The 62,586-nt window shown below is 42.5% G+C and overlaps 8 protein-coding genes, 1 long non-coding RNA gene and 1 other non-coding gene across 19 annotated transcripts; 2 read left to right on the top strand and 8 right to left on the bottom strand.

Annotated features, from left to right (window-relative positions):
• Positions 1–3,633: 3,633 nt before the first annotated feature.
• On the bottom strand, positions 3,634–13,738 carry elapor1 (endosome-lysosome associated apoptosis and autophagy regulator 1). Of its 2 annotated transcripts, XM_015967762.3 has the most exons (22): positions 13,599–13,738; positions 12,033–12,153; positions 11,774–11,954; positions 11,537–11,684; positions 11,383–11,460; positions 11,184–11,289; positions 10,935–11,084; positions 10,661–10,749; positions 10,375–10,552; positions 9,734–9,862; positions 9,565–9,655; positions 7,535–7,637; positions 7,305–7,442; positions 6,556–6,810; positions 6,164–6,334; positions 5,944–6,094; positions 5,683–5,779; positions 5,467–5,568; positions 4,590–4,716; positions 4,238–4,416; positions 3,980–4,145; positions 3,634–3,906 (listed from the first exon to the last, which is right to left on the bottom strand). In XM_015967762.3, exons 1-22 carry the CDS (start codon positions 13,689–13,691, stop codon positions 3,835–3,837), a joined length of 2,925 nt encoding a protein of 974 aa, XP_015823248.3. In that variant the 5' UTR covers positions 13,692–13,738; the 3' UTR covers positions 3,634–3,834. The 2 variants fall into 2 exon arrangements, with proteins under 2 accessions (XP_015823248.3, XP_015823249.3); XM_015967763.3 differs by lacking the exons at positions 3,634–3,906; positions 3,980–4,145; positions 4,238–4,416 and having other exon boundaries at positions 5,438–5,568.
• Positions 13,739–14,789: 1,051 nt separating this feature from the next.
• smc5 (structural maintenance of chromosomes 5) lies at positions 14,790–22,437 on the bottom strand. Its single transcript, XM_015967764.3, has 24 exons — positions 22,072–22,437; positions 21,616–21,757; positions 21,341–21,393; positions 21,018–21,180; positions 20,520–20,654; positions 20,197–20,337; positions 19,948–20,109; positions 19,805–19,876; positions 19,432–19,687; positions 19,194–19,348; positions 18,905–19,018; positions 18,708–18,802; positions 18,454–18,586; positions 18,130–18,303; positions 17,836–18,005; positions 17,628–17,751; positions 17,002–17,124; positions 16,809–16,934; positions 16,634–16,729; positions 16,448–16,552; positions 16,255–16,374; positions 15,419–15,598; positions 15,205–15,300; positions 14,790–15,071 (listed from the first exon to the last, which is right to left on the bottom strand). Exons 1-24 carry the CDS (start codon positions 22,233–22,235, stop codon positions 14,940–14,942), a joined length of 3,231 nt encoding a protein of 1,076 aa, XP_015823250.3. The 5' UTR covers positions 22,236–22,437; the 3' UTR covers positions 14,790–14,939.
• A 720-nt stretch (positions 22,438–23,157) lies between these two features.
• LOC129164849 (small Cajal body-specific RNA 2) lies at positions 23,158–23,558 on the bottom strand. Its single transcript, XR_008564335.1, has one exon. It is a non-coding gene; the product is annotated as a small Cajal body-specific RNA 2 (non-coding RNA).
• A 1,023-nt stretch (positions 23,559–24,581) lies between these two features.
• Positions 24,582–28,243, top strand: zgc:195245 (protein FAM107B). 5 transcript variants are annotated; one of them, XM_054745882.2, is made up of 5 exons: positions 24,582–24,716; positions 26,126–26,153; positions 27,035–27,143; positions 27,244–27,388; positions 27,531–28,243. In XM_054745882.2, the coding sequence occupies exons 1-5, from the start codon at positions 24,693–24,695 to the stop codon at positions 27,633–27,635; spliced, it is 411 nt and encodes a 136-aa protein (XP_054601857.1). In that variant the 5' UTR covers positions 24,582–24,692; the 3' UTR covers positions 27,636–28,243. The 5 variants fall into 5 exon arrangements, with proteins under 5 accessions (XP_054601857.1, XP_054601856.1, XP_054601858.1 ...); XM_054745881.2 differs by having other exon boundaries at positions 27,032–27,143; XM_054745883.2 differs by lacking the exon at positions 24,582–24,716 and adding an exon at positions 25,938–26,032 and having other exon boundaries at positions 27,032–27,143.
• Positions 25,451–34,609, bottom strand: LOC139063275 (uncharacterized). The gene is made up of 3 exons (XR_011516631.1): positions 34,530–34,609; positions 25,694–27,379; positions 25,451–25,587 (listed from the first exon to the last, which is right to left on the bottom strand). It is a non-coding gene; the product is annotated as an uncharacterized lncRNA (long non-coding RNA).
• A 332-nt stretch (positions 34,610–34,941) lies between these two features.
• On the top strand, positions 34,942–41,598 carry inavaa (innate immunity activator a). Its single transcript, XM_015967766.3, has 10 exons — positions 34,942–35,014; positions 38,023–38,110; positions 39,033–39,166; positions 39,282–39,404; positions 39,488–39,722; positions 39,797–39,850; positions 40,056–40,275; positions 40,362–40,511; positions 40,603–41,158; positions 41,237–41,598. Exons 2-10 carry the CDS (start codon positions 38,047–38,049, stop codon positions 41,327–41,329), a joined length of 1,629 nt encoding a protein of 542 aa, XP_015823252.3. The 5' UTR covers positions 34,942–35,014; positions 38,023–38,046; the 3' UTR covers positions 41,330–41,598.
• Positions 41,599–41,950: 352 nt separating this feature from the next.
• On the bottom strand, positions 41,951–46,900 carry LOC129164758 (uncharacterized). 3 transcript variants are annotated; one of them, XM_070544635.1, is made up of 7 exons: positions 43,453–46,900; positions 43,004–43,370; positions 42,899–42,936; positions 42,778–42,828; positions 42,599–42,708; positions 42,427–42,531; positions 41,951–42,111 (listed from the first exon to the last, which is right to left on the bottom strand). In XM_070544635.1, the coding sequence occupies exons 2-7, from the start codon at positions 43,122–43,124 to the stop codon at positions 41,961–41,963; spliced, it is 576 nt and encodes a 191-aa protein (XP_070400736.1). In that variant the 5' UTR covers positions 43,125–43,370; positions 43,453–46,900; the 3' UTR covers positions 41,951–41,960. The 3 variants fall into 3 exon arrangements, with proteins under 3 accessions (XP_070400736.1, XP_054601853.2, XP_070400735.1); XM_054745878.2 differs by having other exon boundaries at positions 42,599–42,828; positions 43,004–43,154; positions 43,239–43,370; XM_070544634.1 differs by having other exon boundaries at positions 42,599–42,828.
• Positions 46,901–47,001: 101 nt separating this feature from the next.
• Positions 47,002–49,293, bottom strand: rpl10a (ribosomal protein L10a). The gene is made up of 6 exons (XM_015967771.3): positions 48,824–49,293; positions 48,315–48,386; positions 48,151–48,231; positions 47,546–47,694; positions 47,294–47,466; positions 47,002–47,206 (listed from the first exon to the last, which is right to left on the bottom strand). The coding sequence occupies exons 1-6, from the start codon at positions 48,826–48,828 to the stop codon at positions 47,036–47,038; spliced, it is 651 nt and encodes a 216-aa protein (XP_015823257.1). The 5' UTR covers positions 48,829–49,293; the 3' UTR covers positions 47,002–47,035.
• Positions 49,294–49,668: 375 nt separating this feature from the next.
• On the bottom strand, positions 49,669–52,975 carry fance (FA complementation group E). 2 transcript variants are annotated; one of them, XM_015967768.3, is made up of 10 exons: positions 52,679–52,975; positions 51,697–52,255; positions 51,464–51,508; positions 51,325–51,381; positions 51,102–51,245; positions 50,902–51,025; positions 50,273–50,348; positions 50,116–50,182; positions 49,915–50,040; positions 49,669–49,838 (listed from the first exon to the last, which is right to left on the bottom strand). In XM_015967768.3, exons 1-10 carry the CDS (start codon positions 52,876–52,878, stop codon positions 49,734–49,736), a joined length of 1,503 nt encoding a protein of 500 aa, XP_015823254.3. In that variant the 5' UTR covers positions 52,879–52,975; the 3' UTR covers positions 49,669–49,733. The 2 variants fall into 2 exon arrangements, with proteins under 2 accessions (XP_015823254.3, XP_054601851.2); XM_054745876.2 differs by lacking the exons at positions 51,325–51,381; positions 51,464–51,508.
• Positions 52,976–53,042: 67 nt separating this feature from the next.
• mkrn4 (makorin, ring finger protein, 4) lies at positions 53,043–56,390 on the bottom strand. Of its 2 annotated transcripts, none has more exons than XM_015967769.3 (8): positions 56,244–56,390; positions 55,411–55,539; positions 55,099–55,337; positions 54,952–55,022; positions 54,597–54,850; positions 54,403–54,510; positions 53,972–54,068; positions 53,043–53,888 (listed from the first exon to the last, which is right to left on the bottom strand). In XM_015967769.3, exons 1-8 carry the CDS (start codon positions 56,273–56,275, stop codon positions 53,763–53,765), a joined length of 1,056 nt encoding a protein of 351 aa, XP_015823255.1. In that variant the 5' UTR covers positions 56,276–56,390; the 3' UTR covers positions 53,043–53,762. The 2 variants fall into 2 exon arrangements, with proteins under 2 accessions (XP_015823255.1, XP_015823256.1); XM_015967770.3 differs by having other exon boundaries at positions 54,961–55,022.
• Between the last annotated feature and the right edge of the window lie 6,196 nt (positions 56,391–62,586).

Genomic DNA, 62,586 nt, shown 5'->3' with positions numbered 1-62,586 from the left:
CATTAGTGGAGGCCATACAGAAGCTAACGGCTAAGATGGACAGCTTCGGGGAGCAGCTGCTAAGCTAGTTGAAATGAATTATGCGGAAATTAAAGATTGCAAGAGCAAGATTGCAGCACTGGAAAAAGAGATGCCGAATCCGATTAAAGAAAACAAGGAACTGATGGATAAAAATATTGAGCTGGAAAGATGGGGGGGGGGGGGGGGGGTTGACCTGAAGATCCAGGGGCTAAAAGAAAAGTAATAGTAGTAAAGTAAGAAGAAATCCGGAACGTTTTTCTGGAGATCCTCAGGAAGATCGCACCGGAGGTCACTATTCCGATGGAGATGGTGATCGATACTGCTTACCGCTTGGGCAAGAGGACAAACACCGCCAGATCGTTCTACAATTCCCTTGAGGCAGAGATCTGTTCTGGAAGCTCACAAAGAATTTCAAAATCTGCAAAGATCTCGGGATCCTCTTCAAATAAGACTTTTGTAAAGCGGACACGGTCCAGGGATGCTAGAGCAGCGGCTTGGCCCAAGATGGAACAAGCAAAGGCAGCCGGGAAGATGTTTATTACAGAGGTCATGTTGGCTACATCAACGGAAAGAAGGTAGATATTTAGACTGAAAAGTTTAATCCAGCATGGAAATTCATGCCAAACCAAAGGAAGCATGAGGTTGGGACAATCTCCAGCCTTTTCCCTGGTTATGTCTTACAGTTTTTATTGTCCTTAAATAATAGCTGACAGGTTCCTTATCTGGACAGTTCATTTAACTCAGGTTTGTCCTTGAGAGACATCTCAATTCTCAGTTATGAGAACTGTGTACTCCGGATGCTGCGTCTCAGTTTTGGAGGGGGAGAAAAGCACAAGCTACTTCTGTAGATTAGAGAAAAGGAGACAGGAATACAATACAATTAAATGTTTGATCATTAATGACAGAGCATGCTCTGATCCCCAACACATTTCTCAGGCAGTTTATCAGTTCTATAAAAAGCTACATTCATCTTCATTCTCTCATACTGACATGGAGATATTCTTTAACAATATTGAGGTCTGGGTACCTACAATCAAGGACAATTTTAAAAACATTTGTGAAGCAGTGAAAGCTTGATCTTTTATTGTTGTGTCCCTTTTTTTATTTTGTTCTTCTCTCTGCAGGTCTAGAAGCAGACTCTTGTTCATTATTGTTTATTTTTGTGGAACACCACCCCACCCCCACCTTTTGTCTCTTCCTTTCTCTTTCACCTCAGTCTCCGTGTCTGGTCAGAATTAAAAAGCATTCAAAAACAATAACAATAAAGTTTTAAGTATCAGGCATGACATTGAAAGCAGACGCTTTGGTGCTCCACCTGAAAGTAAATCTGTAAGGCTTGTCACCAGCATTCAGACATCAATTCTGTTTGCTTCACAGCCAGAGAGGGCACGGGGAGAAAAGAAAAGATTTGTAATGTATCTCCCCTTTTTTTTTTTTTTTTTTTTTTTTTGTGTGTGTGTGTTGTTTTCCTTTAGCTAATGACTATTATTCCACAGTTATGTTAAAGTATTTGGTTGTACTGGAACTCTTTTCAAGGTACTTCTGTCTGCCTGTGAAATTGATTGTTATTCAATGAAAGTACCGTAAATCCTCTAATACAGGCCTGTATTCAGTTAACGGCCGGGTCTCATATTTTGGCTGGTGTAGGAGTCGGCGGAGGTGAATAATGGCCGGTCTCTTATTGTGGCCTGGTGGAATGTGGTAACAAGCAAGTACGGGGGGCGGTTGTGTCATCTGTCACTTTTGATTTGCCAGTGATAGACCGCGAGGGTAACTTTAACTGTGCGGAGACGAAGAGGAGGCGAAGATTTGATATCAAGTTCAAAGAGAACGTGCTGATTATGCTGCAGAACACTCTGGGGAGCAGTAGCAGGGGTTGTATGAACTAGTCGACTTCACTATAGTGACTTTTTATGCCTGTCATAGACTAGTCGCTGTCACATGATAATGACCGGCAAGATGCAGCCCTCGGAAAAGACAGCAGCCTGCTGTCAGCAGGTGACAAGCTCCTGCGCTCGGGGTGGGGGTGGTTGGGGGGGTGGGGGGTTAACGCGCTGTGCCAGAGTGTCGATACTGACACGCGATCGTTCATCGATTCATTTCCTTTAATGTTTTCTGTCTTTTATTTGCGCCTGATGTGTTTCGCTGCTGTGGAGTGGGGTGCATCACCTTGTCCTCCGGTGATGCACCGATCACTGATGCGGCCGCCAAGCAGGGAGCACTCCGCTGTTTTTGCGGTCGGTCGGTAGATCTGCGTCCTGAGCACGGCCACAGTAACATCAAATCAGGTGTCGCCACCTCAAAAACTAATTTAACACGCGATCGTTCATGTCGGTTCATTTCCTTTAATGTTCTCTGTCTTATTTGCGCCTGATGCGTTTTGCTGTGGAGCGGGGCGCATCACCTTGTCATCCGGTGAGCACTCTGCTGTTTTTGCGGTCGGTAGATCTTTTAGAACTGCAGTTCAAAGGTAACTCATAAGGTGAATATATATGAACCCAGGTAGCAGTTTTTCTTTAGGATTGAGAGGAGATGCAGGAAGATAATAAACAGGCAGGACAGAAAAATAGTCAAATAAAAACAAGTTAGTTTTTGTACCTGGTGGTTGCAACAAACAGACACCATTGAAGGTAATCAGAAGTGAGGAACAGAAAATTAAATAATTATTTTACTGTTTAGAGCAGCAGGAACTCCGAGAGGCTGCAGGCGCATCAGTGAGTTTGCTGCTGCTGCACGGGGGGGGGGGGAGATGGCTGAAGCAGAAACTACCGTTGTTAAAAGAAATGTGTTTAACTTTGAAAATGTGAGCGCAATTTTAATTGTCAAAAACTCCAGCGAACCATTAGTTCATTTTGCTCAAATAGAAATAGAGGCCTGCCTCTAATTCTGGCCCTCCTTCCAATAAAGGCCTGGAGCTTGATGAGCTTGATTCAAATACAGGCCCAGGCCTGTATTAGAGGATTTACGGTACTATGCCATGTTATTGTTCTGATACTTCAAATAAAAATAAAAAAACATTTGTTCCTCCTTCGTTCCCGAAATATCACCGACGCTCGGTAAAATATCACGAGAATAACAATTGAACCGAAACTAATGGTGCATTCAAATGCCATTGGGGGAAAATTATAGACTTGTTAAGAAATGCAATGCAGGAGGAACCAGTAAAATCGCGGGGAAAAAGATACATAAATTTATTATCAAACATAATTGTAATAATCTCATTTTGTTTTTAGTAGATGGTAACATTATTTTTTAGAAAATTGTTAAAATAACTTGATTTGGTCAACATATTGACGAATGTTACAAAGAATCACTGAAAGCAGCATTAAATATAAAGTTGTACTTTTATTGAAAATCGTTTTCTCTTATAATAAAGCACTCACTGGGGACAAAAACAATATGCTTCAACAAGTATAATTCACAAACTGTCAAAGTACATTCTGAGCAATGTGATGCTGTTTTATTCCTTTTTCATCAGGTTGATAATAAAATAAAATAGAAAACAAGAAAAAGTTACATACTTTTTGTAATAAAAAAATGCAAAGTTTTACACATCCAAAAAATGTAACATATCCAGCTGGATCATTTTTGAAAACTCTGCAGTAAGACTTTTTATGGGCACGTATTTTATTTGTAAGTTTGACAATCTAGCATCCAACAAATAATACTAAATAAAATATCCATACAAAATCCCTCAGAAAAACTATCCCTACTGTATGTTCTATGTTTGTACTCCAAAGTGACATTTAAATCTCAGAAACTGAAGATTTCCTCGATGTTTTATGAACTGTTGATATTGTGATTTCTTCAGCATCAGTCCTCTTCCTCCCGTAGGAGGCGGGAGGATGACTTTAGCGGAACTGAGTCAAAACCATCTGATGTTCTCTGCAAACACATTGAGCGTGTCATGAAGCATGTAAAATAAACTAATGTGACGGCAAATGAAAAGGATACTAACCTCTCGTGAGTAAGACTTAATTTTCTTGAAGAAGGACTTGTTGGAAAGATCCATGAGTTCATCCTCTGCATCCTCTCCCTCCATTATTGCACAGCTGTCTGCAGCTGGTAGCTCACACTCTTTACCTCCAGAGTTCATCATCAACCTGGAGTACTTATACTCCAGCCTGATGAAGAAACAACAGAACAGATTAAACGAGCTGGTTTCTTAAAAAATAAAATAAATAAATGAAAGGAATCTAAAGCATCTTAATCTCACTTGCGTGTCTTCTTCCAAAAATAACAGCTGATGCTGATTAGCAGCAGAGCAGCAACTGCTCCTGTGGAAACGCCAAACTTGAGCCAGAAATCCAAAGTCACACAAGCACTGACTTTTTGTGCTGGTAATGATACTCCATCATAACATTGCAGAGGCTGCTGCCACACATAAGAGGTTGTCTACAAGACACAAAACATGACATTTCTCACATATCAGTTGTCAAAATGGCTTGATATTTGTAGAATTTTTATTTAGAGTCCAAATTGCAGGTTAAAAAAATGTGATGCACAGTTTGTTTCATATCACGTTTCTGTTGACGTCTCTGTTGATAAGTAGGACCAGGCAGTGGTACCTGTATTCCTTGAATGCAAGCACTGATGATTTCTCTGTAGTGATTTTCGGTGCAGAGGGGGCATGCATGCTGGCTCTGCCACAGGAAATGGAAGGTGCAACCATCACACGTCCCCTCAGAACAGTTACTGTTAAGAAAAAACAAAAAATTGTATAACCTCATATTAAAGAGCCACAGTTAATTTAGTTTAGCCTATCTGAGCTTAATATGCCATGTCCTGTGAGTGTGTGTGTTGTGTTTATTTTAGATAATATGTGTTTAAATTAGAAGTGGGAATTTAAATGAATGATAAATGGCCCACACTTGTATAGCACCTCTCAGAGTAAGGATTCCAAAGCGCTTTACACTACAGTGTATCATTCATCCATTCACACACACATTCACACACTGATGGTGATGAGCTACGATGTAGCCACAGTTGCCCTGGGGCGCACTGACAGAGGCAAGGCTGCCGAGCACTGGCGCCACCGGTCCCTCCGACAATTCAACACATTAATTACGATTAATCAATTAGGAAAAAAAGATTAAGCATTAAAACTTCTCCCCTTTGAGGCCGAGTTTCCCCCAACTGGGGCCAGAAAGGTTTAGCATAACAATCAATAACACATATGCTAATATTTACACATCCCAAAAAATTTCACAATGGTTACTTTTATGAGACCAAAGTAATCAAACAGAACTTGTGGTTACAAAAATATATTGATTAAAGCGTGTGTACGCCTCACCAACATTATTTAGATTTTTTAAAATTGCTTGGGCGCTAATTGTCTTAAATGATTAAAATTCAATTAATCAAGATTAAATACAAAACCTATAATCAATTAGATTAATTTTTAATCGAGTCCCACCCTTAGCTTAGATAGAGCATGTGCAGCACCTTGGCAGTCTGATGTCATCTTTAGCAGTGACTGTCGGGTTGCATCTCAGCCTGATGGTGGTCGACCTGCCTTGTTTACAAGCTTGAGTCGTGTCGCTGGACCTGAAAGTATTTATAATTTTATCTATTTTATTTTATTCAGCAAACAATATGATTCTGGTAGAGTTTTTGAGGCATGAACATTCAGGTGTCAGTGGAGTAAACATGTAAGTTTACTTGTAATAGAAAATGACATCTGGCAGCTGGGGGGAGGCAGGAGGGAACATCTGTGATGGAGAAGAAAGGCCTCCTAGGGTGGTGTCAGTGGTCACACCTTTAGAATAGGAAAAACAGTTTTCTCATTAGTTAGACATAAATATTTAAACATATTGTAAAAAAAATAATCCAAACAAGTTTTCTGTTCAGAATACTACAAAAGAAAATCTGAGGATTTGGGACAAGTAGAGATAATATGATGCAACAAAATGAAATCCAGACCAATGAGTGAGTCCCCGATGACAAAAGGTTGGGAGGACACTACGCTCTGACTCCTGATGTCAGAGGGAACCACCACAGACTGACAGATGTAACCTTTGGCCACTCTTCCATTTTCTGTCACATTGTCCACACAGGAGCCTGGCACTTGGGTCTGCATCAGAATACCATAAAATCACTCACACTCAACAGAATTTCACTAAATGTGCGGGTTTGTCCTCACCTCACCACAGAGACCCAAATTAAACTGATGAAAGTACTTCAGGCCTTTGCTGGTGAAGCGGGGGCCGCTGCGGAAGTCGATGACTTTGGACAGGGAGGAGAAATTGTAGTTCAGGACCTCTCCTTTAGTCTGGATGTCCACTTTACAGTCACTGAGACAGGCTGTGTGGGCCTGCAGGTCAGAGGTCAGAACCTCATTTTATTTTCTTATTTAGTTTTTAAACTCCTCTACTGTACATTACGCATCACAAACATAAACTCTTTGAAATATATTCCATTTAACTTTTTTTAATCCAGTTAATCCTGCATGAAAAGAAAAAGACACATAAAGATATAAACCATTTAAAGCCAGAATAATTTAGCTTTGTTTTTCTTTGGAGTTTGGTTCCGTACTATGTTCCTCTTTGTGTTTGGACCACACTGAACGCACGCAGACTCCCCAATGGGCTGACTGGCTCTGACGTAGCTGTTGGGGGGGCAGCTTTTACACGCTCCTGTCGCCTCCACCATGTAGTGCCCTGGAGGGCAGGGGACGCAGGTGGAGTCGGTGGTCTGAGCACAGCGGCGACACTCTGAGGCTACCCCTCCCTTCACGTTGGTGATGTGGATGGAGTAGATCTTTGCAGCATCGGAGCTGTACCTTCTGGTCTGAGAGAGCACACACACAAAGTGATATTTATTACTAAACTGATTTTACTGTTAAATCTACATTTTGGCTTCATGAGCGAGTGCACAGGGGCCACAGCTCAAGAGTGCCACCTAGTGGGATGCCTTCCTGTGCATTGGGCCTGAAAGAAAGACAGCAATTGCACATCAATCCTGGTTTTGGAGGAGTTTGGAGTCATTCTGAATGGCCAATCCTGATTTTGACTGATTCCACATTTCTTAAAGAATTATTAGATTATATTACTAGAATATATTCAATCCACATGTGTAACCCAATAGAAAATTGGTTTCTAGATGTAAAAGCTTTCAAATTAATTAGTGATCGAGTGTTCCCCAAAGGTGAGTTCACGGATGGGGAAATAAGTTACATTTTTGTGTTAACAGATCCAAATTTGGCCATAAAAGGCTGAAATATGTCAGCCTAAATATGAAAACAACAAATTTTCAGCCATCGTTGAGCTGTGTGATATGCTCACCACATTGAAATGGCTGGTCCGCTGAAACGTCCAGGTGAAGCTGACCGTGTGGTTACTCTGGATCAGGTAGGAATACGACTGCTTCCCGTTGCTGCCCTTCCACTGCTCCACCACGTCGTTGAACCACTTGTTATAGCCCTGAAGGGAAACACTCAACGTCTCACATTTTCATACCAAACCAAACTTCATTTACAGACATGCAAAGTACCAAGAAACACATTTTCACTCACCACCAGGAAGTAAAACCTGCAGTCAGCTGTACACACGGTCTCAAAAACGAAGGAGATGCGAGATAACTCAGTTTTCTCGCTGCCTTGGAACGTAGACTGACTCCTTTTTACAGCCAAAGAACAATTTATTAACATTCCTTTTAAACATAATAAATATAAAGAGAGACTCTTATATTTAAATTAGGGCTGGGACTCGATTAAAAAAAATCTAATTAATTAGAGGCTTTGCAATTACCGCAATTAATCTGATATTTGCATTTTAACCATTCAAGACAGTTTTGGCCCAAGCAATGTTTTAATAAAAAATAATGTTATCGAGGCACAGATGACATACCCACACTTTAATGAGTATCTTTCTGTAATCACAAGGTCTATTAGACAGAGGTGTGGACTCGAGTCACATGACTTGGACTGGAGTCAGACTTGAGTCATTATTTTAATGACTTCTGACTTGATAAAATCTATAAAGACTAACAACTTGACTCAGACTTGAACGCCAATGACTTGCGACTTGAATTGACTTGCATCTGTTGACTTTATGATGACTTGAGCATATTTGATATTTTAGCACAAAAGTGGCATGGACAAAAATCATAAATCATTCTTGGTTCTTGTACTGCTAAATGCAGCAGCACTTTGTTTATAATCAGTTTCAGTTGCACTTTCTGCTTGTTTGAGCAAATAAATGAAACTTTAAGAGGCTTTATTTCTGGAATTTATTTGTCATTAAATTGAAGTTGGACAGATGACTTGATTATGACTTGAAAATTCAAAGTTAAGGACTTGGACTTGACTTGGACTTCCACATCATTGACTTTGGACTTAACTTGGACTTGATTGTCTGACTTGGACTTGACTCGAGACTTGACTGGAAAGACGTGTGACTTACTTGTGACTTGCAAAGCAGTGGCTTGGTCACACCTCTGGTATTTTAATTACTTTGGTCTCATTTTAAAGGCACACTTAACAGTTTTGCTTGCTTTTAGCACCCCCTAGAGGCCATTATTTATCATCTGTGGTCAAATCGAAAATGAAACCTATCTCCACACTGTGCATTTGTCTTCATAACTCAGGTGTCTTCATAACACATAATCTAACAGCTGAAATGTCTCCTCAGTCTTCCTTAGTGTCTACAGGAGTGACTCATCACTAAAAAAACACACAGCTTTGTGATCTAAAACATGCGGGAAACGTGCTGGAACCAGACTGCGACAGTTTGCACACCAGTTTGAAGTTGCAAATGCCGTATACTGGCCACAGGGGGCGGTGGGGGTCTGAGTGACATTTCATTAATTAGAATCAGAATCAGAATAGGTTTATTGCCAATGTCAGTGAACAAACAATTCACAAACTAGGGACTTTGTAAAGGGTCATTTTAGCACATTCTGGCTCAAGAAAATTATTTTAAAATGACCCTAACCATTGGGGTATTTGCTGGGATATGTAAATATTAGTAAATGTGTTAATGATGAAGTGTAAATGGAAATGGAACATTGCAAATGTTGTGTACTGTTATGAACACTAGGTGGCAGCAGAGCACTTCCAATAGAGGTGTAGAGTAGAGTTCAGGGGAAGTTCTGCTGAGGGTTACAAGATGAATGCTGCATGTATGCTCATTTCTCCTGCCGTAATAAAGTATATGTAAAGTTTCTGCCTGCCTGCTCTCTACCAACTACAAAACATAACGTAAAGAAGCAGATTGTTTTTCTTCCTTTATTTTCTTCATAAGAAGCGGTTTATAATGATTCCTTTAATTGTAGTTGAGTTGTGTTTGGAGCTTGTAAAAAAGTCTATATGGTCTTGTAGCCCAGGCTCTGCAGTCTTGTTAGAGGAGCAGCTTGATTTCATGTATTGATATCTAGGACATATATTGCAATGCTAAACTTGTCTGGCCCCCAATTAGGGGACGCTCGAGTTCAAAGGAGTACATTTGTAATGTTGTAAGCATTATTTTATTTTCTAATTAATTAAGCTTAACAAATGCGTTAAATTCCCACCTCTAATTTAAACCCATTGAAGAAAACCTTCACCTGTATCCTGGAAGAGTCAGAGTTAGCATCTGGTAGTCACTGTCCTGATCTGCAGGGGTGGTGTAGACATAATCTCCATTCACCTCCCATGCTGCCAATACAAATATTCATTTAAATGTAATAATAAGGCTCACAGCAGTTCAGATACCTCCTCTTTAACTTTTCCGACCTGTGCTTCGGCCAGAGCTGCTGAACTCATGATGGAGAACTGAGCTTTTCATGTTGGTCGGCATCGTGTTCCACCACCTGTACTCAAAACCCAACAGCGGCTCGGTGCCAACGGGGCACATGGCACAAACTGTGAGTAGATAATGTTATGCTGTCAGGATGTACACAAAATTATCATGTTACAAAAATCCTAACTACTCAGTTTTCTTTTACAAACTTTTGTCTTACAAAAAAGAAAATTGAGTAGTTTTGATTAAGAAACAAAGACAAAATGAGCCTTTTTAATGTATTATATATACTAGTTTCTAATAAAGTTAACATTTTCCTTTTTGTTTATGATCTTTCATTCTGTACAGAAGAAGACCTCCTCAGCGACATGTGTAAATACGCGTTTGAGGGCACAAATATCTGCATCTATTTCACTTATTGCTGATTAGTTTTTTTATCTGTTAACCAAAGAATTAGCACACAATGCAATTATTTCCCCCACTGCACAATGCAGACAATATATGTGTCCAACCTGTAATAATCTATTACTAAAGAGTTTGAAATGTTAATAAAATCCTCATTTAAAACACACGATTCAACCTGCAACAACAACTGCAACTTGGATTTTGACCTGCTAAAACTGAAAAACTTCACCTGTTCCATTTGAGTAGGAACCGTTGGTGCAGGGCTCACATCCTGAGGTGCCGTTGATAAAGAACCCCGGGTTACATGGCGGACATGTTTGCTTTTCTCCTGATGCTGGAAGCTGCACTGCTCCATCTACCATCTCACTGCAGATCTTAGGTTGAATCCATTTATACATGACCTGAGTCTAGATCACACGAGTTAAGTCAGTCCGTCTGACGATCACAGGAATGTAATGGTTACGTATTATTAGCAAGTTTGGTTGTTTTTAATCTTTTGCTATTTTCTTCATTACCTTTCCTTCAGAGTCACAGGGGGTGCGGGTGTAAAAGTAGTCATAGTGCGTGCATGCAGGTCTTGGTTTGCAGCTCCCTGAGCTGGGTACTGGTGATGCAGAAACACAAGAACAGGTGTGAGGGAGAACACGCAGCTCCCATTAAGATGTTAAGATGTGATAACCACTTAGCCAGTAAATGTCCCACTTTGCATGCTGACTGGTTTTTTACATGTGAGGCTGAACTCAAAACAGATTATGTTTTCAGGCCTGCAACAAGCACAGAGACACATACCAGAGTATTTATCCTTTTCACACTCGTGGCAACTGGTAGCACCCTTGTTGGAGTAGGTGCCAGCGGGACAGGGGGTGCAGCGGGCTGACCCTGGCTTAGCGCTGTGTGTGCCGGGTTTACAGTGGAAACACTCAGATGTGTAGGACACCCCTGCAAGAGAATTATCAATCATTAACAGACACAGTAGATGTTGACATGGGCACGCACACACACACACACACACACACACACACACACACGTTATTATACCTGAGACCTGAATGTTCTTTAGCATGACAGGTTTGACAGCACCACCCAGCAGATCATACGCTGTGGTTCTCCAGTACAGAACGTTGGTGCCTTTTCTCAGCTGCACCTACACAGAACAGCAGATTCTCCCGTCAAACTTTTCCCAGCAAACACAAACTAATAAGGTGCGCTGAAACACTGAAGCTCCTCTTGGACAAACCTTGTGTAGGCTCCAGCTGTCTGAAGTCCTCATCCCACGGTTCTCAGAGTCAGTCGACTGACACTGGTCATTTTGAACCTGGAGGAAGCACAGAAAAAAGTTTATAAAAACGCCTTTGGTGTCCCAGAAACAATCACACAACAGCAACACTCACGTAAAACTCAAAATAGATGCTGTCATCAGGGTAGAAATATTCAAAGAAAAGATTTCCGTTTGTTTTCAGGTTAACAGCATAAGACAGTGTTGCCGTGCACTCATCGGTGTTTGAGGCTACGTAGTCGCCCTTTGGTGTCCAGGTGGAGCTGCAACAATACCGCCCGCAGCAACCATTTAAAGAGCATCTTAAAGATTACTTTTATGAGAAGATAAGTGAGCTACAATTTATACAAACTTAGAGCAGTCTGGACCGGCCTTCTCCTTATTTGTCATCTTCCCGTAAGTGATGACACCAGTTGGAAGGGTGTCCCAGTCCTCAAAGGCCACGCTGGTCCCCAGAGAGTAGGTCCCTGCTGCACACTTCTGGCACTTCTGCGTCTGCATGTTCAGGAACGCTCCTTCATCACAGGAGAAGGCTAGAACACAAAGAGCTAAATTAGGAAATGCTTCACGGGGATTTACACCAATCAGGGGTGTAAAATTAGGACACTCACTGCAGTTGGTGCCTCTGATTGGCTCTGGGAGGCCAGTGCATGTGTTGGCTTTGTTGGGAATTGCCACCCTCCATCTTGACCCGAGAACGTCACACTCTGTGTACTCAAAGTGATAATCTGACTGCAGGAGCAAAACAAAGCTGTGAGTTTCACACGGATGGAGAATAAAACTTCATGCAACCTCAAAGCGACCAAAAAAAGCTAAAACTAACGTTTGTAGAGTCATAAAAATAAAAACGTAACGTAAGAAGGGAGTGTTGTTAAAAGTAGATCACTGGGTCATTTTATCCTGCGGGTATTCCAGTTCCTAACTCGGCCAGCCTCTTTAGTAAATAACAGGTGAGGCTAATGTTTGCCGTGGAGGCCATTTCAACCGTTCACACTTATCTTAGATGTGTGGCGGCTTCCTTGCAACTTTCAGAGGTATCAATCAGTATGTAAACCTTTATGTTTTAAGACATTTCACCCAAAGGAGTGTTTCTTGAGGGAAAGACGTAATAATAACCTTCCTATGATTCCTTTATAACCTCAAGATTCGTCCCCCGGTCAGCAGCTAGGTGTAATATTCCATGGAAAGCCAGCTGGTAGACTAATCCAAGCCCACACTCACGGCCTTGTGGGATTAATAGTTAACAGAAACACAGGAGCTGCAGCACTTCTCCATCTCTCGGTTGTGCTGCGAGAAAAACAAAGATCACCTGTGCTGAGGGGTGAATATATGGGTTCGATTCAGGCAGACTGATGCACAAATGCAGCAAACTGGATAGGTGCCTCAGCTTAATGATCCTCTTTGAGTAAACACGAGGAAACCAAGGCGACGGGACATCGTGACAGCTGTGCTTCATGGTCGAAGGAACAGGCATGGAAACCGACTCACCTGCAAAGCCTTCAAACTAAACTCCAATGTCGTCTCTGCACTATCGTCTCAAAGTAAAGCAATTAAAAATAGTTTGTGGTTTTTATCTAAATGAAGTGCTGTTATGTAAACTTTAAGTAGATATAGGTGCAACACGAGATCCTGATCACTGAAACAGCAGCTGGTAGCAGACTAAGTGGAAATGTGTTTATTCTTTAGCTGTTTATGGCAAGAAAATATCATTAAAAGTCCACATCCAGCAACATTTTTAGGAGTCGAAGTTCAAAAATACACAATTTGAAATATGATTTGAAATTTTGTGCATATTTCTTCCACACATGTGATGATTACTGTTAAATAGGCCCATAACAACTCTTTAAATCTTGCTCTTGTGTCACATTTTTCTTTGTTGCATCCAAATATTCCATAATGACTACATGAACTTTACATTTTTAATGTTTCAGCCCACAACATGGTTAAATAAGGAAGTTATGATAAATATTACTAATACAATAACAAAAAAGGAGAATAAAATACAAACGGCTTTAAAAACGTATTTATCTCATTTTAGTCACATTTTGTAATAATTATGAAGGAATGTCTTATTAGCAATCGTGTTTATATTGGATTTGGTTTCTGAGGGTAATCTCAGGGCTCCAGTGCCCTTGATCCCAGATTTGGGTGAACAGTAAAAATGGGAATCTCCTCACCTCTTTGCACAAGGGCAGGTCCGCGGATACTTGTGCAGAAAGCAGCCAGAGCAGGAGAACAGGGTGACTCAGGGGCCTCGAGCCTCGATGCATCCTAACGCCCCACCGGTCAGCGCTGAAGTGATGGAGGTGGAGGATCAGGGTGGAGACCTGTGCACTCAGGTGCTGCTAGGGGCGGGGCTTATTCTTCCACTCTGAACAAATACGCAGCTCTAGAGTAGCTTATCTCACTGTTCAACTTAAGAGTAGCAGGTGTAAAAACGAGGGCCGCGTTCCATTTCGACGGCTGTCTTGTTCCATAAGAAGCCAGCATGCATAATTTCTTTTAAATAGAATACAGCTTTTTCTACACTTTAACGAGAAAATGTCTGACATGATTAAGGTTTGTTCAACTGCTGCATATTTATGGTTATTTTAGCAGCCAATAATAATGAATTTGTTACCAATAACATACGATGACTTGATGGCTCCAAAAGAAACATGAACACTTTTGTCAGGAATAAAATTAGATCAATTTTAATTTCTCAAAATTATTTAAAACCTTTTCTAGTGAGAATTGAAAATGTGTTTTGGGGTTTTATTATAAAGTTGGACTTCTAGTATTATTAAGTATGAGAAGTTTTTACATTAATCAAATCAAATTACGGTATGAGAGAAGTTCAAACAGCGCTTTAAACAATACTGAAAGTTAAACTAATACTTTTGGGTTGTTTTGGGGAGACTTCTAAAAGAATTATAAAATCAAATGAACATTTAAAGGGAACTAAAATTCCTGACTTATAATTTGACACCCATCTACGTTGTTGTCCCGAGGTAAAGTTCAGGAGCTCATCCTGTAACTTTATACTGACAAAGTTAAAACCAAACACATCAAACTAGTTTCAACCGGTAATCTGAGCTTTGTTTCATAATCTAAACTCAAATGGAAGATTATAACTGGCTGGTGTTCTCAGAAATACAAAACCAAACAAAGAAAGAGAATTTTTGTTAAATAATTCATAATAAATCTCTTTAATAATTCTAATACTCTCCTAACTAAACAGATAACGTGTGTTAAGTGTCATCAGAATTTCATCTGAATCTGAACCTGAAATTATGTATTCATTAAAAAAATAAAACATTTTTTAAAATCACATTTTTATGCTAATTTTATTGTTTCTATTACATTTAAAGTAAATAAACACCCAAAAATGACAGCAGCATCTTTTTTTATTTAGCGATATAAACATGAAAGCTACTGTGTAAACGGTCTGTTATAAAAAGTAAACAAAGCAAGTTCAAATGCAACGTGAACACAAAAGGATCAACACATCTAGTATTTAGACTCTTCAGAACATGAACTTATGCTCGGGCTTTTCTTTCAAGGCGTCTAATAAAAGCCTTTATGTCCCACTTGTCGGGGGGGAGCATGTGGGGGCCGTTGTGCACACACAGGACGGTCATCTCCTCAGCATACTGAAGATTCTGCAGGAGCTGCAAACAAAGATATCAGGAAAGAAAGTTCAAATCTCCTTAAAAACTAGGAGATTCAGTTTTTTGTTGCTTTACGCCTGGAGTCTTGCTTCCAGATGTGGGACAAAACGGGCCAAAACAAAAACACACTTACTTTTGGTGTGATGAAAAAGTACTGAGAAGTAGTTTCTTTGCAGGCTGTTTGGACCACAATGTCAAAAACTCTCCTCTCATTTATAGGATCCATCCCCTGGAAAACAGAAAGACCCACAGAGGTAAATAAACAGAAAAGCGGACTGTATTTATGCGTCCAGCATGTAGGGGAGCTGCAAGCTTTTCCATCTCAAACCAACGTTAAGCTTTCACACCTGGTTGATTTCATCCACGACTCTGAAGGGGCAGCGGTTCAGCTCCTGTAAGGCCATGAGGTAGAGCATGGTGGAGACGCTGCGCTCCCCTCCGCTCTGATGGTGCGCCGTGAGCTCGTGGAGCTGAGTGCTGCTGTGGAACTTCACTCGAATGCGAATCCCATACTTGTCGTACTCCTCCTGAGGAACAGCAGCAGGACATTAATTACAACCCTGCTGCATCTCACTAAAGGTTGGTTTATGCTTGACGCGTCCGCGAGGTCCGCACGGCTCCGCGCAGAAAAGTTGCGTAATTTTAACAACCACGCCCCTCCACCGCGCCTCCGCACGGCCCAGAATTTCCGCAACGCGCACCTCGGAAAATTTCTAACCACGCGGACGGACGGACGCGGAAAAACATGGCGGACCGACAAGAACCAGTACGGCAGAGGTTTGTAAATACAGACATTTGTATGATTCAGCTCTCAGAGATCACCGTGATCAACATGTTGTTAATAATTCTTGGAGAGAAATAGCTCGCACTGTCGGAAAAGACGAGGACGCTGTTAAAAATGCTGAAATGCCGTGTTGTAAACAGTGATTTCTACTTCTACTATGGTGTTGTGTTGGATGCTTGCCGTAGAGCTCCATGCTGCCCCCTACAGTTTGGGAGAACATTGGCTCACCGCAGAGACGAGCCGCACGAACCATAAACACTGCGAGTTGTGAAGCGCGTTCCATCCGCGAGCCGCATCACCGCGCGGAAAGTGAATGCGTCAAGCATAAACCAAGCTTTAGAGGTTCAACTACTGACCTGTAGAACCCCAAGAGGGTTAGGATTGCTCATGGGTGTTTACCTCATTCTCTGTGTGCAGATCAACCTCTCCTGCGCATTGCATGGAGCGAAAGAAATTGCTGAACTTGTCGTTTATCTGTTCGATTAGCTGCTTCAAAGGGATCAGCCAGCGCTCCTTAGCCTGAAGCAAAGTTAACACGCATTTGTAAAACAGCAGCAGCCGCAGCAGGTTCCAGGTTTGAGCCACAACACACCTCTGAAATGTTCTGTCGGTAGGCGTTCAGATCTGCGATCTTCTTTTCCAGCTCTTTCTCCAGATGTTCGATCTCCTGCTCCCTCCTGCTGTACTCCTCGACAACCTGCGATGTGCAGATGGGACAAACGTTTCCAAGCAGAAGCAAAAACAACATCTCAGACAAACGGTTGATCACTGATTTTACATTTTCACTTAGACCCGTGAAGCACTCAGCTCTAGACCGCTCCTCGTTCAGCATGGAGTCCACCTCGTCCAGCGTGTCAGGCAGTTTGCTGAAGGCCTGCGTTGAGACAAACACAACGCTAGAGGCTAACTGTTGCTAGATTTTGAGGCGCGGCAGTAGGAATATGAACACTAACATTACGCAGGCCTTCAGGTAACGGCTCGTCCATTTGCATCCGACAGATCGACTTAGCGCTCTTCAACAGGCCTTTGCATTTTTCGGTCAGCTGCACCTTTCTCTGCTCCAAACGGCTGCACTTTATCTGTTACAGCGGGTCAACGTCAGCACAAAACTACACCGAATGAATGAAATGTGCATGAAAACCTTACATCCATCGTCTTCAGCTCAGAGGCGCCCTCTCTGCAGTCGTTCTCCAGCTTGTTCTTCTCTGCCGTTAACCCCACAGTCTCCAAAGCCAAGTACACTTTCTCCATTGACAGCTTAGCTTTCGTCTGCAGATGATAGAAATATAAAGCAGATTAATGTAAAGTAGTCGTAGACAGGTTCTGGTACAAAGTTTAAAGGGATATTACATAAGCAATTCTGTCTTGCTTTTAGCACCCTCTAGTGTTCGTTAGTAAAATGAAAGTGAAATGTATCTCCTCGCTGTGTGTTTGTCTTTTTACACTTTAATCTAACAGCTGAAATGTCTCCTCAGCCTTCATTAATGTCTACAGGAGCAATTCATCACCAAATCATCAGTATTCATGATCTAAAGCACAAAAAACATGCTAGAGGCAGACTGCAGCACTACCATGTCAGCTCCACTTGACTAAGTCCAACAGGAGGCAGACTGGCACTCTGAAGTTGCAAGTGCAATATTCTGGCCATAGAGAGTGGTGGGGTCAGAGTTACATCCTATTAGCCATGTAAGGGGTTGTTTTAGCACATAGTGGCTCAAGACATTAATTTAAAAACATGATAAAGATGCATCGTATGCCTCTAAGATTCATACCTTAATTTCTGCCGTGAGCACAGAGACTATGGTCACCTTCTGGAAACTAACGGCTTTAATCTTGGCATTTGTTTGTTCTTCAACCTTTTTCAAATCGATAACGTTCTGCTCCATCTGCCTCAGACTCAACATACATAAAAAAAATTACTTTCAAAATTTGAATAAACTTTATGACCATATCAGACTCTCCAGACCTTTGAAGGCTCACCTGTCCTGTTTGGTGCCGATTTTCTGCTCCAGTTGCTTCTTTTTTCCCTTTAACTCAGACAAACGCTTCTTCTCCGACAACAGCTCGTTTTCATGGCGATTCAGTGCAGCAAACTCCGTCTGCAGGGTCTTCATTCGTTCATCGATTTCTTGCAGTTTTGACTCACAGGCCTGGTTGCAACAGAAAATGCAAGAATGACTAAATAATATCACACCTAAACGTTGTCAGGGTCCCTCGTGTTTCATAGGAGATTAAAACTGATTTTAAAAAAAACTAAGACGACGACTGTCTCACCCTCAGCTGCTGCTCCAGCTGTCGCCTCTCTTCAGCGTCCACGGTGATGATGAGGTACTGAGACTTTTGCACAGCTGAGTTACTGGTGCTGGTCTTGTTGGAATAGATGGACCTTTTTACAGTGTACCTCTCATCTGTCGTATACAACACCTTAAGGTAAGGCTCCTGAATCACCTAAAAACAAAACACAAAGTAGGTGTTATGAACAGCTGTGTTTGTAAGTTAAAATAAAAGCTCCTATGATCCACTTTTAAAAGGGAAAATCTTCTCTGATTGTCTTTAGGTGTAAAGGAGAATCAGAAACATGCAATAAAAAGAACGTACTGTATTAATCAAGGCTTTGGTTTGCTCGTTGCCGACTGGAACGTCATGCACTTTGTACTGGGAACACAGGTAACTCATCACCTCATCGGGGGCATTGAACATCTCACGGAGGTAGGTGAAGAACCCAAAACGCCTGCAGACGATAAAATAAAAAACCGTATCTGATAAATAAAAAGGGTGGCAGATGGAGAGGAAAACACACTGGAGCAGCCCCCACCTTGGCTGATCATTAACACACTTTCACTCTCTCTCACCTCATGGACTCGATGTTTCTTGACGGTGGACGTCCAGAACAGGACACCTCCGGAGCAGAAATGGCGTTGACTTTCAGATTCATCTTGTCACGAACCTGAAGAAAATATTTTAAATTCTTACTATGAACAGTTACATGTTCACACTCAGAAATGCTGTCTCTCAGCTGAGCAGTGTTCTGAATGCAAACCGCCCTGACCTCCACCAAGAATTTCTCCATGTCGTCTTTCCTCTGGAAGACAAACGCTCGCAGGTCGTGGAAGGAGATGTGGTTCTCCACATACTTGGCATTCTGATGATCCTTTACGTTGATCTGTGATAACGAAGGCCAAGTAACCATTACGTTTTAACATCTACTTATAGGAAAACGAGATTTTATTTTTCATTTAATACATTTATGACTAAACTTGTGGGTTGAAACATCAAACTTCGGCATTTTACAGCAACTAAAACTTCTAGTAATACACATTTCCAGTGATGGAACTCACCACCAGCATCATGGGCTCATGAATGTTTCCTCTGAACAGCTGTCTGTTCTCTCTGAGCCAAAGGAGAGCGGTGTGTGTGTCCCTGTGGCGTGTCCGCAGCTTCTCTTCTTTCATGTTCATCAGGTTGTTCATGTCATTGAGCTTCTTCTGCAAGCCTGGCATTAAAATAATAAAATCCTAGCAATGCCGTCTGTTATTTTAATCATTAAATGTAAAGTCTGTTTAGTTTTAAACTCACTTCTGGACTCTGCGATGACGTTGTCCCTCTCCCTGCGCAGGTCGGCCTTTTCCGCTTCAATCCTGGCTGTCCTCTCCTGGATCTCCTTAAGTTCCACACTAATAGCAGAAATCAGCAGGGTGGTGTCTAGTTGGTCTCCGAGCTTGTCCAGCTCCACCTTCAGGTCTTCGATGGTCCGTCTAGTGTTGACGATTCTTTTCTGGTGGTCTTCCTCTTCAATCTGCTTCATCCTCAGTGCCTGTTTAATGTCATCAATCTGCAGAGGAGAGATGAGCCACAAGGATGACGTTATTTCAAACATTTAATTGTTACTTTTTTTTTCCTCTTCTTTGAGCAACACCCCCCCCCCCCCCCACCCCACCACCACCACCACCTCTTTATGTTTTCGATCCAGCTGATCTTGTTTCTGCTTGCACTTCTGAGAAGCTTCTTTGATAGCAGCAGTCTGAAACACACATGGTTAGTTTAACTTAATGTTCATGTAACAGATTTAGACAGCAAGCCACCTTCGGTCACCTTAGCTTTCATTTCTGCCTCAATGGGCTTCAGCTTTTCATCAATCTGCTGGATTTTCTTCAGCATGGGCGCCTGGGCTTGCTTCAGGGTCAAAAGCTGCTTTTTGGCTTCTTCTCGCTCCTTCTTCACACCCTCCAGCTCCTTACGAGTGGTTTCATACTCCTGATATCAAAGCCAAAGAGGGTAATCAGATTACAAACTGGATTTGTTTCCACAGTTTGTGCAGAGTGCTTTATGTGAATAACTCACCACCCACGGTTTCTTCTTCTCCAGCAGCTCGATGACGTCAAGATGCCGCTTTTTTTCATAGTAGCGGTTGACATCGAGCTTGTTCCTCTCATTCCTCTGCTTGGCCTTTTCCAGGAAACTCGTCTTCTCCTTCAAGACGTTCTACAGACAAACATCCCGCCAAAACCGCAGCGAAACGATGAGTTGCATCTTTCACAACAGCAAACATGTAATTATCATGTAACAACAATCCAGCTGACATAGCTGAGATCTCAACGGGAATTAGATTATCTAAACAGTTATTCCCAAAAAAAAACTGTTACACAAATAAAATAAAGTTTCACCTCCAGTTCTCGTTCTTTGCTGCGGAAGTTTTTAAGCTCACAGTGGTACTCGTACATTTCTGGTGGTCCAACCGACTTCTCGGTTGCCTCAAGCAACTCAATTTGGGACATTTTTGCAAACTCTCCAACTTTTTCCTGTGACAGAACAGAGAAGAAGTTAGAAAATGAAGATTTCTGACACGTTTTACTTTGCACAAGTGAAGCACTAAAGTTAAAGTCACATAGTCATCATTACACACTGGTGAAATTCATCTGCACATTTGACCTATCCCCATGGAGGGGAGTGGTGAGCAGCAGCGGTGGCTGCGCTTGGAAACTATTTGGTGGTTTAACCCCCAATCCAACCTCTTAAAGCTGAGTGTCAAGCAGGGATGTACTGGGTCCCAGTTTTAAAGTTTTTGGTATGACCCGACCGGGAATCCAATCCCTGATCTCCCAGTCCCAGAACAGACACTCTGCCACTAGGCCACTGAGCTAGATCACATCTAGAAAACCTACCTGAGGGAGGAACTGGCAGAGGTTGCTGACTTGAATTTGCAGAGTCCTGACCTCTTCTTCTACTTGTTTCAGGCTGCAGTGTCTTCCATTCAGCATCCAAAGTGACTGATTGTTCTCTACATGGATCTCTCTGTTAATTATCACATTACCTCCATTTTTGTACCTGTAGAGGCAAAAACAGACATCATTTCATGCAAGCATGTCTAATGTTATCTGGCTGGTCAACCATTAGCTTGGTACTTGTTATGCAAGAGCATCAATCTGGAATTTAGATTAAAAATACAAAAAGTGTAATAGAGGAAAATCTATGTAAAGTAACTTACAGTTCAATCTCAATAGAGCCTTTCTTGCAGCCACGTTTGACATAGAGCCCAACCTGCATAAATAATCTAAATCAATTTATTTAACCATTAAAAGCTTGTAGCAATCATGACTCTGTGGTGCATAAACAACAGAAATTAAATAGTTTCTGCAAATGTTTATATGTCTTTATTACCAGTGTGATTTTAACAAACCAATAAAAATCTTGACTCCATCGCTTTCTTAAATGGTCTTTTTCAGAATAAATCAAGTAGACCAGTGCAGGTGGTTTGTGTACCTTGTCTCCTCTGCCCAGAATTGCTGTCTTTCCAGCCAGACCCAGGCAGATGGCACATACAATGCTGGACTTCCCAGTCCCGTTAGCTCCAACAATCATGTTCAGATTGGATCCCGGATGGACCACAGAGAAGTCATACGTTCTGTCAGTGGACAGAAAACACATTTAGGAGTTTTCGGTTATGTCACACTGCGCAAAATGTTATCTTATATAGCTAATTTTACACAAAACATTGTATTTATTGTATCACTATATTTAAACAGCTAAAATTGAGCCGTTAAACCACTAATTGTATGCTAGCTGTTCACTTCTGTGCGCAAACTACGTGATCAAAAGGTTTAAAACTTTATAAAACAACAAATGGTGCTATTATAAGCTTGTATGTTATCTAAGAGCACAATGTGATGTTTGCTGGCTACCGGTAGAACTCTTGACAGTTAAGGAACTACAACTTACAGGAAGTTTCTCATCGTGATGCGAAGGATGGAACCCTCAACAAATGTACCAACGCCTCCGGCAATATCCGAGTGTCCACCTCTGAACACGCTTGCTCTGCTCGCAGAAGTCTGCGTGTTTCTGCTAATTTGACTTAATCTCGGTCTTTTACTTGATTCGCCCATAGCGACTAAACAAAATTCTCTTCGCGGCTACGGTTCGGCTACGATCACGTTGCTTATTCTCGCGCGTTTTGCTGAGCTTTTAAGAGGTCACATGTACATAAAAATGTTAACGCTAACTATCACGAGAACATGTATGAAAGTAAAACAGGAACACGGATATGCTTGTGTAATTTTTTTTATGCTTGTGTAGTTTTTGCTCATAAAAAAGTCCGAATTTGTCTCTAATGGCCAATTTTAGCATTTGCATGACTACATGCCATGGTGCTGTAAGCTGTATGCACAGGCCAATAATACTATAGCACGTAAGTTTTTGTTCACCAGTTAAGGTGGCTTTATTTAAAGCATATTGTACTCCGCTTTATACAGCCCAACTGTGGTTGAGCAGTATTTTTGGTTTTGTTGGGCAGTAATTTTGATCTTACAATCAAAGCAGCATGAATAAGCTGCATGTTGCATTCAATGATGCCTTAAGAATCATACTCAAAATACCCAGAGGGGGCAGTGCCAGTCAGATGTTTGTAACAGCAGGCATTTGTACTTTAAAGCTCTTTTAAGAAAACTAATGTTCACTTTTAGAGAACGACTGGATAGCTCTGCCAACAGTATAATTTTAGCAATCACTGATCCTGCTGTGAGCATTTGTCGCTATTTGTCCAGTATAAGGAAACACTGGCTGAAGTGTTTGTGTGGTTACTCTTGTGTGGAACATCTTTATAGTAAGTTTTTTTAAATAGATTTAGATGTTTATGCTTTTATCTTATTTGTTTTTAATGTTTTGTTTTATTTATTTATTTTTTAATCTGGACATAAGAGTCTGTCAATAAAGATCATCCATCCATCCATCTTTATCTATACAAATGAAAGCCACTTTTGTTTCACCATTTCCTAACATGCGGGTCTCGTGGCTTCTTTTCGGCTGTGGTGAGATCAGAATCGCCTCTTTACTCATTGTTCTTACAGGTAAAGCTTTAAGGCGAACCTCAAGCCGACCCAGAACTAGTATATCTGATCAATTCATCACTTCTGACCACAGCACGAAATGTGGAGGCCCCATTAGGTGTTTGTCGCCGGCTGCTCATCGCCCCCATAGAAGCTCGCGAGCGCTTTTTTTATCATTTCTAGTCAGAGCAGAGCCAAACTCAGACCAGATCAAATAAGATCACTGTGTAGGTTTTTAAAAATATACACACATACAACATGCATACTCCACATTCACTCACACAGACGCTCGCTAACTAACAACACGCACACAACCAGCCACTCATGCTATGATGGCTATACACTTCCGGCTCTATATAAAAGGAAGCGCACGCGTTGCATCATGGGACATGGCCAGCTTGGAGACTGTCGCCATCTAGTGGTTTGTTGTGGGAAAAGTCCAACAATTTTTCTTTTTTGTTGTTGTTTTGTTTTGTTTAATTGATTAAATGTTTTGGATTAAAGCTTTGCAAGGCTAATCAAAATTAAAATACTAAATTGTTCCTTGTAAACGAGACACTTTTCTATTCTTTAGTATTAAAAAATATAAACAATTCAACAGTGAGAAATCAATGTGTGTGATTTTGTTTCATTATGTTTTTATTTGTTCTTGTAATTTTTCTGTCATTCAGTAAATCAAAGATTACTTGTAGAGCACTTTTCGTAACACAGAATACTTTACATCTGATAAAAAGTTACTAACAAATAAACCCACAATTGCTGGTCAAAATAACTTGAGAAATGATTGCCTGTAAATAATCTGAGCAACTGTGATCTTAATCTAACACAGATTGATTTAAATCCAGTAAACCACATAAATAAATTATATATATATATATATATATATATATATATATATATATATATATATATATATATATATATATATATATATATACATATATATATGTATGTATACACATATATAGAGAGAGAGAGAGAGAGAGAGAGAGAGAGAGAGAGAGAGAGAGAGAGAGAGAGAGAGAGAGAGAGAGAGAGAGAGAGAGAGAGAGAGAGAGAGAGAGAGAGCATTTCAAAATAACAGTGATAAAGTTGGAGTTTTTATTTTTCACAAATATACAGTGACATCCTTTTGGGAAAAAATCCTAGTTTAAAGAACTTTATTTTTTAGGGAATACCGGTACTCAAATAGATAATTCACACAAACACTTTTTTTGTTGGTGACTGAGTTTGTTGGGAGAGCAGTCATCTACATGCTTCGTTGGTTTTAAGTGGTATTTGCGTCTGTGGTAATTAACTAATCTAGCATCCTGTGTCCTGTGGGGGTTGTGAGGTAATCTTGAATGGCATAATGAGATTTCACTGTCTACAACCACTGATGACTGCTGCTACAGTACACCGAGTCTGCAAGGTTCCCCGTCAACAACAGTATGATGAGTGAGGACACCTGATTTCATCAATGGAATAAAACAGAAACACGGATAGTGGACAGAAGCAGTGGACCTCCACCATCCTGCTATGGAGGGGTCATCTGTGAAAAAAGTGAGTTCCTACACATTTTATTAGATTGTTTAGTTAACTTTTGATCCGTTTATGGTAACGTTTGTGCAAAGTCTGTAACTTTATGCAATTGTGTTTTGTGTAGATGCCAGGAAAGTTTGCTTAAGTCTCTCTTTAAAACTCAGATGTTGCTTGACTCATAAAAATGAAACTTTTAAATGCTTCCTTGATGTTTTTAACCACTCAGGTACTGGTGGAGCTTCGTGTTGCAGGTGTGATAGTCATCATGTAGAGTTTAGAAACTGCTTCTAATATCAGTGTTTGTGCAAATCTCAGTAACAAACACACCTTTTCTAATGCTTTATTTATTTAGTTAACCTTACTTAATCTTTAACTACTCAGAAGCACATTGATCAGAAACTATTGATTGCAATGGATTATTGAAGGTAGATAAAGGAATGTAGGTAGTGAGCTTTAGTGACTTTTGCAGCTCACTCCAGTCGTTGGAAGCAGCAAACTGGAATGAGGAGCAACCAAAGGAGGTGCGAGCTTTAGAAATAACCATAGAGATTAAGCTATTGGATCATAAATTGCACCGGTTGCTGGAAGTGATATGTAATGAGCGAAGATATGACGATGTTCTACCGATGATATTTTTGTATAGAAATTGATACCAATGTAACAACCTGCTGGAATGTGTCATGGTCTCTCATATTCATCATTAAAATAGCTACAAGCCATCCCTGAGAGCATCTGCACCACATACAACATTAGATATTTGCCTGTAATCCATCTGAGTCCTGCAGGTCTTGACTGGAACAATGCTTCGATCAGATCAGGCAACCTGACGGCTCAAGTTTCCATCAGGCAGGAGTCTGGCCAGGGACGGGATGTGGAAGCTTACCGTGCGTCTCTGGCAGAAACAGTGAAAAGGCAACAATCCCCAGGGACAAAGCCCAGGGATCTTAATGCTCATCCATTGGATTTTTTTTTTTTTTGGACAGAGAAAGCTGCCTCACCTTTGGCCATGTACCATCTGCTGCCGCCTTTGTGCGATCCTTTCCTCCAGGTTATCTGGTTTCAGCCAGAGCTGTAATGGACTCCATTTGCGCGACAGAAAGATATCAAGTTTTTACTCGAGTGTTGTTTTTGTTCAGAGTAAAACTTACCAGCAATGTCAATGAATTTTGTTGAATTATAACCTTGCGTTGTTCTGCCAAAGACAACCGCAGTCAGGCGTGTCAGAGCTGTTATGTCACCTTTGTAAACACGGAGCGCCTGCTTAAGCAGCACGTCAGGCACTGTCACTTTTAGCCTTTGTCTAAATATAACCTTCGTCAGAGATGAGCAAAACGGAGGTGATTCAACTCATTCTGATTCATCTGATGCATGTTCAAGCTGTCAAATCATTTATCACTTTGTTTTTCTGTCTCTTTCTAATAATTTCACAGAAACCAGGATATCGACCAAACAAAAAAGGTACAATAATGCAGAGACAGAACGAACCCATAGATAATGATGGTGTGGACGTTTGATAGAACTACTAACTTCTGTTTGTGTTGTGCATTTGAGCAGTCAAGGAAATCAAAGATGGTATTTAAACCCCCAGTTCTATCATCTATTGATCAATAAAGTGTGTTTATTGACTTTAATGTGATATAATCAACTCTATTCCCTTAGAAAACACTGTTTCACTGGTTAAACTTATTTGTTTTCTACCTAATTTATTAGCTTTGAATTGTTTTGGATGATTAGATCCTGTAGAGTGTTCTTTCTAATCACCATACATTGTCAGACTGACATAAACATTTTACAGCATATGCCAATCTGACAGCACAATTCTGTCTGACGCTGTCAGATTATACCTTTTTAAGATGTAGGACACTTTGATGGGCCAGTTTACCCTTTGTTTAGAATAACCATATGATACTCTGATGAGTGGTTTTACCGTTCAGATCATCACACACTTTGTTTTAGCAACCCAATGACACCCCGATGGGACATTTACCAGTCAGATCATCATACAATTTTTAAGAACTGTATGATACCTGGACTTGTCAATCTGATATTTTGTAAAGCTTTATTTTCTTTAAAAAAAATTACAAAAATTTGAATTAGAAGGTGGTAAAATAAAAATTTGTAATACAAATTCATCATTTCATTTTTGTGGATGGTAAAACATTATGAACACAATTGACAAACGCTTTCCTCGTACTTTGCTGTCTGTATGCTGAACTGACGGCTCCTCAGAACACAACATGGATTCATGCACATGTACATAACCTGCATGCATGCTGCTCTGATATGTATGGTGCTCTGTCAGAACATAGGCCATCTACCCCTGTCTCATTTCCCAGCAGGAGACTGCAGCAGTGCAGAAATCGGTCAACCCAGGAAACTCAACGGTTCCTCGGCAGAGATACCTAGCTACCAGAATCTGCATCGGGAGCTGCTGCTTAGCCACAAACGGTAGTTCAAACATCAAAACACATCTGACTTTATGTCTGACACTGAAGCTGGGCCTTGATAGATGCTCTTGTGGAGCCTGACTGTGGCTCTGACTGCTCAGAGGTCTGGTGCTGGAAGAGAAACCAGAGCTGAAGCGAGTTCTGGAGCAGCGCAGGCTGGAGCTGCACAGGGAGGAGGAGATGGCTCGAAGACGGCCTTCGGATCTGGAGACGGAGCTCCTTAAGAGGCAGCAGAAGCTGAAAGAGGTCAGGGGCACACACAAACACGTGTTGATGTCCTTTACAAAAAGTCATGCCAATTCTTTATCCCCTTCAGTTCACAGAAGTTTGAATTTTTTTTACCAAAAAATTGACATAAATTCTCAAATTTTGCCCGTTATGGTTTTAGTATGAGCAAGAGGAGATAAGGCAGCGGGAGAACCAACAGAAGATCCCTGAGTTTGTCCGAGTCAGGGACAAACTGAGACGCACGCAGACGTTGGACCAGCCCTAAACAGCTCCTGGTGCAGCCTCTCACCGCTGTGGCCCTGAACCTTTACACCTGCCGCCTACCGAGCTCCAAACGTACGAGAACATACTTCATCATCATCATTTATCTATTTGTAGAGCACTTTTACACCAACAGTCATGGTGGCCCAAAGTGCTGTGTACAGTACACTACTTCATTCATTTTACATTTTAGCTTAAAATGAATCTTTTCATTTTGCATGCAGACAAAAATCTGTTTAGGAGTTCCTTCTGAGAACACATTCGTGGTTCTGTTCCCAGAGAGGCCATGAAGAGCTCAGCGTTGTGATTAGAAGTTACAAATTTAGCTAAAAGCATCAGTGTTCAACTCCTGCATGTAAATGTTACTGGAACCACGTACAAGTTACCAGATTTCTGTTTCCTCCCTAAGGAGAAGAGAGGGTTATGAAAGGGTCACATGAGGTCAGCCTAATTCTTCTCAATGTGATCAACCCAGTTGTTTTGTATAACTCAGAAACTCTCTCCAAACATCACAAAACCACAAGTTTGTTTACCTGTTTCTGTCACGACTTTTGATTTTTAGTGAGTGTGTGTGTTTGTTTGTGAGTGTGTGTGTGTGTGTGTGCTGTGAAAATAAAAGGTTTTATGGTTTGGAATGATGTGTTACTGAACCGGACACAGGAATTGATTTGCAGGCAACTCCTCTCCCCGAGGACCCTCATGGCCCTTTCACATGGATATGGGACTCGTTTTAATTAGCTAATCTTTTCATTCCATCACGGGTCGAAAGGAGGGGGGAAAAAGGGCCATCTGGTGGAGGCATCTCTGGATGTGTAGGCTAGGAGGACCCACGCGTCTGGAGACATTTGGGATGGTCAGAGAAGTCACAGCTAAAGAATGACCATTTCAGATATTTCAAGTTGCAGAACACACGAGCAGTGCAAACATAATGACTAATACTAAAAATATTATTACTGAAGGGTCAAAGGTCAGGAGTTTGTTCTACAAGAAAGGCAGCTATGGCTGAAGAGTTAATCTGCAAAAACGTAAAAAAAAAAAACTTTTTTGACTTATATCACCCAAAGTAAATTATACAAAGATTATATATATATATATATATATATATATATATATATATATATATATATATATATATATATATATATATATATATATATATATATATATATTTATTTATATTTATATATATATATATAATCTCCCGGCTGCCACCTTACCGTGGTGGAGGGGTTTGAGTGTCCCAATGATCCTAGGAGCTAAGTTGTCTGAGGCTTTCTGCCTCTGGTAGGGTCACCCATGGCAAACAGGTCCTAGGTGAGGGATCAGACAAAGAGCAGCCCGAAGACCTCTTATGATGAATTATAAATGGAAACCGTGTTCCCTCGCCCGGACATGGGTCACCGGGGCCCCCCTCTGGAGCCCGGCCGGGCACAGCCTGAAGAGGAAACGTGGGTCCCCCTTCCCATGGGCTCACCACTCGTGGGAGGGGCCAAAGGGGTCGGGTGGTAGTCGAGGGCGGGGACCTTGGCGGTCTGCTCCTCGGCTACAGAAGCTGGCTCTTGGCACATGGAATGTCACCTCTCTGGTGGGGAAGGAGCCTGAGTTGGTGTGTGAGGTTGAGAGGTTCTGACTAGATATAGTCAAACTCACCTCAACGCATGGCTCTGGCTCTGGAACCACTTTCCTTGAGAGGGGTTGGACTTTCTACCACTCTGGAGTTGCTCCCACTGAGAGGTGCCGAGCAGGGGTGGGCATACTAGTTGCCCCCCATCTTGGTGCCTGTGCGTTGAGGTTCACCTCAGTGAATGAGAGGGTAGCCTCCCTCCGCCTACGTGTGGGGGGATGGGTTCTGACTGTGGTCTGTGCTTATGCACCAAACTACAGTTCAGACTACCCATCCTTTTTGGAGACCTTGGAGGGGGTGCTGGAAAGCGCTCCTTCCGGTGACTCCCTCGTTCTGCTGAGGGACTTTAACGCTCACATGGGCAACGACAGTGAGACTTGGAGAGGTGTGGTTGGGAGGAACGGCCCCCCTGATCTGAATTTGAGTGGTGTTTTGTTATTGGTCTTTTGTGCCAGTCATGGATTCTCCATAATGAACACCATGTTCAGACATAAAGGTGTCCATATGCGCTCTTGGCACCAGGACACCTTAGGCCGCAGCTCGATGATCGACTTTGTTGTTGTTTCATCTAACCAGCGGCCGCATGTCTTGGACACTTGGGTGAAGAGAGGGGCGGAGCTGTCAACTGACCACTACCTGGTGGTGAGTTGGCTCAGATGGTGGGGGAGGATGCCGGTCAGACCAGGCAGGCCCAAATGTATCGCGAGGGTCTGCTGGGAACGTCTGGCAGAGTCCTGTCAGGAGCTTCAATTCCCTAGCCTGGCGTGCCAGACTCGTCCTCTGTTTAATTCTGCACAGAGAATGAGTCTGGTAACTCACAGGCAGAGAGGCACTTGAGGGGCGGTACTAGGAAGCTCAAAAATGACCAATCAGAAAAAAGAAGGAAACCCCGACTGTACCGCATGACGCGGTAGACTTCTAGTTGTAGTAAAAAAAAAATAGCGTCTTGCAATGGCGCAAACATCTTTTATTTTTTCAGAAGAAATACTTTTAGCGCTTCTACTTGTGGTTTTAAAGACATCTGAGTCATTTAGAACAGAGGAAAGAGCTGCAGCGAACTCCGCCGCTGTCTTCGTTGTTCATGAGAAAGTGAGCATCGCTGTGTGTGACGTCCGCGACGCTGTAGTTTTTTTAGCTGTAGTAAAAATGGAGTCTGGCGACAGTGCAAACATCTTTGTTTAGAAAAAAGGCTTTTAGCGCTTCTACTTGTTGTGGTTTTAAAAACATTCAAATTTATAACAAAGGAAAGAGCCGCAGCGAACTCCTCCAGTCACCATGTTTATGACAAACTCGGCGTTGTGGTGTGTGACGTACGATACTCAGCGCTGATTGGCTCAGTTATAATTCTCACAGGGTGGAGTTATTTGAATAGGAGAGTTCCCAGACTCTTTCTCTGTGCAGAATTAAACAGAGGAAGAGTCTGGCAGGCCAGGCTATCAATTCCCACCTCCGACAGAACTTACAAAATGTTCCGGGGGAGGCGGGGGACATTGAGTCTGAATGGACCCTGTTTAGTGCCTCCATTGTTGAGGTGGCCGACCGAACCTGTGGACGCAGGATCATCGGTGCCTGTCGTGGTGGCAACTCCCTAACCCGCTGATGGACACCGGCGGTTAGGGATGCTGTCAAGCTGAAGAAAGAGTCCTATCAGGTCTTTTTGGCCTGTGGGACTCCAGAGGCAGCTGACGGGTACCGGCAGTCCAAGTAGAACGCTGCTCGGGTGGTCGCCAAGGCAAAAACCCGGGCATGGGAGGAGTTCGGTGAGACCATGGAGCAAGACTTCCGTATGGCGTCGAGGAGAGTCTGGTCCACCATCCAGCGCCTCAGGGGGGAAAGCAGTGCGCTACCAACACTATCTGTAGTAGGGATGGTGTGCTGCTGACCTCTACTCAGAACGTTAATCGGTGGGCAGAATACTTCGAAGACCTCCTCAATTCCACCGACACAACTTCCAGTGAGGAAGCAGAGTCTGGGGACTTTGGGTTGGCCTCTCAAATCTCTGGTGCTGAGGTCACTGAGGTGGTTAAAAAGCTCCTCTGTGGCAAGGCTCCAGGGGTGGATGAGATCCGCCCGGAGTTCCTTAAGGCTCTGGATGTTGTGGGGCTGTGCTGGCTGACGCGGCTCTGCAATATCGCGTGGACATCGGGGGCAGTCCCACTGGACTGGCAGACCGGGGTGGTGGTCCCCTTATTTAAAAAGGGGGACCATAGGGTGTGTTCCAACTACAGGGGGATCACACTCCTGAGCCTTCCTGGTAGGGTCTGTTGGATTGTTGAACCTCAGATTCAGGAGGAGCAATGTGGTTTTTGTCCTGGCCGTGGAACACTGGACCAGCTCTAGACCCTTAGGGGGATCCTGGAGGGTGCATGGGAATCTGCCCAACCAGTCTACATGTGTTTTGTGGATTTGGAGAAGGCGTTTGACCGGGTCCCTCGGGGGGCTCTGTGGGGGGTACTCCGGGAGTATGGGGTACCAGGCCCTCTGATACGGGCTGTTAAGTCCCTGTATGACCGGTATCAGAGCTTGGTCCGCATTGCCGGCAGTAAGTCTGGCTCGTTCTCAGTGAGAGTTGGACTCCGCCAAGGCTGCCTTTTGTCACTGATTCTGTTCATTACTTTAATGAACAGGATTTCTAGGCGCAGCCAAGGTGTGGAGGGCATCCGTTTTGGTGGCCTGAGGATCAGGTCTCTGCTTTTTGCAGATGATGTGGTCCTGTTGGCTTCATCAGAATGTGATCTTCAGCTTTCGCTGGAGCGGTTCACAGCCGAGTGTGAAGCAGCTGGGATGAGAATCAGCTCCTCTAAATCTAAGACCATGGTCTTGATTCGGAAAAGGGTAGAATGCCTTCTCTGGGTCAGGGATGAGGTCCTGCCCCAAGTGGAGGAGTTTCAAGTATCTCAGGGTCTTGTTCATGAGTGAGGGAAAACTGGGGCGTGAGATCGATCGGCGGATTGGTGCTGCATCTGCAGTGATGCGGACGTTGTACCGATCTGTCGTGGTGAAGAGAGAGCTGAGTCAGAAGGTGAAGTTCTCGATTTATCGGTCGATCTACGTTCCTACCCTTACCTATGGTCATGAGCTTTGGGTATTGACCGAAAGAACGAGATTGCGGATACAAGTGGTCGAAATGAGTTTTCTCCGAAGAGTGGCTGGGCTCTCCCTTAGAGATAGGGTGAGAAGCTTGGTCATTCGGGAGGGGCTTGGCATAGACCAGCTGCTCCTCCACATTGAGAGGAGCCAGTTGAGGTGGCTCGAGCATCTGGTCAAGATGTCTCCTGGACGCCTCCCTGGTGAGGTTTTCCGGGCACGTCCAACCGGGAGACCTAAAGATAGACCCAGGACACGGTGGGGCAACCATGTATCTCACCTGGGCAGGGAACACCTTGGGATTCCCCTGGAAGAGCTGGCCCATGTGGCTGGAGAGAGGGAAGTCTGGGCCTCTTGCCTTAGGCTACTGCCCCTGCGACCCGACTCCGGATAAAAATGGATGGATGGAGATATATCTATATACACACACACACACACACACACACACACACATATATATATATATATATATATATATATATATATATATATATATATATATATATATATAAGGGTTAGGGATATATATACATATACAGGTATCTATTTTTACAAATGAACTCTTCAGTTGTAGTATAAATTGGGATTAGTAGTTTAACTGGGGAAACAAAAAGACATTTTGTGAGAGGGTGCTCGCTGCAGAACCACAAAGGCGGAGCTGCATCATAAGGTGGAGCTGCACCAGAGTCAGCCCCGCCCATTCACGCAAACTCAGCCTAGCCCACTGACTTCCGTTTTTGTTTTCAACTTTATGCAAACTGACCTGACCCACATGAATTACGGCTGTTACTAGTTTACAGTCGTTAATGCTATGTTCTATGCTCCAATTAAACAAGATAAATATAACTTGCTACATGACAAAGACTGAATATATCTCGAAATGAAAAGGTTTCTTTCAGCGAATATCTGCCCACAGCCGGTCTAACAGAAATGGTGTATAACAGGATTACAAACTTTTGAATTGGCTTTGGTAGTCTAGTGGTGAGATTGTTTGAGTTAAGGTTTGCTTTCCCCTCAGCTGATGCTGGTTCGATTCTCGGCGGGGTCGTCAGCAATCTATTTAGCCAGCTGAAACATTTAATTTGTTTATATTTTAGTTGTAATGTTTATTTTCAGCAAAATATTTATGTCTGTAAAAGTTCTTTGAATTTGGTCGTTCCTAAACAGCATTTTAGTTGAAACTCTGCTCACAAATGGACTCACACTGGCTAAATAAACGAATAAATAAATAAATAAACACATTAGTCATTATATGTTAAACTGTATACCAGTAAATTGTTGTAAACATAGTACTGGCAAGTGTAGCTAGAAATGAAGAAAAGAGGTTGTACACTACCTAAAACTTACAGTCATGGGAGGCGAACCTGCACAAAACTGCATGTAAACCTGACTCCATAACCACTACACCACCACATCTGTTATAACACATGCGGCGTTACATCTAATTGTGCTGCCTAGTGTGTCTCTGAGATGTGTTGTATGGTTTTTCGGCGGTGTCTCAGTAAAAGTCATTTCAGAAATAATTTGTCAGAAAATTCACAGAATATCCAGATTTGAGAACCAAGACCAGACCCGCTTCGGGGGAGGAGACCAAATTGAAGCTGAGATGGGAGGAAAATGCATGAATGAGGCTAAAAATTGCTTTGGCATGCTTCTTATGAGGAAATGACAATATAACATGATTAAAAGTTCCAAAAGTTAGATTTTCAATTATATGGAACCTTTACAAAAACTGTTCAATTAACTTCACAACTCCATCCTCAATCTTGCATTTTTTAGCTATAACACCCTCTTTGGTTCCAGAATGCTATCAAGTCTGACAACTGGAAGGAATTGGACTGACTCTGATGGAATGGGCAGGGCTGATTCTGGAATGGGCGGGGCTGACTCTGGTGCAGCTCCACCTTCTGGTGCAGCTCCGCCTTTGTGGTTCTGCAGCGAGCACCACTTGCATTTTGTGGTCCCAGAATGAATTTAAAAGAAAAAGTAAATATTGTCAACATTTAATTTACTCACAAAAATCCTAGTACTTACATATCCATGTTAGCATTAAACAAGTTCCTGGAAAAATAATAAAAGTTTATATTCTGATGTTTTATTGTGATCTGAGTGTGTTTTTCCTATAAAACCTCATTATCCGGTGAGAAAACCGAGGTGACTTTGTCTTGTTTACCGCTTTTTACTCACCAGCTGTTAGTTTTCTTCCCTCCTCTTTGTTCCTGAAGTTAAACTCTTCTCTAACTCAGACCCACCACTCTTCTATTGTGTCTCTTTTCAAATTAAAAGCCCCCTCCCAGACGGGCGCGTGCTGTGTCAACACGCAGAGCGTGCCTGGAAAGTGAGCAGGTTTGGACCAAACCACTGTTGAAAAACGCGAGGGGTGGTATCCGTACGCAGAGACGTTTACTTGACCTAAACGTTTAAAACGAAACAGTCTTTAAAGTGCTATCTTAATCACATTACGTGATAGAATAATTTCAGAAACTTATGAAGAGTTACATCTGATTTAAAGTTTATTCGCAAAGAAATAAAGGTAATAACCCCTGTTTGGAAAGTAGACTGGTCTGAAGCAGATGTCCCCTGGCTTCTCTGACATCTGACCGGAGAAAGTCCTATAACTCTAGCAACTCTAGGAAGGATGCTGTAGAAGATAGCATCACAGAAACTTAAAGGTAATAAAAACGTTTATTGTTATTTAACAAAAACAGCAGCGTTGTTAAAGTTTAAACAAAAATGCATTACCTAAAATTCTTAAAGACTAGAGAAATGTCAGCTAAACTCAACAAGTTGTGTCACACAAGAGAACTTTTGCTTATGTTGTCTAAAAACCTATTGGTCAAATTTAAAAGCATTTTAGGAATAAATAGATTGTTACTGTGAGTGTTTAATCTTCTGAAATGTTGGAAAGCTACTAAATATTTTGAACACATTGATGTGACGTTTGTGATTTTCATTTGATGCTTTTTAATACTTATTGTGACATTTTATATTATTTTAATGAGAGAGAGAGAGAGAGAGAGAGAAGATAGATAGATAGATAGATAGATAGATAGATAGATAGATAGATGATAGATAGATAGATAGATAGATAGATAGATAGATAGATAGATAGATAGATAGATAGATAGATAGATAGATAGATAGATAGATAGATAGATAGATAGATGGATGGATAGATAAAGATAAGTATAATAATTTAAAAAGGGATTTAGGATTTGGAAGCAATAGTTTGATCACTTTTGCTTTCACTCCACATAAAAGGTAGAATAAATATAATCTCTAGTCTTTGCTCTGGTGATGAAAAATAAACACCTCTGAGTTGTTTATTTTTTACGTGTGTGTGTGTGTGTGCGTGCGTGCGTGTGCGTGTGTGTGTGTGTGTGTGTGTGTGTGTGTGTGTGTGGCCAATGTCCTGAACTGACCATTATTCAGATGCTTCAGACATGATGATTCAGAGGGATGAGGTGGTTTGATCACTGGTCATCCCTTCAGCCCATGCTTCAGCCTCTAGAGAACAATGCAGCCATTTTTTTTTTTACTTGTCACTGGGCTGGAGAACTGGTGTGTCTGGACAACATATGGTACTCAGTAACTGGGAGGAGGCTGGCATGAGGCTTAATTATTACTGCTGCATTATCTTTATTGGAACCTGAAGCATTTGTGCCTGTTTGGCAAGCTAAAATGCTAATGGGAGGTTGAGTTCAGGGAGTTGTATTTAATCTTCTAAGCCTCCTGACTGCCGTTTGCATCTGTCTGTAGTTTCCAAACTCAGAACCACTTCACAAGACAAAGATCTCTCTAGCATGACACCCTTTGTAATACAACACCTCTTTTCTTTCGCCCACTGCTCCTCTACATCGATGTCCTTTTCTCCCAAGTCACCATTGCGTATAAAGTGGATCCCGTTTTGCTGAATGGATGTTGGCTTCTCGTCAGACTCTGTAATAAAGCATGCTGAAAAGTCGTTTGGTTTCTTCCATAGGATCAGCATTCAGTGGAGAATCTTAATTACAGGGTTTGAACAGACCCTGGTTTTGGTTTCAGGCGGCCCTCACTGTTTCCTCGGCGATCCGGTCCCCGTTGGTAATTCCAGAGCTGACCACAGTGGTAATGAGCATGGTGGTGGCTGCAGTCCAGGAATACGCCGCTACAAAGGCTCATGGGAAAGGGTGGTGGGGGAAGTCTGGGAGACAGTAAATATGCATCACGATGTCTTCCTGTAAACATCAACTTCCGTAGATGATACACGGTCACAGTTGGGTGAACCGTGAAGATGGGTGGGACGGCCATTTTGCATCCTGGACACATTTCTGTCATCATTAGAGACGTTTGTAACATCATTCAGGAAATGGACATTTCATCGCACTCAATCAAGATAATTTCTTTTTGTTCTCAACACCCCTGTCAACTCCAAACAGCAAATGCCATCATAGCTTTTTGGCAAGAAGCTGTAACTCTAAGTGAGAGTTGAACCCAAATGCACCCACCCACTCAGACTAGACCTCCAACCACAGACGCTTGTGAAAGCCTTCACACGCTCATGAGTTGTAAGTGTGTAAATCCCACACTGCTGGATTCATGTGAACATTTTCTGCATCAGATCTCTGCAACATGGAGCCATGTGTCTGGGAGAACCAGCAGACACGTTTTCTCCTCTCTCTGCAGCTTTGTTTCGGATCTGGCCCGGCAATAACGCTTCTCAAGCCTGAGTTGTCAGCAGATCTTGCACCCGCAGCACATTACTGAGGCCAATTGGTTGACACAGGCCTTTTGTTGCCGAGTTGTTTTACTGACTCATGCTGCAGCTTCACCCTCATTGTGATCCAGGCTGCTCAAAGTTCACATGAGCTGCTTTGGTGAATGGGTCAGACCTGTCGGATGCACCATAATATCCTGTTGGGGAAGGTTCTCATTCACGCAGGCTTTGAGTCAGGAAGAGGCCTGATATCAGGCGGGAGCTGAGGATTACACACAGAGGCAACACATCAACTCCCCTCCACTTTATTTCTGACCAAAAACACACGATGAGAGCTGTTTTCATGAAGTGCTGAAGCAAAGACATCACTCTGCAGCTTCTTCTTGCTTAATATCAGTCACATGTTCTCTTGAGAGGAACAAAAGGCCAGGACATAAACACAGAATAAACTCAAGGGGAAAAGTAGGAGTCAGAGGGAACCTCAGGGGTGCTGCAGGGACAAACCCAGCATTGAGACATTCTTCCACTTCAAAGTCCCCAGAGGACACCCTGGACACTAGTTGAATAGAAGCTAAGGGACAAGGGGGGGGAACAGGTGCAGTCCACGAGTCGGGGGTCATTCTTGCTGCCATCTGCTTTCTTTTTTAAATGCCCCTCTGATACGCCTTGCCGGGCGACACACTCCCCAATAGCCAGCCGCCCCGCACCCCGTTGCCATGGCGTCATGGTTCAGATTAACCCCGCACATGTGCCGAGTCAGCCACGGGGGTGTGCATCTTTTGTGATCAGGCATGGGAGAGAAAACGAGGTGGGGGGAGGAGGGTGCAAGGATAAAGGGTGTTAATAAAGAAGCACCCGCCGCCAGTCACACATTTTTGTTAAGTAAAGCAGTGGGGGTGGTGTGTGTGTGAAGCCATGTGGCTGGAGAAACACACACAGATTATTTACTATTTTACTAATCTGATTTTTTTATTATTCCAACAGGTAATAATAAAAACTTGAGTCAAGATGACGAGTGTGGAGAGTAAAGAGGAGATCAGTGACACAGACAGTGGGATCATCCTGCACTCTGGTAATTAAAACACCGGCATCATGTCTAACTTAATGAGTCTGCTACTGATAGCTTGGTGTCGGATATTAACTCTTTGATGCATGAATTATGAAATCTTCAACCATGATTTTTTAAACAATTTTTTTCATTCATCTTTAGGTGTGAATGAAACAAATTTCATATTTACACATTTTTTGTAACATTTAATTTACACATAGTTTATTACATGTCCACCTCAGTGGACAGCGTGCATTCTGAACATGAAATATGTTGGCTTGACTCACTGAAGTACAAATGGAGGGGCTCACATGCAATAAAGTCTTCAACAGCTGTGCTTAATAGCAAAAATAAATAAATAACAATTTTGAGTACCTGTCCACTGTAGTGACCATTATGCATCAACGGGTTAAATACATTTAATGATTCAAATCACAACAAGACAATATGTAGCCCCAGCTGTCCAACAGCAATGCATTTACACAAAAACAAAACTCAGATTTTTTTATTACATTTGATTTATTACATAAAAAATTGTTTTCTTTTAACATTGTAATGAAAAGTACTGTTTTTATTCAACACGTACAGCAAAGGTCAGAATATCAACAATCGACAAGAGAACAAATAAAATGAATAAACAAATCCATAACTAAGGATTATTTATTTTTAATACTGCATAAGCAGCAGAGTTCCAGTTTAACCCTCTGGAGGCAGGCGTTGCAGATTTGCAACAGTTAAAACCTACCTACCTGGTTACTCCACATACGTGTTTCATGAGCATTTTTTAACTCAGAAGTTCCCCTGAAGGACTTAGTTGTTTGTCTTTTTATCAGAACTTATTTTGAGCCTAAGAGGGTTAAGATGCTGCTCATGTGATGATGCATCCTGCAGGCAGGGACAGATTTTAGGCACATCTGTTATAATGAGGGTGTGTGTTTAATTCAAGGTCCAGAAAGCCCCACGTCGCCAGTGAAGGACCACCTGACACACACCAGAGCTCTGAAGCTGAAGCACCAGGCTCTAGAGGAGCGTCTGGAGCTCTGCCTGCTTGAGCTTCGAAAACTCTGCATCAAAGAGGCAGTAAGTAATGCTGCTTCACCAAAACCCTGCACCGGTCCACGGGCCTTATAGAACCTTCAAATGAATGGTTACGACTACATTCAGGTTGTTTAATCATCTGTTTTTGTCTCCGTAGGAGTTGACGGGCACACTTCCCTCAGATTACCCCCTGATGCCTGATGACAAGCCACCTCGAGTTCGAAGGAGGATCGGGGCTTCTTTCAAACTGGACGAAGGCCTGATCTTCCAGGATCAACAGGTTTGACAAGTATAAAGAACATAAATGAGCAGAATTATAATTTTTTAGTTTAAAACGAATGTAAGACTTTTATTTAATTGCAGGGTTCTGAGCTGCAAGCACTGGAGACTGACCTGGCGGTCCATCAACAGATTTATGAGGCTGTACGCAAACTCTCCCTCGAGGAGAATCTCACTAAACCACAGAAGAAGAGTCGTCTGCAGCAGTGCAAGAAGGAGGAGAAGAAGTTGAAGGATCTGCAGGAGGCAGTGTTCCAGCACAGAGTCAAGAGTGAGTGCAACTCACCAGCCATCTCCATCTCAAGCAGCCAAAGTAAAGGTAAGAGGCGCTGCTGCCCCCTCCAGGCCAATCAAGGTAACACGGCTGATGTTCATTAAGTCGTTTCTGTGCAGATGTTTGCATGTCTGACGACAGCTCCCTCTCTGATGTGGTGGCTCTGGATGAGGGTGAGTTGGTCTTTTAATCTAATAAATGCATTATATAGTAAATATTTTAAATAGCATAGGCTAGATCTGAGGAGTGGAGGGAATTTGAAATATGATTGTGGAAAAGCCAGTAAAAGTAAGATCTATTTAATGTTAAATTAGCTTTTATGTGTCCAGTTGAGATGTTATTATGGTAATAGTCTTATTGTTTTCTGACTCTTCTTAGATGTGGACTCTTCGTGCCCCCTGTCACCTCCAGCCACTTCCTGTTCAGACACACTCCATCTGTCAGATAAGACCCTGCAGTCATCCCATCAGCCCTCAGAGCTGAGCAGTGTGGAGTACAAGCGTTCTCCCATCCAGAACTCTCCATGGAAAGAGTCCAGTCTGGACCAGCCATACCAACGGGCCTTAAAACTTCTGTCTCCCAGCAAGAGCAGATCCAGGTGAGAGGCAGATGTTTCATCATACCTCATTATGTCAACACCCTGATTTGTGTATTTCATTGTTTGTTTGTTTTTTGTGTGTGTAGTAGTCCCGCAGGAACACAGGTGTCTGCAGAAAGTTGCAGGATTCCTCTCACTCAGTTTGTCAGGAACTCTGCAATGCGTCACACCCACTCTACCAGTGCCCCCTCCACGCCAAAGCTGCTTGTTCGCCGACAGTACTCCCAGTCCTTCAGGTACGCAGAAAAGTCCAGCTAGAACTGGAGGAGCTGAAATGGTAAACCATACGTGGGATGTTCCTCACAGGTTCCCTCTGTGTCTTCTCAGAACTTCCAAAAAGAAGCTGTTTGTTGAAATGGAGCGCCTCGGGGTTCCTCACTCCAACGCCCCGGTGTGTTCTCCAGAGTCCTCGCCCCCTCGTCCCTACCAGTCGAGATCAGAGGACAGCAGCTCTGAGCACTCATCCTCTTCTTACATCTGCTCTCCTGTAAGAAGCAGACCCTCTGAGATCCCCAAGCTCTCCCCTCCGCCTTATGGATTCCACTTCGGAGCGCAGAATAAAGAGCTGCACAAGAGCAGCGGCCAGCCTCAATCTGGCTCTGGCCAGATCAGCGAAGAGGGCTCCCTGTCTCCCCTTCCTGTGGCTCACAGCCAGCAAAGAAGAGCATCTTCCCCGAGGAGCATCCTAAAGCCCCCTCCGCCTTATAACAGACTGGTGAGGACGCCTTCGCTGAGGGAGTATCCCAACCACGCTGTCAGGCTGATGCCCCGGGAAATGGTGTCAGAGGAGCTGAAGTCCTGGCATCAGCGGAATCAGAAGCTTCAGCCGAGCTGCGGAGAGCTGCTGAGCCCAACTTCACCACACCTGCCGCCATTTGAACAGGTTGGAACCAACATGTTACCATCATAAGGATCGAAACCTGCTTCATTTATTAATCATGAATGACTTTTTAACCCGCAGGGTTCGGGTAATGTGATCCTTCAGAGAGCTGCGGACGGGACTCCGGTCCAGTGGTTTGTGGCTGAGGATGCAGAAATCGTGAGCCAGGTGTAACACTGAGAATCGTTCTTGATTATTTATCTGTATTTATGAAGATGCTGGACTTTCTGTGAGATTCTTCACTGGCATGATGCAGAAAACTTGGACCTAATGGTACCAGATTGGTATTTAACTTATAAGTAAGGACGTTTAACCACTATTATTTATTTTAGGTTTTCTCAGAATAGATTTTAGGTTCATTCGTCTGACAAATGTGTCGAACGGACCTTAAGTTTGCTGTTATTTCACGTTGTTTTGTGGCTGGGACACATTTTGCACACAACTGCTTTTGTTCTCATATAAGTTTTCAATTTTTAATATAATTGTTGTCTATATTTATTTGAAGTTGCTCTCATTTAGCAAACCTAAAGCTCATTTCTTAGACTCTATTGAACATTTATTATTGTTTAAACGTTTAACTCAATATTTAATCACTGATAACTTTACAGTGTGGTGTTTTCTTACTAACCACTTAAATGTATATGTTTTAATAACTTTTGTATGTTTATAATAAACATTTAAAGCTTACATTTGTTTAATAAAGAGAATTTTAGTTCTTAAGTATTTCAGACAAAATGTGATAAAAAACATCTTTATTTTTATTTTTATTAAACAAAGAGACACAATAGTTTGCAGAAAAGACAGATCATAGCTCAAGCTCGCCGTCATAAAGTCTCCACAAGTAGCACATCAGCGTGACGACACAGAGGAGCGCCAACAGCTGGCTGCAGGTTCGCACCCACTGGCATCGGTATGACCTCGGGGTCAGAGGATGCAGCTTCCACGGCCGTCCACATCTGAACAAAACCATCCGTCAGTAGATTAAATATCTATTTTACTTTTATTTTAACACAGTTTTTACTTACAGGATCACAGAGTTTTGCATGTGATTGTCCAAAACCTGTTTTCCCTTTTTTTTGTTTGATGATGCTGATTTGCTCGTTTGTTTTTGTTGCAAATCATCTAGAGATGGATTGTAATTTAAAAAAAAGGGCCTAAAATTAAAAAACACCAACATACTTGTGTGATAGCTCAGATCAAAGATGTTCTCTGGTTGGTAATCCTGCTCTATGACAACAGAGACTTGGTAATTATTGCAGTAATCTCATTACTTTTTGGTTTGTGTCTTTATGGGGGTCACTTGCTCTGATGGGAGGGTCTCAGGGTTACGAGATGGTTCCAGCTGAGGTTCTGCAGGTCCATCTGGGTCTTGTTGTCTGAAGGAAACACACTTGATGCTAAATATAACAGGACATTGGGGATGGGTTAGGATCTGTATTTGACCTGTCGTCCATGGAGCAGCTGGAGTCCAAGCTCGGGGATGGAGACAGGCACTGGGGGAACAGCTTCTTGCTGGAGGAGATCCTCTTCCTTGAGTCTCGTTTTTTCTTCTCCTGCGAGGAAGGAAGTGATGCTGACTTTGGTGGAGAGGAAGTAGAAGAATTCAGAGGAAACAACCTCACCTGAGTCTGGCTGGGAATGATGGAAGCGCTGATCCGTCGGCGTAAAATGCTCTGAGGGGAAAGGGTTTGGTGACACAGATTTCATGAAGATGTTTTCATCAGTAAATCAAAATCTTCATACTTGATTGGAGTCTTTCTTCCTCCTGTCCCCTTCTGAATCTGCAGCAAGACACCAAATGTCAAATTTTGCAACAGGGACAAAAGAGTCTAAAAGTTGGACATAAACCTGTGAAGGTCCTGCTCCTGCAGAAGTTCTTCTGCTGCTGCAGCAACATCTTTTTGGTTTCTTTCAGCTCTGCCTCATGTCTGTCATGATGTCTCCTAAGAATCTCCACATGAGCCACCATCAGCTCCACCGCCCAACTAACCCGAGCCTCCTGCCCAGAAGATCAGAGCGAGATCTGAGATCTTGCTTGCATGGCTGTGGAAGAAAGTAGCTGTTTTATTTTTTGTTTATGCACCTGATGAACAGCACCGAGCACCTCTGCTGTGTTGGAGATCCGTCGCACCGTCCCACTGAGGATGTCCAGAGACAGCTCCAGTTTTTGCAGGATGCTGCTGCGTTTACGGTCTAAACACAGACCCTTCAGCGTCTACAAGAAACATAAACTTTAAAACCTCAGAGCTCCGATGTCTCACAAGTGACGCACTTTGGCTCCAGCTGTGATGTTCCACCTCCAGAGTCTCCCTGCCTCTGCTCAGCTCCAGCTGGATGTTCTCCTCAGCCAGGTTCCTGGCGTGCTCCTCCGCCTGCAGCCTCTGCTTCAGCGTGTGCTGATCACAGCGGAAAGCCAGGGAGAGCTGAGAGAACGCTGTCTGACGCCACCAACAGTTACTTCATTTCCAGAAAAATAAAAGTGATCTTGCATGTTTTAAAGTCAATTTCAAAGTTTCCAAATCTTACCTCCAAGTCCTTTTCTGACATTTCCACACTGTCAGAAAACATAGTTTAGGTTTTATTAGAAATCCAGATAAAATCTTAATTTTGATGCGGTTACCTGCTGAGCCCCACTCGCTCGATGATGGGCAGCTCGCTCCAGCTTGTGACCGGCAGCTCCTTGTGACTGGTTCCTGTCAAAGTTGGAAAACACCAGCTGGTCTCTTAAGTTCTAGCTTACTCGACTTTTACGTGTCATGCAAAATGAAGTATGCATAGGTTGCCTTTAAAGACGCTCTGCGTTGGATACGGGGGAAGCCCAGATAGACGAGTGAAAGAGAAGTTTGTAAATGAGGGTTAACACCCTAAAAGCTGTCTTTTTTTCTTAATTATTTTATTTATACATTTATTTGTAGGCTGAACAATTCTAAAAATGTGATTGTTTTGCATTTATCTAATACTTGTGTCAAATATGTAAAAAGACTGGTATTACAGTAGTTTTCTTTTTTATTATGCATTTTTTTAATATCTATTTTATTACACACACATACACACACACACACACACACACACACACACACAAACACATATACATATAGTTGAATGTGCGGACACCAAAAATCACACAAAAAGCATCAATGGAAATCAAATCCATGGAGGTCTGGATTTGGAGTCACACTCACAATTAAAGTGTTAAACTCACTACATGCTGATCCAGCCTTGATGCAAAGTCCTTAAAACAAGTCAACCTGAGGCTCAGTTGTGTGTGTGTGGTCTCCACGTGCCTGTGTGACCCCCCTACAACACCCAGACATGCTCCTGATGAGGAGGTGGATGGTCTCCTGAAGGATCTCCTCCCAGACCTGGACTAAAACATCAACCAACTCCTGGATAGTCTGTGGTGCAATGGACATTGGTGGATGAAGCGAAACATGATGTCCCAGATGTGCTCACTTGGATTCAGGACTGGAGAAAGGACGGGTCATAGCATCAGTGCCTTTGTCTTGAAGGAACTGCTGACACGCTCCAGCCACATGAGGTCTAGTATTGTCTTGCATTAGGAGGAACCCAGGGCCAACTGCACCAGCATGTGGTCTCACAAGGGGTCTAATGGCAGTCAGGCTACTGTTAGTGAGCACATGAAGGGCTATGCAGCACCCAAAGGAAATGCCCCCTCACACCATTACTGACCCACTGCCAAACCAGTCATGCCTCAGTGTTACCTCGGGGCAGCTGTGGCTACATTGTAGCTCATCACCATCAGTGTGTGCCTGGATGAGCAATACACTGTAGTGTAAAGCATTGTGGAGTCCTCTGACTCTGAAAGGCGCTATACAAGTACAGATCATTTATCATGTTGCAGGCAGCAGAACGTTCTCTGCCACGTCTCCAGAATCTGTTACGTCTGTCACGTGCTCAGTGTGAACCTGCTTTAATCTGTGAGGATCACAGGATGCCAGCGGACAACTTGCCATTCTTGTTCTCTGGCAAATGCCAAATGTTCTGCACAGTACGGGGCTAAGACCAACCCACGCCTGTGGCCATCAGGGCCTCATACCACCTTCATGGAGTCAGTTTCTGACCATTTGAGCAAACACATGCACATTTGTGGCCCACTGGAGGTCTTTTTGCAGAGCTCTGGTAGTAATCCTCCTCCTCCTCCTTGAACAAAGGCAGAGGTAGCAGTCCTGCTGCTGGGTTGTTGCCCTCCTATGGCCTCCTTCACATCTCCTGATATACTGGTCTGTATTCTGGTAGCTCCTCCATGCTCTGGACACTACCCAGACACAGAAAACCTTCTTGCCACAGCTCACTGATGTGCCATCCTGGATGAGCTGCACTACCTGTCCCACTTATGCGACTGTGAGGTGTCCTGTTACCACTGAGTGAAGATAACCACCATCGTTCAAAATGACCAAAACTTGAGCCAGAAAGCAGAGGAACTGAGAAGTGGTCTGTGGTCACCACCTGCAGCACCACTCTTTGTCAATTCCATTTGCACAACAGAATGTGAAGTGTTCCCTTTATTTTTTAGCAGAGTGTATAAATATACATATTATACAACTTTTTTTACACTTTCTTTTATTTTCACCCTACTGTCTTGTTTTAGTTATTCTTTTATGCTTAACATGTCATATTGCGCTCATTTTATCAACTGTACATCACTTTACTTCTTGTGAATCTTTCGATAAGAGTTCGGAATGACAACTAATTGACTCGACTTACGTTCATCGTCTCCACTGTCCTGTATGATGTTCAGGCTGTGGCTGCTTGTCCCTGCATCCAAATGAAAATCCTTCAGGAGCAACATAGAGGTGCCAAGAATAAACAGGTGTAGCAGCAGGTAATGAATCACCTCTATGCACACAAATATAACCCAAAAATGTCAATCAATGGTTTCTTTACAGAAACTGCATTCAGGGTGGTGAACAGTCGATGGTTCACTTTCCTGCCCTGAGAACAGATAATCCTATTACCTGCAGATGACTGGCCCAAGAGGCTCATGGGAAAGTTGTTCTTCTAAAGGGTTCCCAGGTGATTCAATCAAACTTAATTTATATAGCACTTAAATCCTGCAATACAAGCAACTCAAAGTGCTTAACAAATTAACCCCCCCAATGGAAAAAACATGATGGGCTGAGATCAGATGAGCCAAACTTGCTAAGGATACGGAAACGTCATCAGGGGAGCCTTCCGCCCCAACAGCAGTAGCCGAGGCACCGACACAGGGCGCCAGGGCGGAGACCCCACCTCCACCCAGGCACACCTGTAAAGCACCCAGGCCGCCACAGCCAACCACCACCACCGGGGCAGAGGGCTCCCACAAAGGAAACAATGGAAAAAGGTTAAAATATAAAATCATAGGAGCTAAAAATGAGAATTGTAATATGAAAGGTTATATAGATATTAAAATAATGAACAAAAATCTATGGTAAGACTGTTTAAAAATAGCACGTTAAGAGAATACATCAAATAAATAACCAATTTGATCATGTGCCCTTTCCCTCTATATACCAAATAAGGAATTCAGGATTCATGAGAGAACAAAATTATTTGTAAAGAATAGTTTGGACATTTGTTGTGGCATTCAACAGAATTATGTGTGGCATTAAGCCAAGATTTTCATCCTGGTGAATGACTGTCCATAATGTATCTTTAGGACAAAGTTCCTCAAATTGCTGTGGAAACAGATGCAATAACTTTTAACATTTCATTAAGCATAGGTTTTTTGTAATTTAGTCTTTGGATTCTTCTTTTTCTGCACTGCAAGATAACTGAAAATATCTGGATGACGTGTTGATTAACCAAAATGCTTTTAAGTCTGTAAACACGACAAAAGCCAGCACTGGAGCTTCTCCACTTTTATTGATAGAAAAACATTTAATAGAGGCGCTGGGGTTTGCCCATGGTGCTCTTGATGTACAGGGCGCGCACGTTCTGCCAGTTTTTCTTCAGCAGAGACACAAGGAAGTTTACAGCCAAGTGGATGTTGTAGACGAGCTCATCCTCTGTCATCTTCACATGTCCAACAGCCACGGCAAGACAGAGCACCTACAACACACACTCATTAAAAACACACTCACTTGTTTATTTATAAGACAATAGATTATAAAGCTGTCGCATTAAAACTGAACAAACCTTCTTCATCTGAAACTTGATGGTGGATTTGACCTCGTCCACCTTTGTGTTCATGTTCTCATTGTGGGTGAGCAGAGAGGGGAACTTGCCAGCCTTGTTCAGTCCAGGGCCCAGGATACGAGGGATCTGCTTGATCAAAGACTCTGAAGCAAGGAAGGCGTCGTACTTCTTAGCTGGAGTAAAAAAGCAGCAGTTAAGTTTGAACCGCACCATCATTACTGATCACACGTTTCTTTCAGATCATTTCCCTACCGAGCTTCTTCACCAGCTTCTTGTTCTTGTTGAGCTTCTTGAGAGCCTCAATGTCCATGTGGGGAAGGTCTGCAGCTTTTGCCTCATCGCAGTGCTGCTGGTCTCCCAGAACGCACACAGAGAACTTTGGTCTGGGAAGAGTCTTCAGCCTATTTCATCCAAAAACAGGTTAACTTTAGATGGAATACTACCAGTTTCATTTAAGACTCCATACCCAAAACAGCCAAATGACACCTTCATATTTTTCCACAAGAGAGAAAAATCTTACCCTTACCACCACAGTGGCTGGCATCCAGCAGACCTCTTTGGCAACACAAAGGATAATTGGTCGGCTTGAGGACATGAACCTAGCGGCTCAGCCACTCAAAGCCTCCCCTCATGTTTTAAGACCCAGGGTAGGGGTCCGCCTGCTTTACCATCACCGGCTGATGCTCGGTGGGCTCAGTCAGACTACCCAGATTACTTTTCCAAATCTCTTCCTGACCTGTCTGATCTCAGGGGTGATTTTATTTTTTTAACCTTCTCACAATAAATGTTTCTATGATCTTCAGACAGGGCTGGAAGCAGATACAGAAAAGGTTGGGTGAAACAGTGAAAAGTCGAACCTGACAGTGCCGGAGAAACGCTTGTCCTTCTGGGGGTCATAGTTTTTAAGGCTGATCTGCAGCTCCACAGACTCCACAAACCTGGCAGCACACAGCAGGTCACACATTTACCACGCGTTTCATATAACACATCAATGTCGGACTCAACACACCCATCTACTTACTTCCTGGGCTTAGTCAAGGAGCCCTGGAGGACCTCCTTCACTGCTTCGTACAAGGTATCCCTGGAAACTTTACTGGTAAAAAAAAAATAACACACACATCAGAATCAGAGTAAAACTTAAACTCACCCATGATGCTAACGGGTAGAAACTAGCTAATGCTACTGCTCGGCTATACGCTGCTAAAAACCAGCAAAATAAGCACTAAAGTCATAATAATTGCATTACACCAACTATAATGAGTAATCCAACAATCTAGAAGAGAATATTTAAATTAAATATGGTTTTAATCTACGGATGGACACAGATTATGTTTGCTAATAGCAGCGTTGTAAGCTCCATTTACCGGCTAGTGAACCGGACCCATGCGTCACATCTAACGGTCTTTATAAATTAATAAACGCAACAAAAAAGGTTTCTTATGTTTAATTTCACACACAACTAACGTAATTAGCTGTAATATGTGCATCAAACTCCTGTTTCACACGTTTATTGACTAAAACGTGCCCAACCTCATCTTAGCAGCTTGTCCCAGTCCTCGCGCTACGCTGAAAAGGAAGTGTTAGCGGAAGTTACGCAAATTTAAGGCAGGGGTGACGTCACTGAACACTTTCAAATAAATCTTTATTTAAATAACATACAGGAACAGAAATATATAAAAATGATTATTTATCCCAGTGCATTAGCGAGTTAAATGAGCTTTTAATTTGCTATAATTCTACGCCACAATCATTAAAATATAGCACTCAAACAGCAAATTTAATCATTATTTTTAGGGATTTTTTATTTTGATTTTAGATGCTGATGCATTTGTTTCCTGTTCAATTCTTGTATAATTCTGACCATGACAAAGTGTTTTACCATGATCTACAACTGAAGAAAGTTGGTAAGTGGAGGACAATGCAAGAGTCAAGACCATCGACATACATATTTGCAGGACAAACGAATACCCCATTTCACCACAAATTAACATGTAAGAATCCTGTGTATTGCATTTGCAAGTTTGCATTTTGAATTAATTTAATGTTTCTAATATGTATGTAAAATCTGAATGGTTAAAAAAAAGTGTTTACGCAATTACCCTGAAAAGTACACATAAATAAAAACTTTAACCAGTTTCTGAGTAAATTGTGTTGTCAAATTATGTTCTTGGAATAGTCTGGTAAAGAAACGTTGCAACATTTCCCTAAAAAAAGAGTTTAAAACATAACATTAAGCTGATTACGTAGTTTACTGCCAACTTTTTTTTCTGATGATCACAAAATCCTAGGGAACTTCAATTAATAAAGCTGAATATCCTTTTTACATTTTTGCGGGTGGATCAAAACACAAAATAAGAGCAGAGTAACAAATGCTGTCCAGTAATTCACATAAACTTTATTTCCAGCAGTTTTATCAACATGCAGTGAGTTGAATCATGAATCATGTGTTCGTGATTCTCTTCAAAGTAGCTTGAAGCGATTTCTTCAGAAACGTCTCGTTTAAATTCAAGCAGCTTGTCAGGGAGTGTTTGTGTGCAGGACTCAGCTGAAAAATCATATGGAGGATTACAAATACGTTTTTTTTCCGGTTCAACTATTAGACAAAAAGTGCAAAATCTTACATGGCTGCTGAATTTAGTGAGAACTGTCAGCATCATTTTGGCAAACTTGACAGATTTGGTGAATCGGGGACTCTGACGGACAAGTTCTTCTGTGAAGTCGGTGAAAATGTCTTCATTTAAGTCAGGCTGGCAGGTGAAAACATAATCGTTATAATGACAGTTTATATAAATAATGTTTCTCATTAACAAAGAACTGATTACCTTTGAGTCAAGCAAGCTGTGGATAATAGAGAGCACAGCTTCACTCCAGGGAATTCTGAAAGTCATTCTGACATGGAAAAAATGTTTATATTAGTGATTTTTAGTGTTTTCTTTAAGGAGTTTATGTTTAATTTATAGTTTAGGTGTTTATTCTGACTGAAGAACCAGCTGTTTGTAGTGGGAATCCAGGCAGCTTTCCATCAGCCTGTTCAGCAGCTCCGCTTGTGGAAACCCTGAAAACAAAACAAAGTCCAAAGAAAACCAACAAAAGTCAGGGCCAAAAGACTTAGTAAAAGGGTTCCTGACCTGATTTCTGATAAAAGTCAAAGGAGCAGTCCTGTTAATGTGTAATGGATTCAGGACACCAGCTTACCAGCTGCTGTAAATGACTGACCGAAGGCCGACTAACCCCCTGAAACATGGCTTAGCTTTATTTTTTCTGCTTGACCACCACGCCAAGTCCAAACTTCATTTTTCTAACTGGTAGTTTAAGATTTGGCTCAAATTCTGAAGTCGATGTCTGTTTTTACTCATACCAAGCAGATGTAAGAGCAGTGTTTCTCCTTTTTTAAACTATGCCATCTTTCTTAGTAAAAACACATTTCTGGTCACGGTAATCTGACAAGCATTGATCATTCTTTTCTTTACATATAGAAATAAAAATTTTACTGGACTGAGACTGAAATCTGTCCTTTCAGAGCTGAGACAGTTTTTTTTTCTTCCACATTCTTGGATAAAGATAATATTTTGGTTCTTAAAAAAAACTAGGACAGTGGGTCACCTCACCAATGTACTTGTCCTCCAGCATTGGACCAATCATAGCGTGACACACAGGTCTGGGATAGTGGCTACAGAGGGACATCACTGCCATCACCAGACACCTGGAGGCCGGTTCTGACAGGGACAGAACCTACAAGGAACATACAAGCTTCAGTGTCAGACACCTTTAGTGCTGTTTGGACCCCCTGCACATCCAGTGGTTTCACCTTTTCCAGCAGGAGGCTCTTGATGAGGGTCGCTGCTGTACTGTAGCTCAGGTCAGGGGTGAGAGACAGAATGCTGTTGCACAGTTTCTGCAGAGTGTGTTCAGGTAGTTCAGCTAAACCCAGCAGGCTACAGAACACCTCCACCTGAACAGGACAGATGACACTGGCTGGTTAAACAACATTTCATAGAGGTTAAATCATAGATTAAAAAAGGAGTGTGTACTTGGCCTGGGTCACACTCATTCAGCACATTGAACATATTTTGGGAGTTTTCATCCCACTGCAACAGAAAAAAATAAACAGAACATCATCAAACATCACATTCAGTCTGCACAAACCAGAACAAAAAATATTCCTCTTACCTCTGTCTGACTTTCCAGCACTTCTTTTATTTGAAGAAAGGAGGACTAAACAAAACAACAAAGCATGACCGTTTACAGCACCATATGTCTGTCATATTGACAATATACTCACAGCTGCAGTCAGACAGTAACTCTTTAAATATCAGCATGTTTATAGAGCAAAAATGATTAAAAAAAAGAAAAAATAACAGATTTTAGGATATAAGGAAAAGGCTCCTTCTCATTTTATTTACCTTAATGTTTTCAGGCAGGTCATCCTGCAGACGGTCTGCTAGAGGACTTTCTGCTCCACATTCTCCATGTACATCCTTTTCCACTTTCTCATCTGCTGCTTTGATGCACTCATCCTCACAGGCATCCATCCTCACTCGTTTACTTTGATGTCCAGTTTCTTCACCGTCTGCATCCTCCACATGACCATAGCTGCCTTTCCTTTTCCTCTGCGTGCCCCGTTCTGATAAATCAGGTGTGCTCTGAGATTCCGAATTCATAGAGTGAGCAATAAAGCACTGCGCCCAACTCCCAGTTTCATCAGAACCACACAAACTGGCTGATAGCTCTTTCAGCCTCTGGCTGCAGTGTTTGGTGTGCAGAGGTTCATCTTGAGTAAAGTCCAGAAATCTTTTCAGCTGTGAGCCCAAAGCTGTAACCCAGGGGTTGGGATGGGAGTCCCGACTGAGACATGTGAGCAAATGGAGGATGGAGATTCCAGAAAGAACAGAGCGCACCAGGTAGATGAAGGTCAGTAGGTTTCTTTTGAACAGTGATGAAAACAGGCAAACAAGTGGTTTACTAGAAGGGTGAAATAAACCAAAACAATAAAAAAAATTAACAAGACAGCTTCAATATTGGAATCTAAAGCAAACCTTTACTTTAGACTCAAGTGAAGCAACCCTTGAAAGCATTTTTAGTGAAGCACTGAGCATACTGGATTAAAGCTAATATATAATTATTAATTATATATATTAAAGCTTTTCAGTGCTTACTGTCTAATTTATACCTTAAAGCTGAACATACAACCTGGATTAGCTTTAAATAAAACATATTTTAATGCACATTTCAGAACTCCAAAACAAGGATATGCTGATCACACGTCTGATGCTGATGGTAGCAGATCAGTCTCTATGGCAACAGGTAGTCGTAAACCCGGAAGAAGACTCACGTTTTATAAACAAAAACAGACTCCGTAAACTTTAAGTTTTGATCTTTACTCACACGGTGAGTGGCTCGTTTTCATTTTCTACACTGGTTATTTCGTCCTGACACAGGGTTTCTATGAAGTGATCCAGGGATTTCTCCGGGTTCGCTCGCTGCTGCTTGTGGAAGACTGTCAGCGCCGTCTGAGCCCCCGAAACTCCGGACATCAGAGCACGGACGAGGAACCTCGACTGTCCGTCAAACCGAGCCAAAAACATGCCAGCACCGAGTACGCTTCCAGTCCGCTTGAAGCTCTGACAGCAATTCAAACGCGCCAGTTTTCACATCTCTAACCGCAGTTTACAGCGCCATCTGCTGGACGGGAGGATCTCTCCCCTGCAGCTCAACAGGAACACACACCATAAAAATCAAAGCAGCCAGCTTCAATACAAGACATTTATTCAGTGAGGCAAACGTTTTATTTTCAGTGTACAACTTTTTTTTTTCGTCTTTTAAAAAAAGGGATAAAATCTCAATGTCACATTCTTGCCCCAAACTAGGAAAAGTCACAGCAATCACTTGAGGCAAATAATCAGTATTAAAGTTGATCAAGAAGGGGCACAGTGTACTTTTTACCTTTAGGCAATTAAAACCACCATCCACACAACACTTTAAAAACATCTATAGTTTCCAAAATTACTAGAACTAGTTCAAAATGAGCCATCAACAATGTGATGAGTAAATAGTATGGGTGGAAAGTAAACAAGACACCAAGGTTGGTAAATTACCTCAATATATAAGAAAATGGATGTCAACCAAAATCAGGGATATGATGAATGCGGTTTCATCTGGGAAAGTCAAATCACACGCTGTGGAAAGGTCGGGATCAAATGATTCTAATCCAACTATAGCATGATTAGCTAAACGGCACAAATGACAGATTACAAAATCAGTTGTGACCAATACAAAAACCTAAACGCACTTAGGACTCTGTGGCAAAAGCAGAGATATTGATGATGATGATAAAAGGCCACTTCAATAGTGGTTTAGTACAGATTCAATAAAGGAGTCAAAACACAGGCATGATTCCCAGAACAAGCCGTTTTAGTGATGTCACAATCAGTGTTTTGGTCACTGAAAGAAATAATGAAGCTACTCAGAACTAGTCGTCTTCAGCTATGTAAACGGGCATGTCATCATCACTATCTTCACCACCAAGAAGGGTCATAGCTAGGAAAAAGCCAAGCAGATCAACACCATCTTCATCGTCATCGTCTTCAGAGAAATACTGCAATCGGGGAAAAGTTGAAAAATGAATATGATCACCTTGTAGGAAACTATAAAGGTAAATAAATCAATGACTGCACTTACAGAAAACACGTGATTGAAGCTCCCAATGTGTTGATAAAGACACTCTGTTTTGAAGGGACAGTATCCACATCGGTCATAGAAGCAGCATCTTTTCTTACTGGAAACACAGATGAGGAATCATTCAGGAGCTTCACTTGTGTGTGTGTGTGTGTGTTATACAGGCCAATCCTAACACAAACAGCTAGCAGATTTATGACGCAGCTACATGCAACACAACATCCAACACTAAAAATAACCTTTAGCTCAGTCAGGTGAAAGACATATCTCATAATAACAGACTTTCAATAATTAGCAATACCACTCAAGGGGAAAAAAAGATAACTTTAGTTACAGGTCATTTCTAATCCGTGGGAAGGACACATACGTTCAACAGCAATGCTGTGATGAACAGAAATCCACTAAACTTTAATGATTTCAGAACTGAAGTTTACCTAAATTTCTTCTTGAATGAATCAATCAAACTCTGCTTTGCTTGTCCTTCAACCCAGTACTTGCTTGGCACGTAAAAAGCAGACCTCACTCGACACTGTGGGCAAGACCTAAGAGAAAAAAGGAGCAAACAGGAGTGAGAGGTCAAATCCTGTGTTGTGTGTTGATCTGACCTTCAATTACAGCTACAACCCACCTTACAACTTCAGGCCTGAAATCTTTTGTTTTCCTCCAGGTTGTGATGCATTGTAAACAGAAGGGATGATTGCAGTTTGGCAAAATCCCAAACATGTGATCTTTTGTATTCTCCTTTTCATAGACTTTTTCCATACAGATCCCACAGATTACATTATTACTCTGCAGGAAGGCCTCCATTTCCTCCTCACCTCCATTACTCTGAGCTGAAGCAGCAGCAGCTCCACCCTCATGTGGTTCCGATTCAGACGACCCCTGAAGACAAGAAAACACTAACATTAAAATCAATAGGACGCCCCCATGTTTCACCCACTTCAGTTCACTGATCTGTAGATCAGCCACAAATACATTTGTACCTCCTCTACCTCTTGATTTTCACTTGCTTGAGCAATTTCTGGGTTCTGAACAGGCTCCACGCTAGTTTGCACTGAAAGAAATTAGGTTAAGTCAGTATTAATAAATGTTAATCTACATCAACTGTTTAGAAATAAAAAATGCCACACCTTGTGACTGGGTCCTTGCATCATCAGGTGTAGTGTTGTGCTGAGGATTTAAGGCATTAACTGTCTGCTGTGATCCACTGCATTCCTGCCTGGATGTGACATTAGAATGTAGAAATGATGGTTCTGAACCTCTTCTGTCAGTGGAAGAGTGAGCCTCACTGGGGAAGGAAACAGAAGGCACTGTACCCCTTCTACCTGCGCCAGCCATGCCAACCACAGGCTGGAGAACATGGAGATACCTAAAAGTGAAAGAACACTGAATTAGCTTTTTTCTATAGCCTTACAATAAAAACACACTAAAAGAGCACGTACCTGCAGCGTTCACCATACCAACATGCACCTTTCTGATAGTATCTACATATTTGGGACGATGGCACTACAGGCCACTCATGTCTGTAATAACATCTTGGGCCAAATCTGCACGAGCCATTTAAGAATCGCCTGGAATGAGAAAAAGAAAGGTTAAAAAATGAGTAAAGTCAGAAATAAAATTCTAGTCTGTTAGTCATTCCTTACATTTATGTCAACAAAAGAACGTACTTTTAGCCAAAAAATAAAACTTATATTTAAAAAAAAGTTGAAATTGAGGGAAATTAATGCTAAACGTCTTTTTCAGCCATCAGATCAACTGAATTCAAGAAACAAACAGTTTACAATATGATGCCACAGATTTATCTGCAAACTTCAAGGAATAAAACCAATTACATTCTGCTAATTGGAATTTTTCTTTTGTTTATGAAGTGACCCGTTTACAAAACAGTTAGCAAACGGGGCTAGTAGCTAATGTTATTAGCTCATATTAGCTGGAAAAGGGCTACTAGTGTAGCAAGAATCATTGCAACGTACGGCCATTCTTCAACGTGGCTTGTTGACTTCTTCTTGCTTTAAACTTCACCTTAAACATATTTAGTTACCAGGTGTTTTATTGTCAAACTAGTCATTTGGTTACTCATCTTGCATAGTTTTATGATTCACGTGGTTCTTCAGCGTTAACCCATGTCCATCATAAACCAAACAATCGCCTAAATGGGCTATTTATCGTCTGTTACCTTGAATTTACGGTAGCCAAAACGACTGGGTTTCAAAGGAAATGAAATATTTCTTAATTTTAACTCACTGTCCCCAGTTTTAACTTGTTTACTTACCTACAAATATTTGCATTGCGAGCTGAGTCCATCTTGTGTGTTTTTAAGCGAGCCGCCAAAAGAAGTACTTTCCTTAACGCTAACTAAATAGCCAACAGCTGTTTTGGGCCTTACAATTGCCGTGGTAACGAACCAATAGCAACGAAAAGAGGACGTACGTGCGTCACGTACGTTACACGCCATTGGCCGAAACGTTTGTCAATCATTCAACGAGACGACTGGAAAAAGTAGTTCAGAGAGACTGAAATTTCAAAAATAAATCGAGAAAATGTTGGTGTTGGTGTTTGTAATCAAGTTGAAAAAAGTAATTAGTCACTGGACTATATTCTACATTTATTTGTTTGTTCTTATTTTATCTATCTATCTATCTATCTATCTATCTATCTATCTATCTATCTATCTATCTATCTATCTATCTATCTATCTATCTATCTATCTATCTATCTATCTATCTATCTATCTATCTATCATCTATCCATCCATCCATCCATCCATCCATCCATCCATCCATCTATCCATCTATCCATCTATCTATCTATCTATCTATCTATCTATCTATCTATCTATCTATCTATCTATCTATCTATCTATCTATCTATCTATCTATTTGATAAATACCCCTTTTATTGATTGTCAAATCAATCAAATCAAATCAAAGCTTTATTTATAAAGCGCCTTCCGCAACCCTGTCAGGAAGCCCAAGGCGCTGAACATGGTACAGTATAGTGAATGAATCAAAAATAAAAGCAATTCAAAAATAAAAGCAATTCAAATTATAAAATACAAATTACAAAAAAAGGTGAAGCATTCTAGTACAGGACAGATGGGTAAAACAAGGGATAGAGTGAACCAATGAAAACTGTGAACGAAATTCAACGTAAAAGAGGGCTGAATCAAACATGTTCAGGAAACGCCAAGTGGAGGAGGTGTGTTTTTAGGCGACTCTTAAAGACTGGCAGAGATGGGGACAGCCTAACTGAGGGTGGCAACTGGTTCCAGAGGGACGGTGCTAGGACTGAGAAAGCCCGGTCCCCGCGAGTACGACACCTAGAACGAGGGACAGCGAGCAGGCCTTGGTCAGAGGAGCGCAGAGCGCGTGATGGGGAATGTTTGTTCAGGAGAGTGGCCAGATAGGGGGGACCACCACCCTGGAAGAAATTGTAAACAAAGACGAGGATTTTGAATTGTGCACGATAGCAAACCGGAAGCCAGTGCAGGGAGGTCAGAACCGGACTGATGTGGTCCCTTTTCCTGGTCCCAGTCAGGAACCTAGCTGCGCTGTTCTGCACAACCTGTAGGCGACGCAGTGATGACTGACACAACCCTGAATAAAGAGAGTTGCAGTAGTCAAGCCTAGAAATAACTAAGGCATGCAGTACCCGCTCCAGGTGGGCTCTCGACAGCATAGGCTTGATTTTTGCAAGGCGTCTCATGTGAAAGAAACTGGACCGGATCACTGAGTTGATGTGAGCATCAAATTTAAGTCCAGCATCAATTTTCACCCCCAAACTGGTAACAACTGGTTTTGAGTAGGGAGAAAGAGGGCCAAGATCAACATAACGACCCACATTCCTGCTGTTGGGGTGAAAAACAATGAGCTCTGTCTTTCCCTCATTCAGATGCAGATAGTTGGCCATTAGCCAAGACTTCACCTCGTTAATACAGGACACAGAGGACTGGATAGAGTGACTTTTCTCCTGACACAATGGAGAGTAAATCTGGCAATCGTCAGCATAGAGATGGAATGATAGGCCATGTTAAAGCTGCTAAACTGAAATATAAAAACAATGTGGAAAAAATTTTACCACAGGGGACCTTCGCTCAGCCTGGCAGGGGCTCAAAACCATGGCTGCTGTGAATACTGTGGTCACTGCCTCCAGAACCATCCAGGTGGAGGGCAGCAACCCCACCTCCCTCCCTGACGACCTCAACGCTTTCTACACCAGGTTTGAGACAGACAATTTCACCCAGCTTGAGGAGTCCAGATCCTCACTCAAACCTGGCAGCTCTGCACTCGCCTTCCAGACCGAGGACGTGGTGAGAGCCCTCAGGAGGACCAGGGAGAGGAGCTTACCCGGCCCTGACAACATCAGTAGCAGAGTTCTGAGGCACTGTGCAGAGCAGCTAGGAAATGTGTTCCAGACTCTATTTCAACACTCACTTGACAGTCACACCGTCCCCCAGTTGTGGAAACACTCCACAGTTATCCCTGTCCCAAAAAGAAGCAACCCAAAGTCTCCTAACGATCTTCGTCCTGTGGCGCTCACCTCCATGACCATGGAGGCCATGGAGAAGATCATAAAAGAGCACATTGTGAGAGCAACTGAGCCCCTGATGGATCCACTCCAGTTTGCTTATCGTGCACGCAGAGGCGCCGATGATGCAAAAATCTTCATCCTGGACTCCATCCACAAACATCTGGAGCTCCCTGTCTCCTCCGCCAGGCTTCAGTTTGTTGACTTTTCATCAGCATTCAACACTCTGCAGCCTCACATCCTGGCTACTAAACTTTCCTCCCAATTTCATTTAGATGACCAGTTAACCCTGTGGATACTGGACTTTTTAACCAACAGGACTCAGAAAGTTCGGGTCAACAACTGTCTCTCCGGTCTCCGTTCCACCTCCACCGGCTCCCCCCAGGGCTGTGTGCTCTCCCCCTGCTCTACATCCTCTACACCGACGATTGCAGATCCACACATCCCAACTGTCACCTGGTGAAATACGCTGATGATACAGTCCTCCTATCACTGCTGTCAGGCTCCTCACAACACCACGGACCTGCTCTTCAGGAGTTTGTAGAGTGGTGTGACAGCTCCAAACTTGAACTGAATGTGAGCAAAACCAAAGATATGGTGGTGACCTTCTGCAGGAGGCAGAGGGATCCGGCTGCTTCAGTAACCACCATTATCCATGGGAACCCAGTGGAGGTAGTGAAGGAGTACAAGTATCTGGGAACCACCTTTGACAACCTCCTGAAATTCTCTGCTAACACAGAGGAGATTCTCATGAAGTGCCACCAACGGTTATATCTCCTTAGGAAGCTCAACTCCTTTGGAGTCAGCTCCTCAATCATGATGATCTTTTACTGTGCCTTCCTGGAAAGCATCATGACCTTCTCCATCACTTGCTGGTTCTACTCCCTTAGCCTCCAGAACAGGAACAGACTGCAGCACACTGCATCAGTGTGCTCCAAAATCGTTGGCCTGCCTGTCAGAACTCTTGCTCAGGTTTTCTATCAACAATCAATCAATCAATCAATCAATCAATCAAAGCTTTATTTATAAAGCGCCTTCCGCAACCCTGTCAGGAAGCCCAAAGCGCTGAACACGGTACAGTTAAGTAAATATATTGAATAAATCAACAATAAAAGAAATTCAAATTACAAAATACAAAATGGAAATTACAAGATAGATGAAACATTCTGGTAAAGGACAAATGTGTGAAACACATTTGGATTGAGTGGATGGATTGAGTGTACCAATGAAAACTGTGGAATGGATTCAACATAAAAGAGGGCCAAAATCAAACATGTTCTGGAAACGCCAAGCGGAGGAGGTGTGTTTTTAGGTGATTCTTAAAGACTGGCAGAGAAGGGGACAGCCTAACTGAGGGTGGCAACTGGTTCCAGAGTGACGGTGCTAGGACTGAGAAAGCCCGGTCCCCACGGGTACGACACCTAGACCGAGGGACAGCGAGCAGGCCTTGGTCAGAGGAGCGCAGAGCGCGTGATGGGGAATGTTTGTTCAGGAGTGTGGCCAGATAGGGGGGAGCACCACCCTGGAAGAAATGATAAACAAAGACGAGGATTTTGAATTGTGAGCGATAGCAAATCGGAAGCCAGTGCAGAGAGGCCAGAACCGGACTGATGTGGTCCCATTTCCTGGTCCCAGTCAGGAACCTGGCAGCGCTGTTCTGCACAACCTGTAGGCGACGCAGTGTTGACTAACACAACCCTGCATATAGAGAGTTGCAGTAGTCAAGCCGAGAAATAACAAAGGCATGCAGTACCCGCTCCAGGTGGGCACTCGACAGCATATGCTTGATTTTAGCAAGGCGTCTCAGGTGAAAGAAACTGGACCGGATAACAGAATTGATGTGAGCATCAAATTTAAGTCCTACATCAAGTTTCACCCCCAAACTGGTAACAACTGGTTTTGAGTATGGAGAAAGAGGCCCCAGATCAGCATAACGATCCACATTCCTGCTGTTGGGGTGAAAAACAATGAGCTCCCTCATTCAGATGTAGATAGTTGGACATTAGCCAAGACTTCACCTCATTAACACAGGAGACAAAGGACTGAATAGAGTGACCTTTCTCCTGACACAATGGAGAGTAAATCTGGCAATCGTCAGCATACAGATGGAATGATATGCCATGTTTACGAAAGATTGACCCCAGTGGTAGCAGATAAATGGCAAACAAAAGAGGACCAAGGATCGATCCCTGCGGGACCCCCCAGCGGAGCCCCTCCCAAGAAGAAAAAACATCACCCAGTTTAACGCAGAATGTCCTGTTGTGGAAGTATGATCTAAACCAATCCAGAGCAGACCCTTTGATCCCAACCCATCGTTCCAAGTGATCGAGTAGAATCGCGTGGTCAACTGTGTCGAAGGCTGCTGTCAGATCTAACAACAGAAGCACCACAGATGTACACTGATCTAGAGATAGATAGATGTCATTTAAGACCCTCAGTAGAGCAGACTCTGTGCTATGGCCAGACCTGAACCCTGATTGGAAAACCTCAAACAGATCAGAGTCAGCTAAATGTGAGACCAGCTGCTGATAAACGACTTTCTCAAGCAGTTTTGATGTAAAAGGCAGGGTAGAGATAGGCCTGTAATTTGCGATCACAGAGACATCAGCACCAGGTTTCTTCAGGGTCGGCCGAACAACTGCTGTTTTCAAAGCAGCTGGGACCACACCTGTGCTGAGGCTCCCATTGATAATCTGACCGAGTGATGGGCCAAGACATGGAAAGGCAGCCTTCCAGAGGCGAGGCGGCAGAACGTCAAGTGGAGAACCAGATGGCTTCTGCCTCGCAACAAGCTTACTCAGCTCAGAATAAGAAACGGTATTGAGGGAGCACAGGGTGGGTGGTGATGGAGGACGTGGAACAGTGTCGATAAAGTTACCGGAAATAGCTGCTCTAATGCCTGATACTTTATCGACAAAGAATCTGTGAAAAGCTTCAGAGTTTCCAGCAGCTGTAGGAGACATGAAGCTATATAGGCTCCTGATACACCAGAACAGAGTTTAGTGTTTTGTAGAGAATCCTGGGATTCTTGGAGTTTGTTTCAATGATGTCTGCAAAATAGGCCGTTCTAGCAGCCCTCACAGAATCCTGATAAGCAACCAGTGATGCTCTGAACAACTCACGCGAGACCTGTAGGCCATCCTTTTTCCACTTTCTCTCAGAGGCTCTACACGCCTGCCTACAAGCCCGTGTGACATCAGAGAGCCAAGGCTCCCTCCTAAGCCTAGACTTGAAAAGTTTGAGAGGGGCAACCACGTCCAGGACCTGATTACAAAGTAAATCAAAGTGTTGTGAATAGTGTTCAGTGTTAGATGGATCAGGGTTAAAGGTCTCTAACCTTACAGACATACAGTCCACAAACTTTGAAATAGTTTCTGCATCCAGGGCTCTGAACCTAGTAGCTGGAGCTTCACACAAAGGGACAGGAAATGGCAACGTAACATCACAGAGTATAGGAGAGTGGTCAGAGAACACAGGAGGCAAAGTCACAAGGTTCATGACAGGGAGACCAAAAGAGAGAACCAGGTCCAGGGTGTGACCCCTGGCATGAGTTGGGGATGATACCCATGGAGTTAGATTGAATGAATCTAGCAAATTAAAAAAAACTTTAGCAAGCACATTGTGGATGTAATTACTTTCTACATCATGATTTGTTTTAGTGAGCTCTTTCCTCACCTAGAGTGTGAGAAAGCAGGTCACGTTTATTTATACTACACATTAACGGCAGCTTTAGCGACCCCAAAGTACAGCAGAAGAACAGAAACCAAAGCATGCAGGACGTCTGGTACCAGACGGCATCAGCTCCAGCCTCCTGGTGCTGTGGTGACCAGTTCTGTGGCATCATGGGATATATGTATAACATGAGCCTGATGTTGGGGAATGTTAGCCTAGTGAACTAGACCCAATTCTTGCGTTTTAGTCTGGCTTGCCAGGCTAGGGGAATGTATCACAGCTGTAGAAGTGCTAGTGATACCAGTGCCAAAGACATCACACCCAGATCATCAGCTAGTACAAGCCAGTAGCTGACCTTGCATCTGATGAAGACCCCCGAGAGGCTGGTGTAGCCATCTTTGCCCCCTGGTGATGTC

Source organism: Nothobranchius furzeri, chromosome 15, assembly GCF_043380555.1.
Source record: "Nothobranchius furzeri strain GRZ-AD chromosome 15, NfurGRZ-RIMD1, whole genome shotgun sequence".
Lineage (NCBI taxonomy): Eukaryota > Metazoa > Chordata > Actinopteri > Cyprinodontiformes > Nothobranchiidae > Nothobranchius > Nothobranchius furzeri.
Note: the sequence above shows the minus strand (reverse complement) of the source record. Positions and strands in the feature narration are given on the sequence as shown.

Coding starts and splice junctions, on each gene's coding strand:
- mkrn4 (XM_015967769.3), bottom strand. CDS start 56,275: ATGGACTCAGCTCGCAATGCAAATATTTGTAG. Junction 55,023..55,098: donor TGCAAGGACCCAGTCACAAG/GTGTGGCATTTT, acceptor AATTTCTTTCAG/TGCAAACTAGCGTGGAGCCT. Junction 54,851..54,951: donor AAAATCAAGAGGTAGAGGAG/GTACAAATGTAT, acceptor TCTTGTCTTCAG/GGGTCGTCTGAATCGGAACC.
- LOC129164758 (XM_070544634.1), bottom strand. CDS start 43,124: ATGGTGGCTCATGTGGAGATTCTTAGGAGACATCATGACAGACATGAG. Junction 42,937..43,003: donor CAGGAGCAGGACCTTCACAG/GTTTATGTCCAA, acceptor GTCTTGCTGCAG/ATTCAGAAGGGGACAGGAGG. Junction 42,829..42,898: donor GGAAGAAAGACTCCAATCAA/GTATGAAGATTT, acceptor CTTTCCCCTCAG/AGCATTTTACGCCGACGGAT.
- zgc:195245 (XM_015967765.3), top strand. CDS start 26,941: ATGCACATGTACATAACCTGCATGCATGCTGCTCTGATATGTATGGTG. Junction 27,144..27,243: donor CTGCTGCTTAGCCACAAACG/GTAGTTCAAACA, acceptor CTGACTGCTCAG/AGGTCTGGTGCTGGAAGAGA. Junction 27,389..27,530: donor GGCAGCAGAAGCTGAAAGAG/GTCAGGGGCACA, acceptor TTATGGTTTTAG/TATGAGCAAGAGGAGATAAG.
- fance (XM_015967768.3), bottom strand. CDS start 52,878: ATGTTTTTGGCTCGGTTTGACGGACAGTCGAGGTTCCTCGTCCGTGCT. Junction 51,026..51,101: donor AGAGCCTCCTGCTGGAAAAG/GTGAAACCACTG, acceptor TGTTCCTTGTAG/GTTCTGTCCCTGTCAGAACC. Junction 50,349..50,901: donor GCTGGAGGACAAGTACATTG/GTGAGGTGACCC, acceptor TTTTGTTTTCAG/GGTTTCCACAAGCGGAGCTG.
- rpl10a (XM_015967771.3), bottom strand. Junction 48,232..48,314: donor TCCTTGACTAAGCCCAGGAA/GTAAGTAGATGG, acceptor GTGTGCTGCCAG/GTTTGTGGAGTCTGTGGAGC. Junction 47,695..48,150: donor CGTTTCTCCGGCACTGTCAG/GTTCGACTTTTC, acceptor TGGATGAAATAG/GCTGAAGACTCTTCCCAGAC.
- elapor1 (XM_015967762.3), bottom strand. CDS start 13,691: ATGCATCGAGGCTCGAGGCCCCTGAGTCACCCTGTTCTCCTGCTCTGG. Junction 11,085..11,183: donor AAAGAACATTCAGGTCTCAG/GTATAATAACGT, acceptor ATTCTCTTGCAG/GGGTGTCCTACACATCTGAG. Junction 10,553..10,660: donor CCTGTGACTCTGAAGGAAAG/GTAATGAAGAAA, acceptor CGTGTGATCTAG/ACTCAGGTCATGTATAAATG.
- inavaa (XM_015967766.3), top strand. CDS start 38,047: ATGACGAGTGTGGAGAGTAAAGAGGAGATCAGTGACACAGACAGTGGG. Junction 39,723..39,796: donor CTCAAGCAGCCAAAGTAAAG/GTAAGAGGCGCT, acceptor GTTTCTGTGCAG/ATGTTTGCATGTCTGACGAC. Junction 40,276..40,361: donor CCCAGCAAGAGCAGATCCAG/GTGAGAGGCAGA, acceptor TTGTGTGTGTAG/TAGTCCCGCAGGAACACAGG.
- smc5 (XM_015967764.3), bottom strand. CDS start 22,235: ATGGGCGAATCAAGTAAAAGACCGAGATTAAGTCAAATTAGCAGAAAC. Junction 19,877..19,947: donor AGGCAGAAATGAAAGCTAAG/GTGACCGAAGGT, acceptor TGTGTGTTTCAG/ACTGCTGCTATCAAAGAAGC. Junction 16,935..17,001: donor CTGAGCTGAAGACGATGGAT/GTAAGGTTTTCA, acceptor CCGCTGTAACAG/ATAAAGTGCAGCCGTTTGGA.